Below are 72,089 nucleotides of genomic sequence, written 5' to 3' on the forward strand. Positions count from 1 at the left end.
AGATTAGGCAAGTCACCTTGGCCGCATTGACTTTTTTCTTCCCCTCTGGGATCGAAAAAAACTCCCATACAATGTGTGGTCTTGGCTGGTATGGGGTATTGTGTTCTTCAAGCCATCTTCTCCTCCCCTCCTCCTCCTCCTCCTCCTCATCCTCCTCTTGTTGACCACCAATGTAATCTTGTGGTGGTCCTCTTGGTGGCTGTGGTGGTGGTGGTGGTGCAGATGCTCCAGCTGCTGCTGCTAGCCATTTTATATTTCAAAAAGGTACAGAGAGGTACAAACAGGTCTTCCTCAGTCAAAGGACAAAGTCAGAATAAGGAAAAAAGGTGGGGTCTTTCATCATTTAGAAAAAAAAGGCCTGAACCAATGAGAAGTGTTATTTTCAGGTCACAAGACCAGGGATTTCATCATTATGAAACCAAAACTGTTCTGCACCAATAAAAAGTGTTATTTTCAGGTCACATGACCGACGCGCTTATGCGGCGCGCCCCCGGGCGCGCCCCGGGTCGCGTCGCGTAAGCGCGTCGGATGTTTATGTTGCGCGATCGTAGTCGCTCGAGTGCTTCCGTGTGCGCTCACGCCGTGCGTATCACGCGGACGCGGCTATGCGATACGTCACTATTATGTTTTCGTTCGCGCCAATAGCGCTAACGGGACGCTCTCCGGAGCACTTTGTGTATAAGCCACTTATACACTTTGTGTATAAGTGGCTGCATGGGTTGGTGAGTAGCTACATGAGTTTGTATATGGGCTATTAGTTGTTTTTATGAGTATCAGTATCAGTATCAGTGTCTGTATGGTTCAGTGGGGGATATTACTTAGAGCACAGATGCATGAATGAGTGACTCACTATTTGTATGTATTTTGAAGACAGCATGTTTGCAAGACTGTATGGGTGGATGATTGTGTGTATGGGTGGGTTAGTGAGTATGTGTTTTTATAATTGATTGTTTAAGAGAGTAAATATGTTTCCGTTTCTGTAGAAGTATGTGTAGTGGTGTGTATATAGCAGTATAATCAAGTAAATGTTTTTTTGATGGTTTATTTGCATGTGTGAATTTGTGTGTGAGTAACTATATGGATGAGTATTAGTGTGTAACAGGATGTATAGGTGTATGAGTACATATGATGAGTAAGTACATGCATGAGTGACTATATAGAACTGTTGGTGAATGAGTGGATGTGTATGTAGATGTTGGAATTACCTAATAAGTTGTTGTAATTGGTATTGGTTTCTCCTTTTTTAAGAAAATGTTAGTTTCTATTTTTGAATGTGTGTGTCAAAGGTTATTTTATGCTGATAGGAGGTCTGCCACTTTGTCACAAGAATGTTGTCCTCAGTGATGTCATTTGAGATGTCAACAGTGATGTCATGAGTGATGTCACTGACCATGTCATGAGTGATGTAATATGTGACGTCATCAGCAGTGCATTGCAAGCGCAAGTTATAGTGAGTCCAACTAACTATAACGTGGAATTTCAATGGTTTTATGTCAGTATAATTTCCAGCTAACTATAACTGGTGTGAAACCTATGTTTTTTTGTGTGAATTTAATAGGTTTTTTAAATGCTAATTCCTAACTATAACTAGTGTGAAACCTATGGTTTTTTCAGTGAATATATATATATATATATATATATATATATATTCAGTAGGTAGTTATAGTTAGGATTTTTTTCAATGCAAAATCTCAAAATTCTATTGTGAATAACTTTGGCGTCGGTCGACGAATCTGCCTGAAAATTTCCTCAAATTTGCCTCGTCGAGCTCCGGTCCTTCCCTGAAAGTTTGGGGGGGATTCGTGAAGCGGGGCAGAGATAAAAGGGGGGTCCCAAAACGTGTTTTCCCCATGTTAATTTCGATAGGGTGGACAAACTCACTTTTAGCCCGAACGGCTGAATGGATTTCCACCAAACTTGGCAAAATTGTAGGGACTGGTAGCCCGATGTGCCTTTGCTATGTCTCAAGATATGTGCTCCAGTGGTTTTTGAGTAATTTAGGTTCAAAAAAATATATATATCTATAAGCGAGCGCCGGTACGCGCAAGGGGGCGCGTACCGGGCGCGCCACGCGAGGTGCGCACAGAAGGCTGATTGGCTCTCGGGTGTCTGTAAACATTCAAAACAGTCCGGAGCGGCCACCATCTTGTGTCTCGGTAAAATGGAGACACAAGAGGTGGCAAAAACAAAGGGGGAAATGACCAAAAGGGGGCAGAGTAGACCCCCCTGACCCCCTAGGTTTGATGTGGGGGCCAAAAAAGGGCCCCGCGGGGCAAACATTTTTTTTTTTTTTCGCGGGGGGAGCGCCCGGTACGCGCACTGGGGAGCGCACCGGGGAGCGTACCGGGGAGCAAACCATGGGGAAAAAAGAATGACAGTTTCAAAAAAATTTAGCTGTTTTTAAAAAAAAATCTTTTTATTGGTTTTTTTTAAATTAAGTATCTACATGTAGAGACTTAGGGGCAGATTTACAAGCCACTTGCGCCACTTTTGCGCCACTTTTCTCATGTTAAACGTGACGCAAAGGTGGCACAAGGGGCTTGTAAATCTGCCCCTTAAATTGTTGTTTTCCTCTCACTCCACTCCCACACTCACCTTCTTTCAGTCCCCCTGCTTTACTTCCCTTCCCCTCTCTTCCCTTCATTCGCTCCCTCAGTAATTCCTCTTCTCTCACTCACCTTACTCCACTTCACTCACTCCTTCTCTCATTCCCTCTGTCCTCTCACTTTCTCACTCCTCTTCCCTCATTCCTTCTGTCTCACCCTCACTTCCTCTATCCTCTCACTCTGTCACTCCCCCTTCACTCACCCTCACTCACCTTGCATTCCTCACTGTAATCAACTCATTTTTACTCACTCCCCTTCTGTCATTTGTTCCATCAGTCTCTTTCTCCCTTTCATTCAGTCATTTCATCCAAACAGTTATGCAGTACACATTCATTGAAAAAAGAACAACAGAATATGTAAGGAATATAGCTCTTTTTGGAGAATTGGAGGTAGTTCTAAAAATAACTGTTTTTTTTCTTCTTTTTTAGTTTTTTAATATTTTTGTTTACTTTTTCCGAACGTTTTTAAATTTTTTTGGTATTTTTTTCAGAACAAAAACAAAACTAGGGAATGCAAAACTGCTCAACAGGAGCAAAAAAAAAAGGGGAAAAATTAGGGCTGAGGGGCGCAGCGGTGTTCCTCCCTCTTTCTAACAATCAGCTCAATGCTCTGCTCCCCATAACAGAGCAGTTGGTCACACTGCTTACAACGAATTGTAATATCTGCAAAAACAGGCTGAATATTTGGGATCATCACTGCTGGTTTTCCTCTCACCGATGATGTTGAAGCTCCGGTGGAAGTGGAGGGGCCATCGGGTGGTAAATTGCAAGCCAGGGCCCTGGTGCTCTCCCGTGCATAATTAATCGGGTGCCTCCTCTCAACATGCCTGATTAAAGTAGCATTCCCGAAACTATACTTCCGGGTGGGATCCGCACGTGATAGGGCAGTGTCACAAATTTTACAGGTGACTTTGGCTGCATTGCATTTTTTCTCCCCCTCTGGAAAAGAGAAAAACTTCCATATGAAGTGGTCCTTCACTTTTCTCTGTAGGAGGGCCTCAGGCAGGAATCCATCCGCAGAGTCTGAGGACTGGTCCTGGGAAGGGTTCTGGGAACCAGACATGGTTGAATTCGATTTTTTTGTAGGAACAGCAAGAGGTGTTGTCTCAGCAAAAGCAAACAGGTTGTGAGGGAAATGGGTGGGGTGTTTCCCTACTTGTGAAAAAAAACTGTTATTAACCAATGAAAAGTGTTATTTTCAGGTCACATGACCCGACGCGCTTATGCTACGCGCCCCGGGGCGCGCCCAGGGGCGCGTTGCGTAAGCGCGTCGGACGCCTAAGTTGCACGATCGTATTCACTCGAGTGCTACCGGGTGCGCTTACGCCGTGCGTATCATGCGGACGCGGCTACGCGATACGTCAAGATTATGTTTTCGTTCGCGATATTGGCGCATACGTGACGCTCCCCGGTGCGCGCCCCGGGACGCTTCATAAAACTACGCTTTCCGGGGCGCTCACCGGGGCGCGCACCGGGAGCGCTCCAAGGCAAAAAAAAAAAAAATATATATATATATATACAAAAAAAAATTTGGCAAAATTGTAGGGACTAGTAACTTGATGTGCCTTTGCTATGTCTCAAGATATATGCTCAAGGGGTTTTTACGAAAATTAACTTTGAAAAAAATATATATTGGCCTACATTGGGCTATATATATGTTAGAGTCCAAATGTAGCCCAATGTAGCCCAATGTAGCCCAAAGATGGCCACCAGAGACAAAAAAAACAAATGTAGCCCAAATATCAGCCAGATGTAGCCCACATATAGCCCAATGACAGAATGTCCCAGAGTGTTCTAAAGAACAACTAGAGCACTAACAGTCTTACATATAAACTGAGACTTATAATTAGGAATTAGCATTTAAAAAACCTTTGAAATTCACTGAAAAAACCATAGGTTTCACACCAGTTATAGTTAGGAATTAGCATTAAACAAACCTATTAAATTCACTGAAAAAACCATAGGTTTCACACCAGTTATAGTTAGCTGGAAATTTTACTGACATAAAACCATTGAAATTCCCACGTTATAGTTAGTTGGACTCACTATAACTTGCGCGTGCAATGCACTGCTGATGACGTCACATATCACTCATGACATGATCAGTGACATCACTCATGACATCACTGATGACACCATCCTTGTGACAGAGTGACAGACCTCCTTTCACTGTAATGTAACCCTTGAAACACATATTCAAAAATAGAAACTAACATTTTTTTTTAAATGGAGATAACCATATCAGTTACAACAACCAATTCAGTAATTCCACCATCTATATACACATCTACTCATTCACATACAGTTCAATATACTCACTCATACATATACTCACTCATCATATGTAGTGATACACCTATACATCCTGTTACACACTGACAATCATCCAAAAGTTACTCACACACATACTCACACATGCAAATAAACAATTGAAAATCCATTTATTTGTATATAGAGCTATACAACACTACCACCTTACTTCTATTGAGATTAAAACATATTTATTCTCTTAAACCATCCCTTATAGAAACACATACTTATTTAAACAAGAACTCTTACAATCTCTTACTCTCACATATACTCACTTATATACATCAATATTCACATATACTAGATTAAAACATATGTAGTTACTGATAAAGACAATAGTGAGACAGTCATTCACTCACTAACATACACATATACACACTCATTCACCCATACAGTCCTGCACATATGCTGTCTTCAAAACGGATACAGAGAGTCAGTCAATCATGCATCTATGTGCTAAGTAATACCCCCACCAAACCATATAGACACTCATACTGATACTAAAAAAACATGTAATAACCCATGTACATACATATGTAGCTACTCACCTACCCATGCAGCTACTTATACACAAAGTGAAACATTAATACATATATTTAAAAATGTAAACATTACTCACTAATATTTATTTTTCAGAAAGACACACATTCACTGGATGGTGTCATCAGTGATGTCATGAGTGATGTCACTGACCATGTCATGAGTGATGTAATATGTGACGTCATCAGCAGTGCATTGCACGCGCAAGTTATAGTGAGTCCAACTAACTATAACGTGGGAATTTCAATGATTTTATGTCAGTAAAATTTCCAGCTAACTATTACTGGTGTGAAACCTATGGTTTTTTCAGTGAATATATATATATATATATATATATATATATATATATATATTTTTTTTTTTTTTTTTCCTAACAATTCTGCACTGTTTTGGTTAAAAGTCTATAAGAGACACTGGTAACAGAAATCCCATATGAATTTAATGAATAACAGAATTGTTTGCATTGATGAATTTAACTGTGTTAAAGAATTGTTAAATAATTGATTTACGTTACATGTTTTTAATCAACACTATGCACTTTATTTTTCAGTCACCATTGATAGCCACGTATTACAATGCAATTTGCACATTACAAGATGGCTTCCATCTTTTGGTATGTCAGTAGCCTTTTTCTATTTCTATGACAATATCCAATCGGCTGATGGCTTAAAATGGCGACATGTATTTTGCACTAACGTAACACTGACGAAGCCTGCAAAGGCGAAACGCGTCTGTTGGGGTGAGGGGGGTTTGGTGTAAATAAAATCTTGAATTTGGATACCAGCGTGCCAGCCATTTTTTCCGAACTCGTGGATGAAAGTAGGAACGTGCAGCAATATATATATCTATATATATATATATATATATATATATATATATATATATATATATATATATATATATATATATATATATATATATATATATATATAGATATATAGATATATAGATTTATATATATATAGAACCCTCCAATGAAGAAAGGAAGAGGAGGCCACACCGGGAAATATCTTCGGAAGCCCTTTTATTTAACAGCATTTAGGCATGATGCATTTCAGCTCTGGTCTCCTTCCTCAGATGCCGCTGTTTGCCAGGCTGCTGCCCCACCCGCGTATTTGACTAGTCCTGCAACCCTCCCATTGGTAGGAGCACTCAAAACCCCTGGTCATATGATCGTCCATCAGGTGTAGTGTTGTGAACACTACATCTCCCAGAGTTCACCATACCTGGGTGGTTGTTGCGTGGGGATGGACTTGATAGCAAAATCCAAATGGATCAGTGCTGTGCAGGACCAAACGTGGGTGTCCGATTAGAAATGTCCTGGTGGATGTGATAACCAAAGGGTTTCCTTGAGTCCCCTTAATGTTCCAGCCTCGAAAAAAGGAGTCCACCGGGTCGCGGGCTGTGATTTCAGTGAATCTAGCCCCTCGTGAAGTCACAAGCCGCACTTGGCAGCAGCCCTTGCTTATCTTACTCATTGACCCGGGCCGGAGCAAATCTGATACCTCGGAAACAAAGAACTGCAGATGCAGGAACCAGCAACACTCCAGCCAGCTTGTAGAACGATATTTTGTGAAGTCTATATTTTGTCATTCTATATTATGTCAGTGATCCACAGCTAACTATAACATGTGTGAAACCTATGGTTTTTTCAGTAAACTTGCAAGGTTTTTTAAATGCTAATTCCTAACTATAACGTGGCTGAAACCTACGGTTTTTTCAGTGAATATATGTATATATATATATATATATATATATATATATATATATATATATATATATATATATATATATATATATATATATGGATCACTGACATAATATAGAATGACAAAATATAGACTTCACAAAATATCGTCGCCAAAACATAGAATGCAAAAATATCGAATTCCTATCTACAAACAGGTAAGTACAAAAATATTGAATCAAAAATATAGTCTGTAAAAAATATAGTCAGTTAAAATATAGATTTTTTTAAATGTCTTAGAAGTAATTTAAAATTAATTAAATAATAAATATAATTAACTAAAACATACTTAAAAATACTCAAATAACCTAAAAATTAAGATACAATTAATTTAAGTTAAAAAACATACAATTTTATTTTTTAATACATATATAGTAATGTATTATTAATAAAAAACATACAATATTTTTACTGTGGGACTGCAGGAGGGTAACATTTATTATTACCACTCCAGTGAGTGCAACAGTAGGGAAAGCGTTGGATAGCGTAGGGGTAAAAAATACTATTCCCATTCCAGTGAGTGCAACAGTAGGGAAAGCGTTGGATAGCGTAGGGGTAAAAAACTAATATACCCACTCCAGAGAGTGCAACAGTAGGGAAAGAGTTGGAGAGTTGGATAGTGTAGGGGTAAAAATTACTATTCCCACTCCAGAGAGTGCAACAGTAGGGAAAGCGTTGGATAGCATAGGGGTAAAAAAATACTATTCCCACTCCAGTGAGTGCAACAGTAGAGAAAGCGTTGGATAGCGTAGGGGTAAAAAACTACTATACCCACTTCAGAGAGTGTAACAGTAGGGAAAGCATTGGATAGGGTAGGGGTAAAAATTACTATTCCCACTCCAGAGAGTGTAACAGTAGGGAAAGCGTTGGATAGCGTAGGGGTAAAAAATACTATTCCCACTCCAGTGAGTGCAACAGTAGGGAAAGCGTTGGATAGTGGGAGGGTAAAAATTACTATTCCCACTACAGAAAGTGCAACAGTAGGGAAAGCGTTGGATAGTGGGAGGGTAAAAAATATTATTCCCACTCCAGAAAGTGTAGCAGTAGGGAAAGCGTTGGATAGCGTAAGGGTAAAAATGACTATTCCCACTCCAAAGAGTGCAACAGTAGGGAAAGAGTTGGATAGCGGGAGGGTAAAACTGACTATTCCCACTCCAGAGAGTGCAACACTAGGGAAAGCATTGGATAGCGGGAGGGTAAAAATTACTATTCCCACTCCAGAGAGTGCAACAGTAGGTAAAGCGTTGGATATTGGGAGGGTAAAAAATACTATTTCCACTCCAGAGAGTACAAAAGTAGGGAAAGCGTTGGATAGCGTAGGGGTAAAAATTACTATTACCACTCCAGAGAGTGCAACAGTAGGGAAAGCGTTGTATAGCGTAGGGGTAAAAAATACTATTCCCACTCCAGAGAGTGCAACAGTAGGGAAAGTGTTGGATAGCGGGAGGGTAAAAATTACTATTCCCACTCCAGTGAGTTTAACAGTAGGGAAAGTAATGATTTTATATATTATTAAAAATAAATTAAATATCAATACCAATAAAACATTAATTGAAATAATAACCAATTTAATATTATGTAATAATTAATTAGAAATACAAAAAAATATTAGTTATTAAAAATTAATTACCTATTCATAATTATTTAACAAGTTTTAATTTTCAATAACAAAAACTAACTAATAATGAATAGTAAATTACACAAAAATGTTTTTTAATATGTAATTAATTACAATTACATTACTTCCCACCCTATGCCCCTATAAACCCACAACCCACTACGGAAAATACATTAATAAAAGTATCATAATTATCAAATATTTAATTAATACAAAATAATTACCAATTAATAGAAATTAATTACCAATTAAGAATAATTAACAATAAATTTAAAATCAATACCAATAAATAAATAAAAAATATTTACCTAATTACAATTAAATTACTTCCCAACCTATTCCCCTATAAACCCACAACCCGCTATGGAAAATAAATTAAGAAAATTCACATAATTAACAATTAATAAAAATTAATTTCCAATTAATAAAAAATAATTACCAATTAAAAATTAAATATCAATAAATTCAAAATGAATACCAATAAAAAAATAAAAATATTTACTTAATTACAATTAAATTACTTCCCACCCTATTCCCCTATAAATCCACAACCCGCTACAGAACTAAAAAGCAAAATGTAATTAAAAATAAATAATAATCGCTAAGAATTAATATTTAATATAATTAAATTACTTCCCACCCTATTTCCCTATAGGCCCACAACCAGCTACAGAATTAAATTACGCAAAAATTAAAAAACATAACATTCATTAGTTAAAATAAATTAAACATACATTACAAAAATTAATATACACTTTTCACACATATACTAACATACAAAACACTTTAAAAAAGTTGTTATTATTCAAAGTTCGATATATTTAATGCCTATATTGTATACTTAGATATTTTGACTTAGATATTTTGACAAATCGATATTAGTTACCTTCAATTCGATATTTTTAACCACTATTGTGTCCATTCGATATTTTGTCCATTCTATATTTTTACTTCGATATTATGCCATTCTATATTTTGGAATCGATATTATGACGGTTTATCGTTAGCTGGAGATTTCACTCATACAAAACCATAGAAATTCCCCCGTTATAGTTAGTTCAGCTAACTATAACTCACGCACCCGCAATGCACTGCTGATGACGTCACATACTACATCACTCATGACATGGTCAGTGACATCACTCATGACATCACTGATGACATCTCAAATGACATCACTGATGACATCATCCAGTGAATGTGTGTTTTTCTGAAATTGAAATATGTTTTATATATGTATATGTCAAGGTCGTTGGAAGAATAAATGGGTAAATACATTTCTAAATGTTTTTTTGTAAAATTGATTGTATAACTGACTTATTAAGTATATCTTACTGAATACATGTATTAGAGAGTAATGTTTAAATAGTAAATATCTGTATCAGTGTCTCACTTTGTGTATAAGTACCTACATGAGTGTTTATATGGGTTATTAGTTGTTTTTTTGAGTATCAGAATGAGTGTCTATATGGTTTGGTTGGGGGTATTACTTAGTGCACAGATACATGAATGACTGACTCACTGTTTGTATGTGTTTTGAAGACAGCATGTGTGCAGGACTGTTTGGGTGGATGATTGTGTGTATGGGTGTGTTAGTGAGTGAATGACTGCCTCAATACTGTCTTTATGAGTAAGTACATATGTTTTAAACTAGTATTTGTGAGTATTGATGTATATAAGTAAGAATATATGACAGTGACAGATTGGAAGAGTTCCTGTATAAATAAGTATGTGTTTCTATAACTGATTGTTTAAGAGAGTAAGTATGTGTACGTTTCTGTAGAAATACGTGTAGTGGTGTTTGTAGAGCTGTTTATGCAAGTAAATGGATGTTTGATAGTTTATTTGCTTGTGTGAGTATATGTGTGAATAACTCTATGTATAAGTATAGATGTGTAACAGAATGTATAGGTGTATGAGTACATATGATGAGTGAGTACATGTATGAGTGACTATATAGAACTATTGGTGAATGAGTGGATGTGTATGTAGATTTTGGAATTACTGAATAGGTTGTTCTAACTGGTATTGGTATCTCCATTTTTTAGATAACGTTAGGTTCTATTTTTGAATGTGTGTATCAAAGGTTACATTAGGGTGAGAGGAGGTCTGCCACTCTTTCACAAGGATGATGTCATCAGTGATGTCATCAGTGATGTCATGATTGATGTCACTGACCATGTCATGAGTGATGTAGTATGTGACGTCATCAGCAGTGCATTGCGGGTGCGCAAGTTATAGTTAGCTGAACTAACTATAACGGGGGAATTTCTATGGTTTTGTATGAGTGAAATCTCCAGCTAACTATACCATGTGTGAAACCTATGGTTTTTTCAGTGAATTTGCAAGCTTTTTTAAATGCTAATTCCTAACTATAACGTGGCTGAAACCTATGGTTTTTTCTGTGAATTTCAAAGGTTTTGTAAATGATAATTTTGGACTTTCCCAGGAAAAACATCTATTCTGTGGAGCTGTAGTCTTTTTGAACCAAACTCTACAATGGCTGCTCTTTTTGAGTCTTCAACAGTACATTCCTCTGAGGAAGATTTTGTTACTGAGCCACCTCCGAAAAAGAGAATAGTAGCTTTCATTTGGAAGTTTGTTTAATTTCCGGAGGACAGAAAAACGTGAATGTACTGAAAGTAACATGCAAGATCTGTGAGGTTACACTTTCCAGGGGTGACCCCACTAAAAAGTACTCTTTCAGGACAGCCTCAATGGTTTGCCATGTCAAAAATTTGCATCCAAATAATTATGGAACGATGACAACACAAAGGTTTCAGGAGAACCCTCAACCTGCAGTTCCTTCTACCTCAACTGCACCACCACCTCCTCCGAGCAGTCCGCATCCTATTATTGTGCCTCAGTTTGCAGACTTTACAATTCATTGTAAAATTTGCAGATAACTCCTTTGTTACGGTGAACAGTCTATTGACCTCATTGTGAAGAGCAAAGAAGAGCACCATTGCCCAAAACAATAATATTTTTTTTCTTTTTTGTTCCTGTTGCACAGTTTTTTTGATTCCAGTTTAATTTTTGGGGTTTAAAAAAAAACAACTGAGGACTTCCTGAAAAAATACTAAAAAAATAGAAAACTAAAAAGAAAAAAAAGCACTTCTTTTTAGAATTACCTCCACTGGCTTAAGAAAGAACTATATTTCTATATTAGTGTGTAAAAAGTTTGTCAGAATGAATGTGTAGTGCATAAATGAACGAATGAATTAGTAGTGTATGGTGAATGTGAAAGTACAAAACTATAATGGAGTGCCACAGCATAAATGTATAAGGTGTTTACCTATAGTATACTGTAGTACCTCCGAAGCACTTCAATGTGATGCATATGGAAGGTGCATCACATTCTAAAGCCCTGCACCAGAAAGAGGCTTTCCGGTGCAGAGGGGGGGGGGGGAGGGAGTGGAGGTGTTCTAGCATAGGAACACCTCTTAAAAGTGACTGAGTGAAATCTATAAGATTTCATTCAGTCACTTTTACGCCTATGCTACGTCAAAACCCTGCACCTGCTTGAAACAGGTGTAAGGATTGATACAGCTTTCTGAGCATGGAACCCCAAGAGCATTGCTGGAGCTGCGTTGCACTTGGAACGCAAGTCAAGCAATACACCACCTTCACAACACAAATACATTACATATCTGTGCCATTTTTGCTCTTTAATACAGTACATCGTAAATACGGTGCATCCATTGTGGTGATATTACAGTGCACAATAACTGCCATATCTCTGGGGATGTACCACTTATTGTACATCTGCTGATTACTGTTTGAATGTAGTGAATGGATTACTACTCACTGATCAATGAGTCACTACAAAACTGTAACAGGAATGACAGAGTGCTTGGTGGAAGTGTAAAGATAAAAACTGAGGAATTCAAAATATAAAAGATAAATTTGCAGGTGCGTAGAACAGTACATGCATAGTAAATAGGAGTTTGAAGCAGTCCATATACTAAGGCCTACTTTGCTCCATAATTACTTGGGTACTGACTGCATGATTACAGTTCTGCAAAGAGTGTGCATGACTGAATTTATAAGAGCTTCAGTTTCACCACAGTACATATATAAGGAAATACTGCTGAATGACTCACTACAAAATTGAAACAGTAGAGTGGGAGTGATTGTGAAAGTCTAATGATACAGACTTGGAAATTGAATGTATAAAAAACAAATGTGCAGCTACATAGAAGAGTGCATGCATAGTCTATACGGGTTTAAAGCAGTACATGGCCTAAGGCCTACTTTGAACCATGATTACTTGAGTACTGACTGGATAATTACAGTTCTGCAAGGAGAGTGTCTGTCTGAATTTAAAAGAGCTTCAGTTTTAGCACAGTGCATACAGAAGGGCATTCTGCTGAATAGCTCACTACAATACTGAATCAGCAATCACAAAGAGTTTTCTGGAACTGTAAGAATATAGACTGGATAATAAAAGCTATAAAAGACAAGTTTTCCCATGCATATAAGAGTGCATGCATAGTGTATAGGAGTTTGAAGTAGTCCATGCCCTAAGGCCCACTTTGCACCATGATTACTTGGGTACTGGCTGAATTATTACAATTCTGCAAGGAGAGGGTCTGGCTAAATGTATAGCAGCTTAACTTTTAGAACAGTGTATACATAAACACATACTGCTGAATGGCTCACTACAATACTAAAATAGCAGTATCAAAAAGTTTGGAGGAAGTGTAAAGATACAGACTGGGCAATTGAAAGTTTAAAAGCCAAGTTTACAGGTGCATAGAAAAGGGCATTTATTACTTAATAACCTTCCCAAAGCCCCAAGCGCCAGAACTCCTTTCCGAAGATAGGATTACGATTTACAAATGCTAGCATTTTTTAAATTAAGAACCATAAAAATAACAAATATTAAACCTTTTTTTTCTTCTAATGATAACGATATTTTTTTAATACGTCTTCTATTTAGATGCTTTTAATCATAAAAATGCAAAGAACACATTTTACCGAGTAACACTTTTTAAACTCTCCAACGTATGTAGATAATAATACCTTATACGTGTTACTATCAAAATCGAAACCTTTACAGCTTCACAGTTTGTAACTTTTCCGAACACGTGCAGAAGAAAAACAGTTAAACCGTGAGCACGTGTAAACTGCAAAACGTGCCATCTAAATAGGCTGAGCCACATCTTCCATCCATAGACTACTAAACAACAAAAACTATATAAACCACACCTACTGTGCAATTAGTTTTGTTTTCGCTAGTTATTTCTGAATCGCCAATCTCTGTTTCAGGTTCCGTTCTCTAGCATCGGATTCTCTTTTTGCGCCAACAAACATATTCCGGAGTTGTAAGTTGTTTCAATATGGCATAGGCATAGTACTTAGTTACAAATTGTGGCTATTTGTCAATATTTAAACATTTATATGTAGAAAAAATGTTATTGCATGTTTTTTGCTTTTTCTCTGTAACCTCAGCAGCTTGTTCTTAGAAACAGATATATTATAACAAATATTACTCCTTTTCTGGCTCCTTTCATCTTATATATAGTGACTTTTTATATTATAATATTGATACTGTACTTCGCTCGAGAGATGTTGCTAACCCGTCAACGCAAACACTAAAAAATTACAATCAACGTCACAATGTTACACTTGTTATTGTGTTTTCCCCTAGAGATCACATACTGTTAATATGTATATTATAACATTAACAGTCTTAGTGATCTTAGCCGAATTCACAATCTGTCGTCACAAACAGTAACGATAAGTAAGCAACGTTACCAGCTTGCGGCTTTCAATCTATTTTCCCCTTGTGATCATATGCTGTGAGAATATATACATATTTTTATTCCCACCGTCATGATCTCAGAGGAGTTTATGACCCGTCGCCACGAATATACAATTTTTTCACCTCCCGGAGAAAATAAGTTCAGTAAATAATTACCCCTCGACAGTATTTCATTATGGATGTTCTGTTAAATACGAACCTTTATTTTCCTTTTCTTTTTACTGTAACAATGGTTTCAATCGTTATATTATAATAGATTGTCCTATTGCTACAGAAGAGGAATGGGAGATTTTTCAGCGCCATCTGTAATATAATTATCAAATATTTATAAGTACTTGATCAGATATTTTTATATATACAGTGAACCGTTCCCACCCAATAAGGAGCAAACTTGTGTTCGGAACACTTTAGCCAATAAAATGTCCATGTTGTTCCATAGACGAGCAAGGAATGACTGCCAATGTCATAAGTACTTGAACCCTGCCTTATTTGTTCTCCACCTGTAAAACTTATAGAGCTTTTCCTGAGACTTTCTAAAATGTCGAGTGTGCTTTATTGTTATTTAGTTTTGATTTGCATGTACCAAGGCTTGTTGGCTTTCGGCTCGAGGCAAACTGTAGCTCAAGCATGAATATTCATTAGTTTACACATGGAACATGTGCGCTAACGTGCGCTAACCAAAAAGCTACCGACACGTGCAGCTTTGGCACAAAAGTCTATAAAAGCCTCAGCGATCTCCAGAAAGGCGCTTCGCTTCGTCTTGACCCAGCGTCTCTACAGGATTCCATGAAGCGCCTCCAGACCTTCGCACCCTGCCTCCCTTAATTCAATCCTTTGCCCTCCCAGTCACCCTCCTCTAGCCTCTGACCCGTTTTCTTGCTCCCTCTTCCAACGCCCCTTACCTGATAGCTTGATTAAGGTTCTAGGTCTTGTTGTAAATGTTAAAATAAGCATTTCAACTGCATTAAGACTTAGTATATGCCCGTAGGTTGTTTTTTCTCTTCTTGTCTTATTAATCATCACAGAATCCCAGTTGCTACAAGAATCCTCAAAAAGCAAGGTAGGAGAGTGCAGTGATTGCATGAATTACTGATTGTTGAACTAACTCATTAATCTGTAGTTGTTTTTACCATTTCGAGGAACTTGTTTCATTTAAAACCTCACAACAATTGTGATTGTTTCCTTTCTTCTTGAAGGTGAAATAGTTTACAGAGAAATTCTGAATACCTTGCAACTACGAAGTATTTGAATGGGCTTTTCTTACTGTGGTATGTTAGGAGTCAGTTAGTCTACAAGAATACAAGTATTATTTAGGTATTATTTCTAGAATTGTTGATTACAAGTTTTCTCCCTAATTTAATGTAACGCAGCTACTGATATTTGGACCATACAGCAATGGTTTCAATCAAGAGACAGCATTGGAGGAAAGCCCAGAATACTTCCAGAGAAACAGAAACAGTCATCTCAGAGAAGAGATCCTGTGTTGTTTGTTTGTTTCTCTTCCACTTCCCCTTCCCTTTTGGGACTAATTGGTAGTGTCAAGAGTTAATTTCCTTATCACGCCAGTTAGTTTCCGAAGGTATTGGGACTAGTCAACTTCAAGACGGAGTACATGGAATCTTGTGGACCAACGCTTAACAGCCACATCTTCTACTTTTAATACTTTACAGCCAATGAACATTAAACTTCGTAAAGTCCCGCTTGGAGCACGTTACCCCTATACTCCCCGAACAGGAAGCAATCCCTAACAAAACTTTTCCACAGACTTCTTCTACAACTAACGGTTCCTATTAAAAAAATAAATATAAATCTCCAGCACAGTAACTATTTCAACTAGCAACATATTGTGATGAACTTCTAACCTCTGTACTCACGCAAGTGATCCATGAACTGTTACTATGGTAACAGGCAAAAAGGTAGTGGCTGTACAAAAAAACTTTATATTTACCCTGATCCTCTACAAGACAGAAACAAAACCAAAATGCCACATTTACAACCCCTTTGCACAGTTTTTTTAATAAAAAGAGGCCCCGGGGGGGAGCTCTAGAGGAGGAGGAAGCGGTCCCCAGAACTGTGGGGGGCCATGAGCCCCCCTGCATACATATAGTTAAAGATCCGGGGGTAGCGATCCCCGCGCAGGGGAGGCCCTCTGGGCCCCCATTATGAAAAACAAATTGCCCCAGGGATTTAGCCCCCCCGGAGGCTAATTAACAATAAAGCGGGCTTCACGTTTTTTTTCTTTTTCGCCCAAAACGCGTGCCCTGCGTTTTAAAAAAAATATCCAGCGTGACGTCATATACGGCGCTCTGCTCTGGGTGGAGAAGCACTCCAGTATTTAACTCTTTTTACTGGTTTAAATTAGTTTTTTAAAGCGTGCTACAGAGGTAGCACGTTTGTCCTCAACTGTGCCTTCCTGTTAATGCACCTATCTCGAGTGGGGTTCCCCCTCGACCTCTGTGCACTGTAGCTAGTGTAGTTCTAAACTAGAACATCACTGTTTTATTTAACTAAATATTTGTCTATGTTTTCAAATTTTTGTGGTTTATTATCACCAACACATTTAAACACAAAACTAAATCATACCACTACACCTTTGCTTTCCTGGTTTCAAAACCAATCTATTAAACAAATGCATTCATACAATACACATTTTCAAAATAATGATGCAGTCCTTTGCAAACAATTTCATCACTTCAAAAATGATTCCCGAATAATGCCCGATGCATTTTGAGCCCCGATGGGCTCTTCCTCAGGGGCCTGAAACTGAACAATATACATTGTTTTAGTGCGTGACTCAACATGTCACAATGTTCAATTTTAACAAAACTTCCTGAAATAACAAGGAACATATTTGTTGCCATAAGAATCTCATGCCCATAAAGAAATTCTATTGGTAGCTTGAAAAAAGAAAAAAGAAAGGAAGAATATACAAGAATCTTGTGCGAAATGAAAGCTGAAACAAAAAAGTTTCCCTTCACCTCACCGTACTGTGACCAAATACCTAATCATTCTGTTACTCACTCAGGGAACCGGAGTAATATTCTGAATTCAAAAAAACAACAAACAACACGTGTATAACTCCTCAGCCACTGGAGAACAACTCGCTATTGCCAATAACTGATACCACAGCTGCCGCTTACCTTACTCTGGAAAACAGTGTCACAACTCTGCAGTGTTCAAAAAGACCCTCGTGCTAGAAGCCTTGCCGCTTAAACCATCTTTAAAACAAATGACCGTGGCTTTAACGAAGACACCTTACACACGCTGCTTATTCTTGTACGATAACTTTACACAAACTCAATTCCTACCTTCCCTCCGTCGAAAACGGGCTACCTTGGCTACGCTCTTCGCCACCTCTCCAAACACTTCACTTTACGGTCTCAAAATCATAAACACTATCTCCGGAAACGTTGCGTTCGGAGCGTTCAAACCTTCATCTGTATTTATGTATTACAGATCTGTATTATCTTGAATAAATGCTCTCTGGATCTGATTTTATTATTAATAGAGGAGCTAGCCAGAGTAATTCATGATTAACCTACGAAATTGATGAAATTAAACAAAACCTGGAAAATCATATGGATAAAGACGATTGGGATAAAGCTCTTAATGATATCAACACACGCTTGGATAAATATTCAAAAGACCTACAAGAAGGCAAATTAAGAAAATTTAAATGGGATACGCTTGATTACAAGCTTAATGAAGATTATACTTGGGCGGAGGTGTACGCCCAAAGAAGAGTTTACCCAAAAAAGAAAGCACCAACAACATCTGAAGAAAGTCTAGTTTCAGATAGTGACTTAAGTGCAAGCAGACCAACAGCACAGGCTCAGAATTCCTGTGAACAAGCACAGGGAGAACCTGGCGAGAAAGTGTCCAGTTCTGGAGCAACTCAGCATTTTTTGTCCACGGCCGGGGATCTAACCCAGCCGCCAGGAAAATCAAAATCTCAAATCAAACCTCAAACAAAACCAGTAGAAGTAACTGAAGGCGCGCGTACAAGGAGTCACAGACAAACCTAGTAATCAATATTTGAAAAACAGAATTATCGTAGGATGAACAAAGAGTTCTCAACAAAGGCTTGGGCTTTGTCCCGACATATGACAACAATATTTTGGAATGTGAAGTAGCTCTGTTCAAATTCATGAGAGTTCTCAAATTGAAGCATTTTTTCGCCAACATAGTCCCAAAACAACAAGAGAAAGAAGAACCTGAGTTCTTAGAATTCAGACCAAAATCGAGATTTCAGTCACCAGTATCTCATAAAATTCTGGATGCATTCGAGAAGTCAGTTAGAAATGACTTAGACAAATTAAACATGCGGAAATCACCAAAGAAGAATCTTTCAATTCATGACAGGAATACACTTAAAGGCCTTCACGAGAACGACAAAGTGGTGATACAAAAAGCTGATAAAGGTGGATCCATCATCGTCATGGGCAAAGATTTTTATCATCAGAAAGTGAATGAACATGTTTCCGATGAATTAACATATTTACTTCTGGATAAAGACCCTACAGAAGAACTGGAGTTGACGTTAAACATTATTTTGGATCAGGCTCATGATTTAGGTTACATCACAACGGCTACCAAACAATTTCTATCCGTCCAACATCCAAGGAGACCATGCCTCTACATGCTCCCAAAGGTTCATAAGGATTTGCACAATCCCCCGATGATACCAATTGTGACAGGATGTGGCACAATTTTTGAGACACTCGGTCAATATATTGACAAGTTCTTGCAACCATTTGTCCAGCAATGGCCTTCTTACGTAAAGACACGAACGGTTTTCCACTAAAGCTTAAGGAAATCACACCAAAAGATAACATACTGCTATGTACAATACATGTTAAATCTTTGTATACATCTATACCGCATCAACCGGTCTGGAAGCTGTGGAATAGGCTTTGTTGGGCCAACCTGCCATCAGAGCTGAAAAGGTTTTTATCTTGGAACTTTTACACTTCTGCTTATATCACAGCTACTTCCAGTGGGACTCTAAGTTTTTTCTTCAACAAAATGGTACGTCTATGGGGCCCCAGCATATGCAAATACCTTTATGGCAAACTTCGAATCTGATTTAATCTTCAGTGACAAAGATTGACAAGAACATTCATTAATTTACCGAAGGTTAATTGATGATATTTTTGTTTTATGGTCAGGAAGCAGTGAGGATTTGGAAAGTAAAATTGAATCACTAAATGATTGCGTATATCAAATCAAATTCACACACACCATCAGTGATCATGAGATCTCCTTTCTGGATGTGGCAATTAGCATAGAAGAAGAAGTAATCCAAGCAGAAGTTTTCCAAAAACCGCCGGACGTAAACAATTCTTTGTTATTTCAAAGTTTCCATCCTCAGAACCTCAAGCAGAACTTACCGTTCTCACAATACATGAGGATAAAAAGAATTTGCTCCAAGCCGGTGTATTTGGAGAAGCATTTGAACTTGCAACATCAAAAATATGTAGAAAGGGGTTACCCAATTGAGGTTCTGGAGAAAGCTAAATGCCGCGTTATGGCATGTGACAGAGACAATCTGCTAAAACACACCAAAAAGAAAACCATTGAAAGACATGCATTTGTCTCAAAATTTTCTACAAGTTCACAAAAGATCAAAAACATCATTACACGCCATTCGGAATTATTACAACACAAACCTGACTTTGAAGGAATTTTTGCTCAAAAACCAATTTTTGCATTCACCAGATCAATAAACTTGTAGGAATTGTTAATGTCACCATCTACCCAACAACAAAAAGTCCATAAAAGGATGAAACGATGTGCAAATTGTGTTCACTGCCACAATGTAATTGTTGGAACTACCTTGCATCACCCACAGACAGGAAAACCCATTTTATTACATCATGATTGTGATTGTAACTCCAACAATTTAATCTACTATATAAAATGCCCATGCAGCAAATTATATGTAGGCAAGACGGAGAGAAAGCTTAATCTCCGCATATCGGAACAAAAAAGCACCATTAGAAATCAAAATTTAAAAAGCAATTTGGCCAAGCACTGGATAGACAGTAAGCACAACATTTCCCAGATCCAGTTTTCGGTACTGGAAAAAATTTAACTATATGAAGGGGCGGATCTCACCATATCCCTCCTTCAAAGAGAAATTTATTAGATCAAAAGATTAGGCACGCAGGAGCCAAGGGGGCTCAATGAGAAAATTGATTACTCGTGATTTTTAAAATCTTTCAAGTAGGTTCTACATTAGTCAACCTGAGGCTGTGGATTGCTGCGAATGCAGGAGTTTTCATACTATTATGTTCTTCTGAGAATATTATGCCATGAAAGATCATGTTGTGCTCATGCTATGTAAAGTTTGAATTTTTGGTTCATATGTGTCATTAGTTATATCTGCTTCCTTTTTCCAATACCTGTCCTTTTTTCTTTTCAACTATATTTCTATTCTTTTATTTTTATTCATGCACTCCATTCACTCTGTTCATGCGTTCGTGTAAGGAGATGTACATTCGGGAGAAAGCGTTTCATAATCATTTAGGCACTAGGCAAAGATGGCGTCTACCATCCAGGTGTTTGTGGAGTCTGTTGCTAGTTTCTAGTCTAGGCTGGTGAGGTAAATACAGATGGAGGTTTGAACGCTCTGAACGCAACAGTTGAAAATGTTTATTGTATGAATAAATTTGTTTAATAGATTGGTTATGAAACCAGGAAAGCAAAGGTGTAGTGGTATGATTTAGTTTTGTGTTTAAATGTGTTGGTCATATACGGCTCCCTGTACACGTACGGCACGAAAGATTCTAATTGTGAAAAAACATATATTTATGTATTTAATGTACATATTAAGGGTAGACATTATCTGGGATGATCATGAAAATAGTTTTTTAAACTTTAAAAAAGCGTATATTACTTTTAAAATCAATTACGGATATATCGTCCGTACGTCGTAAGAGTAAAGATAGTTTGAAGACTTATACATTTTATAAAACAATATAATACTGCATACTAAAGAAGAAAAGTCAGCACAATTATTGACCCCTCTCCCAACATTTAAAAGCCCCTGGGGGAGGTGGTAAATTAATCGAGACTGAATACGTTAGTACAGCCTACTGTGCTTACGCTACCAGGAAAACACAACAACTATAAAAAGCCCAGATTTTCATTATAGTGTTATCTTAGTTGCAGGTCTAGTTTTCAGATCAACACACACTCTCTCATGGCTGGTATACACCCACACCACACCTGTCCAGCACATCCGTCCCTACACACATGACCCTATGTATAAAAAAGACGGGGCGCACATGTTCTACGCCATATTAGAGTTCTTCCAAAAGTACCGAACAAGGGACCTACTACTACATGCGTGGCCTCTTTGGTCACTGAGTTAGTGGTGCCCGAAGCACTGAGCGGGTGAACAACCTACAATGATAATGATGGGAGCACGAGTATGTTGTTAGCCATATACATTTACCACCCATGATAAAGGCATAAGCATGACAATGGCTCTCTGGTGACGGACACGCATTGTAATGGCTGTGGCTTATGTGCTTCAAATTAGTTTTTAGGTATACGTGTGACCAAGTCTGATAACATCAGAGCCAAGGACAAACACAGGAAATCTCATCGATCACAGACAAGATAGGCGGATGGTAAAATGAAAGTAACAGGTATAAAAAAAATTACGGAGGAAAACTGCTAAAATGACGGAGGACGGAGTATGTAATAAACGTTTGGCGCCTCGGCAATATGATTATTACTATATTACAAAAGTATAGCAGCGGATGACACACACGGCCCGGGAAAAGAAAGTGGCAAATTTAATACCTGAAATGAAGACAGCTTTGCTTGGCGAACTTAAAGAAAAAGAAAGAAACATGGGCTTGGAAAGGAGGCTGCTCATGCATAGAGAGTACAACTGGTGCACAAAAAAAACCCTGAAAGTTTCACATACTATCATAGAAATATAGCTCTTTTTTTCACCAGCAAAGTTAGTTCTCAAAAAGAACAGTTTTTTTAGCACCAATGCCCACACGATCCTCCCCGCGTCCGTCGAGAGCCGGCATTGCTTTGTCAGAGAGAGCAGCTTACATGCTGCTCTCTCTATCGAAAACCAATCTGCTTTTCTACTTGAAAGAGAGAGCAGATTAACTTACTCTCTCTTTCAAATAGGAAAGCGGTTTGCTGTGGTAAAGTGGGAACAGCAACACTCCCGCCCTACCATAGCAAACAGCAGTGTCCGGGAGGTAGGCACCTCGAGACACTGCTGGAGCTGGCCGTGGGAGGCGGTGGTCCCCATGGCCATTAAGGGCTCCAGGAGGGGGGCCGCGTGACCCACTCCCAACATTAGGTGCAGGTCCCCGGGTCTGAAAGGTCATTTTACATATTTCTGCCCCAGGAAGGTGGCGGTCCCCGGGACGTGTATGGGGGGAGGGGGAGCTGAAAACATACTTTTTTTTTTAAACCCCGAGGGGGTGGCAGTCTCCGGGGATGCGGGGGGCCTTACAAGCCCCCCTTTATGGATAAAAATTGCTCCCGAGATTTGGCCCCCGGGAGGCTAATTAAGAATAAAACGGACTTCTAGCTTTTTTACCTATACGCGTACCCCGCGATTTCCTATTATTATTTTTTTTAATTGGGGGGCCTAATGATCCATGTGGGACCCCCTGAGCAGGCCTAGAAGGTCAGGATGTTTCTACACTGCCCCTTTCCTTTTTTTTTTACTTTGTTGTACTGTTTTCTTGTGACTCGGTTCGAAGGAGGCACAAGATGGCTGCCAACACTTCCTGGTTTGGAGTGTTGACAGACAGTTGACATCCAATCAGCATGCAGCTCGTGCTTATACGATTTCGGTACGCGTGCAGTACTTCGTCTCTAGATATTGCTATGATTTTACTTTTGATTTTCTCAGGAACTACTGAACAGATTTACACCATTTAACAAAAAGCACAATCTGCGAATCGAACTTAACCTCTCTGACACATTTGGTGTAATTCCGTTCAGCCGTTCGGGCTGTAGCCCTGGCTAAAGGTCCCTATGGAAAATTGCATGGGGAAAACACGTTTTGGGACCCCCCCGTTTTTATCGGCCCCCACTTGACGAATCACCTCCAAACTTTTGGGGAAGAAGCAGAGCCGAGCAGGCCATTTTCTTGGAGATTCGTCCACCAGCGCCAAAGTTATTCCAAATAGAATGTTGTAGATTTCCTATGGAAAGTAGGTCCTAACTATAACTACCTACTGGCGACCGCCAGTAGGTAATATATATATATATATATATCAGTTACCAACACGATAAGAATATATTTATGTATGCTCAGGTTGCTTACTTTCATTGCTTGTAAATGAAAAACTTGAAATGTAAATTGTAAATAGCGCGATTTCATCGTTACAAGATGGCGCTTTCATTTGACCTTTCGAACCTTTCTTTGTTTCAATGAATCTTGCCTTATCTATTGCTGCACTGCCGACGCCAGCTGACACTGACGAAGGCAAGTGCTGAAACGCGTCTGATTTCATTCTTTTTGCGCCAATAAACCTACTTGGTTTATACCTGCTGTGAGTGCCGTCTTGTTGCTTTCTGCTGCCGGTCCCCGGTAGCAGAGTTGCGGAGCTTGAAATATTGAAACGGTACGCCGCCGTTTTTTTCGGCACCCACTCGGCTGAGTGCGGTCTCCATTGGCGTTCACTGGGAGCAGTTGACGGAGGAAAGGGAGAACGCACCGCCCAGGAAGTCGGCAACCTCGACACCAGTCCCGCTGTGTTCGGATTTGAGAATACAACCGGAGCCACGGGGACGGAAAGACTGAGATCGAGATCGAGGTAGGAGACGCCGACTTATTCCACTCTAAAGGGGCACGAGTGAAGCAGGAAGCGCACGACATCAGGGAGTTTAAATCTACAATTCTAATGTTCAGCGACACAGCGCGCCGGGAGGCAGCAACAGGCATTTTCAAAGCGCGACCGGAGCCTAGGGCACGGAACGCTGCACAGACAGAGGATGTGGTTCAGCCAACCCTCAAGAGTAAATACCAACAACTAGAGAGATTATATGAAAGGGAAACAAGGAAGTGGTGGGAGGCCACTTCGCTGCAGCACTACGTGGATGCCAAGAGGGTCCCACGGGGTCTACGTATCTATACGATTCCGGCTTATGAGAATCCCGACCCGGAACTACTAAGTGAATGGGCTAATTTGACAGCACATTCCTCGGAAGGGATGTTATGCCTTCTAATCAAATTTGCCTGGAAAGATAGGGAGAAGGCTTTACAAGACATTGAAGCTCTGGAAAAAGAGATTGTAGACCTGGCAGACCAGGGACAACTGGATACAGAGAAAGAGTCCATGAAAAAAAGGCTAACAAGCTACGAAAAGAAGATCCAATTAAGAAAACAACAGAAATTTGAACGTGATGCTCGTGACTATGAGCAAGGAAGAATTTTGACCTTTGCACGCAAGTACGATGCGCCTCGCCGAGCTCTAAAGGCTAGAAGGCAGAAACCAACAGTGCAGCGAGAAACCTCTGAATCTGAGGTGACCAGTGCAGAGCAATCTGACGACGAGGCACAGAACCGAGCGCAACAAAGCGCACAAGCTGAAGAATCGGCTTCTTTTCACGAGGAATGCGATCTAATCCGCTCCAACTGGCTAAGGGGAGGGAAGAAGCGCCCCCCGGAAATCATCAAAGAAAAAAGCGGAGACGCATCACAAGACGCGGCGGGAGGAAGCGGAGAAGGGGAAATCAGGAAACAGAGGTCTCGGCAAAACAGGTCCAAGAGGAATTGATGGAAGATCTTAACATCATCAACCTCTCAGATAGAGTCCTTAATAAGGACGAAGAAAATGTCCTCAAGTTAGGACTTTCTTTCTGTCCGACAGGCCGCTATGAATATGTACAAACAAGAATAGACCTATTCCTGTTCATCCGCAAACTCAAACTTTGGAAGTATTTCAAACAGAAAGCACTCAAGGAGAAGGCACAAGGTCCACCAAGGGAGTCCGCTACAACTCAAGTTGATCCAACGGAAATGAGTATCAATGACTTGGAGGGCCTTGCGGTACTTGAAGACCTTCTGGAAGAAGGACTAAGTCAAACTACTCCTCCAACAGACACCGTTGGGAGAGGCATGTCCATGGGTATAACCCAGATTGGAGAACCAAGTCACTTCAAGCCTACCTCCCGCTTTCTCCCACAGACACCAATGGATGCTTTGGATATCTTTTCAGACGCCGTTAACCAGGACCTACAAAAGCTTTCGCAAACTGAAGAAGCACGGAAGAAGGATATACATTGGAATTTGTCATTCCAACAACGTAAAGCAATTACAAGTCTACAACAGGATGACTCTATAGTAATAAAGCCCTCAGACAAGGGCGGGAACGTTGTTATCCTTAATCGTGATCAGTATTGCAAGGAAGCTCTCTCTCAATTACAAGACTGCAACAACTACATGCCGGCAACGGAACGTGAGTATCAGGAGAGTATCCGGAATTACCACTCCTTGATTGATCAATGGTATGGAAAGGGCATACTAAACAGGGAGGAATACTCATTCCTACAGAACAAACAACCGAGACTACCGAGTTTTTATCACCTCCCCAAGATTCATAAACACCCCACGCAACCACCAGGGAGGCCCATCGTGTCATCCATAGGTGGGCTAACTGAGAACATGTCGAAGTTTATCGACTCATTCCTGGCTCCTTGGGTCACCGAACTGAGTTCCTATACTAAGGACTCCAAGGATTTTTTGAGGCAGATACAAGACGTGGAGTGGGAGGAGGATTTCCTGATGATTACTATGGATATCTCGAGCCTCTACACGAGCATCAGTCATCATGATGGCATTGCAGCTGTTAAGACATTCCTGAATCTACGACCCGCCCGATACTTGCAACACAGTCAGATGATTCTGGACTTCATATCGTTTTGCTTGAACAATAATATCTTTGTTTTTCAGAACCAACGATACAGGCAAGTAAGGGGGACTGCGATGGGAACCTGCTTCGCCCCCAGTTACGCGAACCTTTTCGTGGGCTGGTGGGAGAAGCAGGTGGCCTGGGCAGACGATAAAACCCCTTGGGTGGAGAACGTGATATGCTGGAGGAGGTATATTGACGACCTCTTCCTTATTTGGAGGGGGTCTGAACACTCAGCATTGGATTACATTAGGATTCTGAATCAGAATGACCTTAACCTGCATTTCACCTGTACAATAAGCAAGAGTGAGGTTAACTATTTAGATCTCAAAGTTTTCGTTGATGCAGGCAAGATCCAGACCGCCCTCTTTAGAAAAGAGACGGCGGGTAACTCTGTCCTCCACGGACGCAGCAGCCACCCGACCTCCCTGGTTAAGAGTATCCCCTACGGGGAACTGTTGAGGATCAAGCGCAACAGTTCTCTGGAGAGAGATTACACAGAGGCCGCTCAACAAAGTGTTAAACGCTTTAAATCCCGCGGCTATTCCGTATCTACCCTCCTTCAAGCTGAGAAAAAGGCAGAGAAAGTCAACAGAGATACCCTCCTACAGGACAAGAAGATAGGAAGCCCTAAAGAAGGAAGTGGCATCATTAGACTGATCACGAATTATTCAGTTGCAGCTAACAAGGTTAGAGCCATTATGGCTAAGAACTGGGGGATCTTGAAATCCGACAATGTAATCGGGAAAGATCTGCAACAACACCCCATGATTACCTTTAGAAGATTAAGATCTTTAAGAGACACACTAGTCACTAGCCATCTACCGAAGGGCAGATCCAAGGGAGAACTGCAGTCGATGCATGGCTCGTACCCATGCGGGAAATGCAAAGCCTGCAGTAATAGTCAGAGGGTATTGAGCTATCAAGTGCCACACAGGAACTCAAAAGTTAAAATCAACAAGTTTATCACTTGTTCAACCACATTTGTGGTATACTGTCTTAAGTGCCCCTGCGAACGTATGTACGTAGGTAGCACCACGAAAGCAGTTAAGTTGAGAATCCTGGAGCACCAACGAGCCATTGCAAATAAGGATGAAAATTATCCAATGGCCCGGCATTTTGCTAGCCACCACGACAGCGACAGGACAAAGCTCAGCTTTTTCAGCTTAGACTACATCCCTCAAGATGCTAGGGGTGGAGACTTGAAAAGGCGACTCAGACGCTTGGAGTCTCGGTATATTATCGACCTCCAAACGAAGTCACCAGGAGGACTTAATGCAGGGGAGGAGTTATTATCACACCTATGAAGACTTCCACTTGTTTCTGAACCACGACACTGTCTGTAGTAATATTTTCGTTCATTTTATAGAAGACGTAGTTATCATTTGGTTTCAGAAGAATAGCAACCCCCCCCACTCCACACCCCTTTCCTTTAGTTAGGGTTTATGTTGTGTGGTTCTGTTAATACTGGTATTTGTGTGCATGGCCATCCAGGCCTCAATCAATTATTACCACAGACTTAGAATGTATGGGGATTATGTTATTCCTACTGTACACCGACATACGATATGATGAGGAAAGCAATGGAGTTTTTTACTGTAATAGTAATTTGTGTTTAATGGCCCATCCAGGGCGTAATCAGTTACCAACACGATAAGAATATATTTATGTATGCTCAGGTTGCTTACTTTCATTGCTTGTAAATGAAAAACTTGAAATGTAAATTGTAAATAGCGCGATTTCATCGTTACAAGATGGCGCTTTCATTTGACCTTTCGAACCTTTCTTTGTTTCAATGAATCTTGCCTTATCTATTGCTGCACTGCCGACGCCAGCTGACACTGACGAAGGCAAGTGCTGAAACGCGTCTGATTTCATTCTTTTTGCGCCAATAAACCTACTTGGTTTATACCTGCTGTGAGTGCCGTCTTGTTGCTTTCTGCTGCCGGTCCCCGGTAGCAGAGTTGCGGAGCTTGAAATATATATATATATATATATATCCACACAGTTCAGGAGCACCAATAACGAGGGAGGCCACAGGAAAATAAATGTGGAGTTCAGAATTTAATAGTCGACTTCTTGACACCAAACACAGCAGCAGTATACAGGCATCCAAGTTTCAACATGCCAGACGCGTTTCTGGAATACATTTCCTTTTTTCAGTGGCAAATCCGTGAGTAATGACATTGCGCTGTAGCTGTGCTTTTCATAAGTTCAATCATCCCGCCCCCCAGGGCGTGGCTGCACCTCAGCCTCTTGGAAGTTGTAGTCTTTTGTTAAGTATTACCTCAGTGGGTGCGCTACTCATTACAGTCTTTTCACAATTATAAAACACCAAGTGGGTAGATGCACTGGGCTGGTGCTGTGCTTACCCCGCTTTGCAGTTGCTGACTTCAACTCCGTGTCGATTTGCAGCCCTGATGCTGTCTCCGTGCACATTTCCCTCTGATCTTTCCAGCGCCGACTGGGCTGGAAACAGACCCGCTTTGGCAGTGGGCCCCTCTCCACGGCCGTGCAAAGCCGTGTAACATCCACACAGTTCAGGAGCACCAATAACGAGGGAGGCCACTGGAAAATAAATGTGGAGTTCAGAATTTAATAGTCGACTTCTTGCCAGCAAACACAGCAGCAGTATACAGGCATCCAAGTTTCAACATGCCAGACGCGTTTCTGGAATACATTTCCTTTCTTCAGTGGCAAATCCGTGAGTAATGACATTGCGCTGTAGCTGTGCTTTTCATAAGTTCAATCATCCCGCCCCCCAGGGCGTGGCTGCACCTCAGCCTCTTGGAAGTTGTAGTCCTTTGTTTGAAAAGCACATTTATTTTCCTGTGGCCTCCCTCGTTATTGGTGCTCCTGAACTGTTTGGATATATATATATAGGTTTCACACCAGTTATAGTTAGGATGAGTGATGTAATATGTGACGTCATCAGCAGTGCATTGCAGGCGCGCTTGTTATAGTGAGTCCAACTAACTATAACGTTGGAATTTCTATGGTTTTATGTCAGTAAAATTTCCAGCTAACTATAACTGGTGTGAAACCTATGGTTTTTTCAGTGAATTTAATAGGCTTTTTAAATGCTAATTCCTAACTAAAACTGGTGTGAAACCTATGGTTTTTTCAGTGAATTTCATAGGTTTTTTAAAATGCTAATTCCTAACTATATATAGGGCCTCAAATCTATGAAATGTAATATTTTTTATAATGAATCCCATATTGTAATTTTTATATAAAAAAAACATATATATATTTTTTTTGCCCTGGTTCGCTTCCGGTGCGCGCCCCGGTGTTCGCACCGGAAAGCGCAGTTTTCCGGCGCGCCCCGGGGCGCGCACCGGTGAGTGTCCCGTTAGCGCTATTGCCGCGAACGAAAACATCATCGTGACGTTTCGCGTAGCCGCATCCGCGTGATACGTACGGCGTAAGCGCACCCAGAAGCACTCGAGCGAATACGATCGCACAACGTAAGCATCCGACGCGCTAACGCGACGCGCCCCAGGGCGCGTCGCGTAAGCGCGTCGGGTCATGTGACCTGAAAATAACACTTTTAATTGGTGCAGAACAGTTTTGGTTTCCAAATGATGAAAGCCCGGGTCATGTGACCTGAAAATAACACTTTTCATTGGTTCAGGACAGGTTTTTTTTCCAAATGATGAAAGACCCCACCTTTTTTCCTTATTCTGACTTTGTCCTTTGACTGAGGAAGACCTGTTTGGAGATCTTTGTGTTATATTTTGTACTTTAAAATGGCTACAGTAGCAGCAGCAGCTGGAGCATCTGCACCACCACCACCACCAAGAGGACCAACACAACATCACATTGGTGGTCAAGAAGAAGAGGAGGAGGAGGAGGAAGAGGAGGAGGGGAGGAGGTGGCTGCCAGAAGACAATACCCCATACAGGCCAAAGCAGCACATTGTATGGGAGTTTTTTCCATCCCTGAGGGAAATAAGAAAGTGAATGCGCCAAAGGTGACTTGCGAAATCTGTGGCATTGAACTTTCAAGGGGGAACACTAATTAAAAAGATCATTTGGTAATAACACCATGATCCGGCACATGCAGCGCAAGCATCCCAACAACTATGCTGCGGCAGAGGTGAGAGAACTGGCCAGCAGCCCTCCCCAATCTTCACCCAGCACCTCCAAACGAAAGCAACCCACTCCATCAGGACCAGAAACAAGGGAGATGGTCCCAAACATTCAACAAAAGTTTGGGCAGTACAAGATCTCTTGTATTTTTGTGAGCAAAGCATAACGCTCATCAACCGTGCTGGTGACAACCACAAATGCCCCAAAAATCCTTAATTTTTTCATGATTTTTTTTGCTCCAGATGAGCCGTTTTCAATTCCCTGTTTTTTGTTTCTCCCCATAAAAACAACAAAAAGATATAAAATAGTTCATAAAAGCCAAAAAAGTACAAAATGTTCAAAAAAACATTAAAAAAATATAAAACAACAAAAAGAAGAAAAAAAACAGTTCTTTTTAGAACTACCTCCAATTTATAAAAAAAGGCTAAATTTTTTTAAAACTCTATCATTCTTTTTTCCCCATGGTACGCTCCCCGGTACGCTCCGCGGTGCACGTACCGGGCGCTCCCCCCGCGCAAATCAAAAAAAAATTATTTTTTTTGACCCGCGGGGCCCTTTTATAGCCCCCACATAAAACCTAGGGGGTCAAGGGGGGTCTACTCTGCCCCCTTATGGTCATTTCCCTCTTTGTTTTTGCCACCTCTTGTGTCTCGATCCTACCGAGACACAAGATATATATATATATATATATATATATATATATATATATATATATATATATATATATATATATATACAGTTCCACAATGCTCCAAGCTTTAGGATGCACTCCCCATCTGCAAACCTCCGGTATATTGGGCTGCAACAAAGACCAACATTGCATGAGTTCAAATATTATGCCTTACGCGTTTCAGACAATCATTCTGTCCTTAGTCACAGGCTGAGTGGCAGCAAATAAATGGCAGAGACTAAGCATCACATCACCAGTTTCTTTTATTGCCCACAGCTGGGGGGCTCACATGATCAAAAAGTTGCCTTCTGGGATACGTAGTCTCTATAGCACCAGAGTTCGTAATACAAACTCTGGTGCTATAGAGACTACGTATCCCAGAAGGCAACTTTTTGATCATGTGAGCCCCCCAGCTGTGGGCAATAAAAGAAACTGGTGATGTGATGCTTAGTCTCTGCCATTTATTTGCTGCCACTCAGCCTGTGACCAAGGACAGAATGATTGTCTGAAACGCGTAAGGCATAATATTTGAACTCATGCAATGTTGTTCTTTGTTGCAGCCCAATATACCGGAGGTTTGCAGATGGGGAGTGCATCCTAAAGCTTGGAGCATTGTGGAACTGTATTAAAAACCCGGCTGCTCTGCCGGGGGATTGCACCACCGCATGGAGTTACAGCGGCCCGGCGGGCCCTAAATGAGGAGCCTTGACATCGGCCTTTCTGCTGGGCGTTTACTTTGTGCAACGGAGGCTTCAATGCATGAGAAGCCCACTAATGGCGATATTGTTTTTTGTAATTTGGAGATGACAGCGTGAGTCCTTATTACGAACTCTGGTGCTATAGAGACTACGTATCCGAGAAGGCAACTTTTTGATCATGTGAGCCCCCCAGCTGTGGGCAATAAAAGAAACTGGTGATGTGATGCTTAGTCTCTGCCATTTATTTGCTGCCACTCAGCCTGTGACCAAGGACAGAATGATTGTCTGAAACGCGTAAGGCATAATATTTGAACTCATGCAATGTTGGTCTTTGTTGCAGATCAATATACCGGAGGTTTGCAGATGGGGAGTGCATCCTAAAGCTTGGAGCATTGTGGAACTGTATTAAAAACACGGCTGCTCTGCCGGGGGGATTGCACCACCGCATGGAGTTACAGCGGCCCGGCGGGCCCTAAATGAGGAGCCTTGACATCGGCCTTTCTGCTGGGCGTTTACTTTGTGCAACGGAGGCTTCAATGCATAAGAAGCCCACTAATGGCGATATTGTTTTTTGTAATTTGGAGATGACAGCGTGAGTCCTTATTACGAACTCTGGTGCTATAGAGACTACGTATCCCGGAAGGCAACTTTTTGATCATGTGAGCCCCCCAGCTGTGGGCAATAAAAGAAACTGGTGATGTGATGCTTAGTCTCTACCATTTATTTGCTGCCACTCAGCCTGTGACCAAGGACAGAATGATTGTCTGAAATGCGTAAGGCATAATATTTGAACTCATGCAATGTTGGTCTTTGTTGCAGCCCAATATACCGGAGGTTTGCAGATGGGGAGTGCATCCTAAAGCTTGGAGCATTGTCGAACTGTATTAAAAACCCGGCTGCTCTGCCGGGGGGATTGCACCACCGCATGGAGTTACAGCGGCCCGGCGGGCCCTAAATGAGGAGCCTTGACATCGGCCTTTCTGCTGGGCGTTTACTTTGTGCAACGGAGGCTTCAATGCATGAGAAGCCCACTAATGGCGATATTGTTTTTTGTAATTTGGAGATGACAGCGTGAGTCCTTATTACGAACTCTGGTGCTATAGAGACTACGTATCCCAGAAGGCAACTTTTTGATCATGTGAGCCCCCCAGCTGTGGGCAATAAAAGAAACTGGTGATGTGATGCTTAGTCTCTGCCATTTATTTGCTGCCACTCAGCCAGTGACCAAGGACAGAATGATTGTCTGAAACGCGTAAGGCATAATATTTGAACTCATGCAATGTTGGTCTTTGTTGCAGCCCAATATACCGGAGGTTTGCAGATGGGGAGTGCATCCAAAAGCTTGGAGCATTGTGGAACTGTATTAAAAACCCGGCTGCTCTGCCGGGGGGATTGCACCACCGCATGGAGTTACAGCGGCCCGGCGGGCCCTAAATGAGGAGCCTTGACATCGGCCTTTCTGCTGGGCGTTTACTTTGTGCAACGGAGGCTTCAATGCATGAGAAGCCCACTAATGGCGATATTGTTTTTTGTAATTTGGAGATGACAGCGGGAGTCCTTATTACGAACTCTGGTGCTATAGAGACTACGTATCCCAGAAGGCAGCTTTTTGATCATGTGAGCCCCCCAGCTGTGGGCAATAAAAGAAACTGGTGACGTGATGCTTAGTCTCTGCCATTTATTTGCTGCCACTCAGCCTGTGACCAAGGACAGAATGATTGTCTGAAACGCGTAAGGCATAATATTTGAACTCATGCAATGTTGGTCTTTGTTGCAGCCCAATATACCGGAGGTTTGCAGATGGGGAGTGCATCCAAAAGCTTGGAGCATTGTGGAACTGTATTTAAAACCCGGCTGCTCTGCCGGGGGGATTGCACCACCGCATGGAGTTACAGCGGCCCGGCGGGCCCTAAATGAGGAGCCTTGACATCGGCCTTTCTGCTGGGCGTTTACTTTGTGCAACGGAGGCTTCAATGCATGAGAAGCCCACTAATGGCGATATTGTTTTTTGTAATTTGGAGATGACAGCGGGAGTCCTTATTACGAACTCTGGTGCTATAGAGACTACGTATCCCAGAAGGCAGCTTTTTGATCATGTGAGCCCCCTAGCTGTGGGCAATAAAAGAAACTGGTGATGTGATGCTTAGTCTCTGCCATTTATTTGCTGCCACTCAGCCTGTGACCAAGGACAGAATGATTGTCTGAAACGCGTAAGGCATAATATTTGAACTCATGCAATGTTGGTCTTTGTTGCAGCCCAATATACCGGAGGTTTGCAGATGGGGAGTGCATCCTAAAGCTTGGAGCATTGTGGAACTGTTTTAAAAACCCGGCTGTTCGGCCGGGGGGATTGCACCACCGCATGGAGTTACAGCGGCCCGGCGGGCCCTAAATGAGGAGCCTTGACATCGGCCTTTCTGCTGGGCGTTTACTTTGTGCAACGGAGGCTTCAATGCATGAGAAGCCCACTATGGCGATATTGTTTTTTGTAATTTGGAGATGACAGCGTGAGTCCTTATTACGAACTCTGGTGCTATAGAGCCTACGTATCCGTGAAGGCAACTTTTTGATCATGTGAGCCCCCCAGCTGTGGGCAATAAAAGAAACTGGTGATGTGATGCTTAGTCTCTGCCATTTATTTGCTGCCACTCAGCCTGTGACCAAGGACAGAATGATTGTCTGAAACGCGTAAGGCATAATATTTGAACTCATGCAATGTTGGTCTTTGTTGCAGCCCAATATACCGGAGGTTTGCAGATGGGGAGTGCATCCTAAAGCTTAGAGCATTGTGGAACTGTATTAAAAACCCGGCTGCTCTGCCGGGGGGATTGCACCACCGCATGGAGTTACAGCGGCCCGGCGGGCCCTAAATGAGGAGCCTTGACATCGGCCTTTCTACTGGGCGTTTACTTTGTGCAACGGAGGGTTCAATGCATGAGAAGCCCACTATGGCGATATTGTTTTTTGTAATTTGGAGATGACAGCGTGAGTCCTTATTACGAACTCTGGTGCTATAGAGACTACGTATCCCAGAAGGCAACTTTTTCATCATGTTAGCCCCCCAGCTGTGGGCAATAAAAGAAACTGGTGATGTGATGCTTAGTCTCTGCCATTTATTTGCTGCCACTCAGCCTGTGACCAAGGACAGAATGATTGTCTGAAACGCGTAAGGCATAATATTTGAACTCATGCAATGTTGGTCTTTGTTGCAGCCCAATATACCGGAGGTTTGCAGAGGGGGAGTGCATCCTAAAGCTTGGAGCATTGTGGAACTGTATTAAAAACCCGGCTGCTCTGCCGGGGGGATTGCACCGCCGCATGGAGTTACAGCGGCCCGGTGTGCCCTAAATGAGGAGCCTTGACATCGGCCTTTCTGCTGGGCGTTTACTTTGTGCAACGGAGGCTTCAATGCTTGAGAAGCCCACTAATGGCGACATTGTTTTTTGTAATTTGGAGATGACAGCGTGAGTCCTTATTACGAACTCTGGTGCAATAGAGACTACGTATCCCAGAAGGCAACTTTTTGATCATGTGAGCCCCCCAGCTGTGGGCAATAAAAGAAACTGGTGATGTGATGCTTAGTCTCTGCCATTTATTTGCTGCCACTCAGCCTGTGACCAAGGACAGAATGATTGTCTGAAACGCGTAAGGCATAATATTTGAACTCATGCAATGTTCAATGTTGGTCTTTGTTGCAGCCCAATATACCGGAGGTTTGCAGATGGGGAGTGCATCCTAAATCTTGGAGCATTGTGGAACTGTATATATATATATATATATATATATATATATATATATATATATATATATATATATATATATATATATATATATATATATATATATATATATATATATATATATATATATATATATATATATATATATATATATATATATATATATATATATATTCACAGAAAAAACCATAGGTTATAAGGTTATAGTGGATATATAGTTAGGAATTTGCATTTACAAAACCTTGAAAATTCAATGAAAAAACCATTAGTTTTAGGCCATATATAGTTAGGGATTTGCATTTACAAAACCTTATTTTACTCGCATAAAACCATTGAAATTCCATATATAGTTATAAGCGCTAACTATATATCGCGCACCCGCAATCCACTGCTGATGATGTCACATATTACATCATTCATGACATGGTTAGTGACATCACTGATGACATCTCAAATGACATCACTGATGACAACACCCAGTGACTGTATGTTTATGTAAAGTTAAAATATCTCTTACATATTGAAGAATGAGTGGATGTATAAGTGTCTGGATGAAGGATTTAGTAGGTGCATGACTGACTGTATGAGAGAATGATTAAATGTGTCTCACTGAGTGCATGGGTTAGTGACTAAACTGTTTTAATTTGAGCATCATTATATCTGTTGTTCTACAAACTGCTGCATATGTTGATCAGTAGCTATATGAGTAACTGTATGGGTTATTGATTGGTTGTCCAAGTATTTGTATGGGAAACTGAGTGTGTGTGTATGGGTGGCTGGGAGGTGTGTGACTCTGTACATAGATGTGTGAGTAGTTGATTCACTATATGTATAGATTCAAAAGTGCATGTGGAAACAGCTGTATGGGCGGTTGACTGTGTGCATGAGTGTATTGGTGAGTGAATGGATATCTCAGTGCTACATGTCAAAGTAAGTACATATGTAAAACACAGTACATGTGAGAGTTGACATATATAAATAACTGTGCATAAGAGCCAGTGAATGTGTGAGTGGCTGTATGGATCATTGTGAACTTGTATCAGGGATTGTATAAGAGAGTAAATGTGTGTTAGTATATGTTTGAATAAGTAAAGTTTGTATAACTGTATATTTGAGGAAATGGAGGTGTGATTGATTCTTTGCATGACTGACTAGGTGTGTGAGTAACTCCATGGATGAGTGACAGTCTGTGAGTGTCTGTTTACACTGATTGTATCTAAGGTTATATTAGAGTCTGAAGAGGTTCATCGTATTATCACATGAATGATATCATCAGTGATGTTATCAGTCATGTCAAATGAGATGTTTTCAGTGATGTCATCAGTGATGTCATTTGAGATGTCATCAGTGATGTCATCAGTGATGTCACTAACCATGTCATGAATGATGTAATATGTGACATCATCAGCAGTGGATTGCGGGTGCGCGATATATAGTTAGCGCTTATAACTATATATGGAATTTCAATGGTTTTATGCGAGTAAAATAAGGTTTTGTAAATGCAAATCCCTAACTATATATGGCCTAAAACTAATGGTTTTTTCATTGAATTTTCAAGGTTTTGTAAATGCAAATTCCTAACTATATATCCACTATAACCTATGGTTTTTTCTGTGAATTTCATTGGTTTTTTAATAGCAAATATGAAAAGCCTTAAAATGTCAAGTACATGATAAATAAAAACATTTTCGTATTTATGCACGCTGATGTGCTTTGAACGCTGCACCCCCCCCTCCCCTCTTTTGTCTTAGTAGTACTCTCTCTTTGCAGATACTGAAGGGTAGTTAACGCAGGCCTTTACCCCCGTTGTAATCCGTCGTGGCTGCTTGTCTCTCCATTTGATTGATTGTTGTCCAAGCATTTACTGTTTTAGAATTGGTTCTCTTTGGATCATTCTCTATTTACAAACAAGCACAAAGTCGCAATACTCTGTTTAGTCTTTGCAGATAGTGAAAAATCGTGTAAAAAAAATAAAAGTAATCGAGCAAAATCAGTAGGCCACTAATTGGATCTCTTTTTGACCTCGCTAAAATAGAAATATTAGGAACAACCCTTCATGAGAAATACGAAAATAGTGAGATGAACTGAGCTCCACACCATGAGGGCTGCAAGACAGCTCGGCTCCATCACCCATCCCGCACAAAATAACGACAAACCCTATGCAAATATTAAAAATATAGACAACACACCAGCAAAGAAACAGGGTAAAACATTTTATTAAAAAACTATTTACATAACGTTGTTTTATAAGATGATGTCAGTAGTGGACCGATGTGTGAATAGATCGAAAGCAGCACAAGGCTCCAAGATCCGGATGGCAAGCTCCTGGATGTTGGGTGCCATAGTTTAGAGTTCTGAATTTGAGCCTTTTTCAATGTCTGTGCTTTGTTGAATCAAATTTGCGGCTTGACACAAAGCTGACTCAAGCGTTGCTACTGATGCTATGCAGACCAAAACTGGTTTTCAGTTTGTACATTTTTCTAGATTTTTAATCCAAATTTGGTTGACTTTGTAGAACGATGGCTTCAAATTTTCAACATACGGTGTGGTGGCGCTGACTGGGAGGGGGCGCTTCGCTCCTGCCCCCTCCCCAAGTAAGATTTTCATACGTGAAAGTACGTTAATGGTTTTGGTCCCTGAGATGCTTCGATGTCACTGCCATTCTCAAATAGCATAAGTTCTGGATGTTGGGTGCCATAGTTAAGAGTTCTGAGCAGCGCTTGTAACACTGTCTGAAGCTTATTTCCACCTACTGCAGCTTCACTATTCTCAAAGTAAGTGAGTGTCGTTTGTGGACCTGACTGCATTAGAAAACAATGTGATATGTTACCTTCCTAAACAGCTTGACGGAGGCCCCTGAGGGGCGGTGTGATGGCCATGGACTCGGAGAAGACGCTTGGCTCCGACCCCCTCCCCAAGTCTTATAGCACTGGTGTAGCCTGAGATTGCCCCCGACATAGGCGGCCGGCTCCCGGGATCCGGCGGAACTTTTTGCCTTTTGATGACTCTTCAATTCTGAACCTTGTCCCATCCAGCTGAGTTGCGCCCACTCTTGCGGCTACAGCGTCTTGCCCACCATCCAGCTGAATTGCGCCCACTCTTGCGGTGCAGCGATAGGCGGCTGCCACAGGACTCTCAAAATGGCGGCCGGCTCTTCGGTTTTGGGCCTGGTCCACTAAAATGGCCCTGGGACACCTTTGAACTCGGACGCTTCCCTGATAGGGCTTGGGTCCCATTCTCGAAAAGCGTCCCCTCAGCCGTGAAGATTCTACAAAAGTCTTGGGGGCCTCCGACTCCCGCAGGCTTCTGGTGGGGAGCGGCTGCCATGATTGCTCGTGGAATGGCCACGACGGAGCTACGAGATGGTAGTGGTCTCATGCTGACGCCAGCTTTAGTCTGAAACATCCAGAAACACTGTAGACTACCAATTCGATCAGTTCCGGTAGCGCCCCAACATGACCCGGAAGAGAAGAACTTGCCCTCCCCTCTTTGACTGATGGTTCTTGTTGCCTGTCCCCTCTGTTGTCATTTAACAGAACTTTTTGGACTGCTGAAAGGAGTTGTGTTCCGAACGCTGGTTGGTGGAGACATTTTGACTATATTCTTGACCTACGTTGTCGCGTAATGCGTTATATGACACGCCGCGTTACCGCACCCGGAAGTGATCCGAGGCGCGGCGCGCAGCGCGTAACGTAAGCATAACAGGACATGTGACTTGTTAATAAAACTTTTCATTGGTTCATTTTACTTTTGTTGATTTAATGATGAAAAGCTTCGTCATATGACCTAAAAATTACGCTTTTTATTGTTTTCGAACAATATTTTTTTTTCAAACATATGTTATAATATTCCAGGCTAATGTACTTTCCCGGAAAATTTACAACTGTCTTGTAAGTAAAATATATTCCTTTTTCGAGAAAAAGGGCGTTTCTTCCTTCCATAACGGAGCCGTTGAGTAAAAGAGATTCGGCCTGCTATCTTAGTCGCCGATACGCCTGATTATCAGATTCTTATCGATCACTTTATATTGCAGACATGAAAAACACAACTGCCCTTAAGCATTTATCTTTACTGCGTTCCTACATATTATACCTTTTATCCGTCATGTAATTGGACTGCTTTATTTCACTTGCCTTTACTGATTCGAAAACAGTGACTAAAAGTAAAAACTTTACCAATGTAAATACTACTACCGTGTTTTGTTTTAAAAACCTTTATTGTGAAAATGTCAGTATACAAATACGGGCCTATAACCACGTGGGCCGGCCACGGAGCAAACTGAAATCGTATATGATGAGGAGACATTTACACTATAGAAGAACGTAACGAGCGGGCCATTAGGTTGCAAGAACAAAGGTGTCTAACAGTTGCGGAATCGGTGGACGTACATTTTGTAATTAAAATACGACACGGCCACTTACAATAACATTTTCTAGATATACATTTGCGGGCAAGGAGTTACGAGTCCCATTTATACCGGCGCCATTTTGGGCGAGGCCGGGCAGGTCCAAGATATAGTCAAAATGTCTCCACCAACCATCGGCCAGACCAGAACCCCTTTCGGCCCTTTATGCTACAAGATGGTGTCTTCCATTCAGAAAATAGTGTTGGCAGCATTTTGAAAGGAAACAGAAACAGCCATTCTCCTAGTGAGTTTCACATTGTTACATTTAGGAAGAATGTTGAAGAGTAGTATGTGGAAAATCTGAAGCCATTTTTCTACAAACTCTCAATCAGACTTGGATGGAAAAAAAAAACCTGAAGAATGTACAAACTGAAAACCAATTTTTGTCTGTATAGCATCAACAGTAACGCTTGAGTCAGCTTTGTGTCAAGCCGCCATTTTCATTCAATCAATAGCGTCCCCCTGCACACATTCAGGGACCTGGTCGTGTCTTCAGATGAAACGGATTGTAGGAAAAGAAGCAGAAAGGAAAAGGCAAAAAGTTCCGCCGGACCTCGGGAGCCGGCCGCCTATGTCATGTGCCACCTTTGGCCACACCAGGGCAATAGTGAAGCTGCAGCAGGTGCAAATAAGCTTCAGACAGTCTTACAAGCACTGCTCAGAACTCTCAACTGAGGCACTCAACATCCAGGACTTGCCATTCGGATCTTGGCGCCTTGTGCTGGTTCCGACCTATTCACACATCGGTCCACTACTGACATCACCTCATAAGCCAACGGGGCACCCCACGCCGACTTTCGGCGCAGCATTGTAGGATGGCCACACCAGTGCGGCAACTTGCTGGACACAACATCGGGGCCATCCAGATCTCGGCGCGTTCGACTCACTGTACCGCAAGAGTGACCGCAACTCAGCTGGACACGCCATCTTTCGGCGCAGCATTGTAGGATGGCCACACCAGTGCGGCAATTTGCTGGACACCACCTCGGTGCCATCCGGATCTCGGCGCGTTCGAGTCACTGTACCGCAACAGTGACCGCAACTCAGCTGGACACGCCGTCTTTCGGCGCAGCATTGTAGGATGGCCACACCAGTGCTGCAATTTGCTGGACACCACCTCGGTGCCATCCGGATCTCGGCGCGTTCGAGTCACTGTACCGCAACAGTGACCGCAACTCAGCTGGACACGCCGTCTTTCGGCGCAGCATTGTAGGATGGCCACACCAGTGCGGCAATTTGCTGGACACCACCTCGGTGCCATCCGAATCTCGGCGCGTTGTGCTGCCTTCGGCCTATTCGCACATCGGTCCGCTACTGACGCCGCCTCACGTGCCAACGGATTTTCTACGCTTTTTGTAGCCCTATGCCGCATAACAGGTCATGTGACTTGTTTATAAAACTTTTCATTGGTTCATTTTACTTTTGGTTTCCTAAAGATGGAAGGCTTGGTCATATGACCTAAAAATAACACTTTTCATTGGTTTAGAACATTTTTTTTTCCCAAACGATGAAAGCCCCACCTTGTTTCTGGATCATTCAGACTGAAGCTGGCGTCAGCATGAGAGCACCACCATCTCGTGGCTCCGTCGTGGTCATTCCGCGAGCAATCATGGCAGCCGCTCCCCACCGGAAGCCTGCGGGAGTCGGGGGCCCCCAAGACTTTTGTAGAATCTTCACGGCTGAGGGGACGCTTTTCGAGAATGGAGCCCAAGCCCTAGCAGGCAAGCGTCCGAGTTCCAAGGTGTCCCAGGGCCATTTCAGTGGACCAGGCCCAAAACCGAGGAGCCGTCCGCCATTTTAAGAGCCATGTGGCAGCCGCCTATCGCTGCACTGCAAGAGTGGGAGCAACTCAACAACATGGTGAGCGAGACGCTGTAGCCGCAAGAGCGGGCGCAACTCAGCTAGATGGCCGCCACCTGGGGAGGCCCGTTCACGCCGCCTCCCCCACCCCCGGGCCGCCGCACGCCAATTTTCGGAGCAGCATTGTAGGATACCAAAACCAGTGCGGCAGTTTACTGGACATCACCTGGGTGCCTGTCGTACATGTTGTGTCAGCCATGTGACACTGGACACAGTCCCATCAACATCTCAACGCGTTCTGCTGCCTTGGGACTATTCGCACAACAGACCGCTACTGACGAGGCCTCCCCCCGCACCACCCGGGACGCCCCACGCTGTTTTTCTGTGCTGCATTGTAGGATCCCAAAACCAGTGCGGCACCCAGGCGACATCACCTGGGTGCCGTCCAGAACTCTGCACGTTGTGCTGCCTTGGGACTATTCGCACAAAAGACAGCTTCTAACCATTGTTGCTTTTTGTGTTGAAAAATGTTTAAATGTTTTTAGTTTTTGTTCCGTTCGTTATAGTTAATAGTTAATAAAGTTTTATAATCTTACTTTGTTGGAGTGTTATCTATTTTTTTAAAAACGGGTGAATGGGGCCTTGAATCGGGTTATTGTCATGTGTGGGCTTTGGAAGTGTGCTGCTGCAGGATCGGACATTTCAAACTCAAATGCACGTTCTTTTTCTTACCTTTCCGAAGCATGGAGCGCAATAGCAGGCAGAGAAAGGGTGATGCACGTGTTGAACACTACCTGACCTGGCAAGTTGCTGGCAGTGCCCCCCCGCCCGCTCCTAAAAGAGGGCACACACACACCGCCGCCCCGAGTACTTCACAAATCTTTAAAAGACCATGCGCTTGTTCATGAGGCTTAAATGGTTTATCACCTCTTCTAGAACCCCTGCATCGACCCTCTGACGTTTCCTGGAAAAATTACCATGTAACACAATACCAAGCCCTGTCAGCTGAAACCCCCAAGGAATCGTGGGGCATATTATCAAGGGGGTTTATCTCCGCTTTTTTGGCTTTAAAAGCCATGAAAGCGGAGATAAAATTATCTCCCTATTACCAAGCTGTCGCTAACACCAGTTAGTGACAGCTAAAAGGAGATAGCGACCATCTTGGGCCCCGCTTTGCATGTCAGTGATACTTATCACTAATGACATGCAAAGTGGCGTACCAAGATGTTAGCGACTGGAAACAGTCCCTAACATCGCTATCTTCTATTACCAACTTTTGGAGATATTCGCGCTAAGCGCGAATATCTCCAAAATCTAACACCTGCCCTGAGCAGTTCTTAGCCATGTTATCCAATGGGAGGTGGATAACATGGCTAAGAGCATTTGCTCGATAATACATGAATATCGCTGACTTTTCTGCGATAATAGCAAGGTTTATCTGCGATAAAAATCGCCGATGTGCGGCGATAATTTTTGTCTCTAAACAAGTTAGAGACAAAAATTATCGCTAGTTGTTCGTAATATGCCCCCGGGTTTTTGCTTGCAGAAATCGGGAGGCGGGAGACTAGCACTGAAATCAGTAGTCACACGCCTGAATCAGGAGGGTTGGCATGTCTGAATTCTCTACAGCTGGGGCCATAAACTACATCCGCAGGGGTAGGTGATAGCCTGGGACCAGCCTGGCATCTAAAATGGCTGCCGTGCACGACAAAATTGTGGCATTGGAAAAAAGGCAAGATGGCGCAGCCGCTGGAAGAGATGTATCAACATATATGAGCCTCCTCAGCCACCCTCAGGAAACATAGGGGATTAGGATACGTCTCCCGCACCCCCTTATACCTAGTAATTTAATTAACGAAGCACAAAATGGCGAATTCCTGTTTCGCTACCAGTTTGCGGCCCAGTTCGCGGCCCGTGAAGCGCTTCTACCGTGAAAAATCATTTTTTTTTTCTTTTCCCCACGGGACCCTTTAATAACCCCAACAACATTCCTAGGGGGTCAAGAGGGGGATACCTTGCCCCCTTTCATTAAATTCCCCCTTAGTTTTTCACCTCTTCTTCTCTCTCGATCCTACCGAGAGACAAGATGGCGGCCGCTCCGGACTGTCACGCAGCAAAATAAAAAAAAGCTCAAGCACAGCCGCTGGAAGAGATGTATCAACATATATCAGCCTCCTCAGCCACCCTCAGGAAACATAGGGGATTAGGATACGTCTCCCGCACCCCCTTATACCTAGTAATTTAATTAACGAAGCACAAAATGGCGAATTCCCGTTTCGCTACCAGTTTGCGGCCCAGTTCGCGGCCCGTGAAGCGCTTCTACCGTGAAAAATCATTTTTTTTTTCTTTTCCCCACGGGACCCTTTAATAACTCCAACAACATTCCTAGGGGGTCAAGAGGGGGATACCTTGCCCCCTTTCATTAAATTCCCCCTTAGTTTTTCACCTCTTCTTCTCTCTCGATCCTACCGAGAGACAAGATGGCGGCCGCTCCGGACTGTCACGCAGCAAAATAAAAAAAAGCTCAGGCACAGCCGCTGGAAGAGATGTATCAACATATATCAGCCTCCTCAGCCACCCTCAGGAAACATAGGGGATTAGGATACGTCTCCCGCACCCCCTTATACCTAGTAACTTAATTAACGAAGCACAAAATGGCGAATTCCCGTTTCGCTACCAGTTTGCGGCCCAGTTCGCGGCCCGTGAAGCGCTTCTACCGTGAAAAATCATTTTTTTTTCCTTTTCCCCACGGGACCCTTTAATAACCCCAACAACATTCCTAGGGGGTCAAGAGGGGGATACCTTGCCCCCTTTCATTAAATTCCCCTTTCGTTTTTCACCTCTTCTTCTCTCTCGATCCTACCGAGAGACAAGATGGCGGCCGCTCCGGACTGTTTAGAATGTTGACAGACACCGGAGAGCCAATCAGCTTTCTGCGCGCAAAGTTCCGAAACGCGAAAAGTAAGCGGACCGGATCGCTGCCCGGAGCGCTGTTACAGATATATATCTTGATTTAAACGTTAATTTCTCAAAATCCACTGAAGCACATATATTGAGACCTAGCAAAGGCACATCGGGCTACCAGTCCCTACAATTTTGCCAAGTTTCGTGCAAATCCATTCAGCCGTTCGAGCTAAAAGTGAGGCCAACCGCCCTATGGAAAACTCGATGTAAAAAACGCGTTTTGGGACCCCCCTTTTTTCTCAGCCCCCCCTTGACGAAACCCCACCAAATTTTCAGGGGCTGCTCAGAAACAAAATGTGCCATTTTCCTGAAAATTTCAGCCGATTCCGTCCACAAACGCCAAAGTTATTAGACATAGAATTTTCAGAAATCCCATAGGGAAAAAATCCTAACTATATATACCTACTGGCGATAGCCAGTAGGTAATATATTTATATATATATATAAAATCACATCCCTCCACAACAGAAGAATGAGAGGCCAGAGGGGAGTCCACGGAAAACATCATGCTTTATTGGGCAGTACAAACAGTGGTGGCGAATGCATTTTGGCATCAAGCCTTCCTCAGCGCCCTGCACTGCGTGGTATTCTTCATCTTAATGCCAAAGTCCTGCTTTACTTTCTGTAGTGACCTATAAGCTCCACCCCTGTGCTGAATCAGCTCATCTGTTGGCTGTAGTGGTAAATGCACGAACTCCAACTCCCAAGATGCAATGTGTAGATGCATCTGGGTTGGCGATATGGGGGATGCGTGTCGAGTTGAAGCAGGTTTGTCAGGACTGTGCAGATAGGTGGTGAAGTAATACCAAGGGTAATGCCAAAGTCCACATGGCCTTCCTTGGGCCCCCTCGGACTGCTGCTGCCCATTAGTCCAGGATAGCGATTCAGCGGGGACAGCCATACAGCAGCACAGCGTCCTGTTGGAGGTAAAATACCTCACTCCGCCTGAGCCGTCCTGAAAAAAATGGCGGACACCGGGCATCTCGGTACCCCAAGCCTCAAAGTCGCTGCGAGACAGTGCTGGTTTGCCAGTAGTTGTCCGGGTTGCTTGATGCAGCAGGGCCATCTGTGCTGCACCCCAGGCTAGTGCAGAGAATATACCATCACATCCCTCCACAACAGAAGAATCACTGCGTGGTTTTCTTCATCATATATACATATACATATATATGCATAAATATACAAGATGGCCGACAGCAATGTGTATTATTTGTCCACTTTTTATGTTTACACTGCACGTTGCACATAATGTCAAATGTTTCTTTAAATGGCGATCTATACGATAAGAAAATTACCCTTGAGCAAGGCATTATATGCCCAAACGCGTAGGGTTTTTGTTTGGCTTATGCTTAAATACATCGTTTTGTAGCAAAACTGCAGCTACTGTGTTTTTTTCACAAGGAGTGCATGCGTGCTGTTCCTAAGCATGGTGAGACTGGGTGTTTGACTGGGGGACCTTGGACCCTGTGGTGCACCATCGCATTTGTGTCCCGGCATATTCTGAGGAAGTGAAACATGATATATATATATATATTCACTGAAAAAACCAAAGGTTATAGACCATATATAGTTAGGGATTAGCATTTACAAAACCTTATTTTACTCACACAAAACCATTGAAATTCGCATATATAGTTAGTTGCACTAACTATATATCGCGCACCCGCAATCCACTGCTGATGATGTCACATATTACATCATTCATGACATGGTCAGTGACATCACTGATGACATCACTGATGACAACTCAAATGACATCACTGACAACATCACTGATGACATCATTCATGTGATAATACGATGAACCTCTTCAGACTCTAATATAACCTTAGATACACTCCGTGTAAACAGACACTCACAGATTGTCACTCATTCATGGAGTTGCTCATACACCTAGTCAGTCATGCAAAGAATCAATCACACCTCCATTTCCTGAACTATACAGTTATACACACCTTACTTATTCAAACATATTTTAACACATATTTACTCTCTTATACAATCACTGATACAAGTTTTCAATGATCCATGCATCCACTCACACATTCACTAGCTCTTATATACAGTAATTTATATATGTCAAATCTCGCATGTACTGTGTTTTACATATGTACTTACTTTGACATGTAGCACTGAGAAACCAATCACTCACCAATACACTCATGCACACAGTCAACTACCCATAGAGCTGTTTCCACATGCAGTTTTGAACCCATACATCTAGTGAATCAACTGTTCACACATCTATGCACAGAGTCACACACCTCCCAGACACCCACACACACATACTCAGTCTCCCATACAAATACTTGGGCAACCAATCAATACCCCATATAGTTACTCATATAGCTACTGATCAACACATGCAGCAGTTTACAGAACAACAGATATAATGATGCACAAATTAAGACAGTTTAGTCACTAACCCATGCACTCAGTGAGACACATTTAATCACTCTCTCATACAGTCAGTCATGCACCTACTAAATCCTTCATCCAGACACTTATACATCCACTCATTCTTCAATATGTAAGACATATTTTAACTTTACAGAAACATAGAGTCACTGGAGGATGTCATCAGTGATGTCATCAGTGATGTCTCTGACCATGTCATGAATGATGTAATATGTGACATCATCAGCAGTGGATTGCGGGTGCGCGATATATAGTTAGTGCAACTAACTATATATGCGAATTTCAATGGTTTTGTGTGAGTAAAATAAGGTTTTGTAAATGCTAATCCCTAACTATATATGGTCTATAACCTTTGGTTTTTTCAGTGAATTTTCAAGGTTTTGTAAATGCTAATTCCTAACTATATATGGTCTATAACCTATGGTTTTTTCAGTGAATTTCAATGTTTTTTTTTTGCAAATATCAAAAACTGTTAAATGTATTATTCTTTTAAATGAAAAATATATTTTATATGTTTGTAATATAATTTTTTTATGCATCTGCCAAACCCTAATCTCTTAATAGTGCACTGTGGTGGAATTGATTTTGGGACTATGACTGGGGTTGGTCTGGAAATGCTTTTAAAGGACACCTTTCATCAATTGATGACACTTTTTCCCCAAACTGCTTTGGTATATTCCAATATATGGCAATGAGAGAAATGGAAGTGGTCCAACCAATTTTTTCCACAATTTGAGAAAGCACAGAAACATGTGAATAAATCTGTTTCTGCTTACATGAGAGAATTTACAATGGGTTTAATATACAACAATAACTTGCGTTACAACATGCAAGACATATACAGAGGAGATGGTGTGCACTTCTCCGATGAGGGGAATAGAATATTCCTCCTGAATTTAAAACTGTGCATTGGAACCTACTTGTAAGTACCTTAATTAGCCACAGAACCCAATAGCTCTTTTCATTGCTTCCCTACCTCTGATCATTCAAAACGTTTATCTTTTTCTAACCTTTTTTTTTTTTTCACCAAAGTACGCTCCCCGGTTCGCTTACCGGTGCGCGTACCGGACGCTCAGCGAAATTTTTCAAATTTTTATTTTTTTATTTTTGCATATATCACCATCCTAAGCCCCCCTCAGAAAACCTAGAGGGTCACAAAGTGTCTACCGTGCCCCCTTCTACCCATTCTGAACATTGTTTGTCGTCCTTCTTGTGTCTCAATTCTACCGATACTCAAAATGGAGGACTCCCGTAACGCTGCCGGTTCGCGTACCGGGGCGCGCACCGGTGAGCGCTCGAAAAAAAAGGTGGGAAAGTAATTTACAGAAAAACCACTAGAGACACTTTCATCAAATATAGAATAGGCCCTACTACATAGCAGTCCCTACCATTTACCCAAATTTGATGGAATTCCATTGATGAAATTATGCTGTAAGCCTGACTAAATATCCTGAGGTAAATTACCTAACAAAAACACTTATGAAGTGTTAGAATTGAAAACCAATTAAAATGCTACTTTCATTATCTTCTATTATTTCATGACATTTGATTGGTTATGTACCTGAGTATATATAAAGAAAGAGAGAGAAACACAGCCATTTTGACTACTACTTCCTGAAGTACATTTCAAGTGCATTTCAACTGAGAACTTAAACTTCTTTTTGAAAGGTAAGATGTTATTTTAAAAACTGAAGTATGTTGTGCACTTTAAGTTAATTAGGAAAACATTTTCTGATAGTTATATACTATCCCTCTGTAATAGTTATAGAATAAGATAGACTTCTCTGTTATAGTTATGGATGGAGTTAGGCTTGTCTTGTATAATTATGAATTTACTTAGGCTTTATCACATACACTTTTTTATATTTCTACTTCCAGTCTGATACCATACACTACCCAAAGATAAAATCACTGTTAAAAAAACCAAAGTACCTGTCTGAACTTAAACCCAACAGTGCCCTATTTTTTTTAAATGCAAATTACAGCACAAAAATGGAAGGAGAGCAAAAAAATACCATTGAAATTGTTCTGGAAAGCAACAAACATACAGATATTGAACCCAATGACTCTGAATTCTTTGATGAATCACGGGACTATGAACTTCTTCAATGTGTAGAATCAGTAGATTTCCTGATTGAAAATGAGGACATTTCTGACAATCAAATATTAAAAGTTCTTTTAAATTTTGAAAACGAATCTGAGAAATAAATGTATATTTAATAATTCAAAAATTGTTTGAGACATTATTCATTTTTATATGTATTTTTTAAACTAGTACCAAATTGATTATAATGTAAAGTCAGACTTTAAATATACTGTGCAACTTTTTTGTGTAACATAGTAAGTTTTCTCATAGTTACTTCCTTTCTCCCACTATTTTATCTCCAATGTGTATTTAACATCTCTTTTTCATCTCCTGCCTCCATATTCTTTCTGCTTTCCTCACATACTATGCTATGAATTCCATATACCACAATAACTTCTGAAACAACATGCAAGATATCTTCAAAGGAAATGGTGTATTTTTATTTTTAGACTCTGCATTGGTACCTACATGTTAGTACTTAAATAAAAAAAATTAAAAAAAATACAACAAAAAGAACAATCAATATACATACATTATTTGAATATTCTTTCATTCTATTTTCCCTATATTACGCTCCCCGGACCGTTTCCCGGTGCGCGTACCGAGCGCTCCCCCCGCAAAAAAAAACGATAAAGAAAATTTTTTTTTTTGCCCCGCGGGGCCCTTTTAAAGCCCCCTCATCAAACCTAGGGGGTCAGGGAGGATGTACTCTGCCCCCTTATGCTCATTTCCCCCTTTGTTTTTGCCACATCTTGTGTCTTGATCCTACCGAGACACAAGATGGCGGCCGCTCCGGACTGTTTAGAATGTTGACAGTCACCGGGGAGCCAATACGCTTCTCCTCGCGAAGTTCCGTTACGCGTCAGGTATGCGAACCAGGGCGCTAACCGGGACGCTGTCACAGATATATCTGTTTTTTAAAACGTTAATTTCTCAAAATCCACTGGAGCACATATATTGAGACATAGCAAAGGCACGTCGGGCAAACCATATCTACAATTTTGCCAAGTTTCGTGTAAATCCATTCAGCCGTTCGAGCTAAAAGTGATTCCAACCGCCCTATGGAAAAATGAATGGGGAAAACGTGTTTTGGGACCCCCCTTTTTTCTCGCCCCCCCTTGACGAAACCCCCCCAAATGTTTAGGGGCTGCTCAGAAACAAAATGTGCCATTTTCCTGAAAATTTCAGCCAATTCCGTCCACAAACGCCAATGTTATTCGACATAGAATTTTCAGAAATCCCATAGGAAAAAAGTCCTAACTATATATACCTACTGGTGACCGCCAGTAGGTAATATATATATATATATATATATGTGTGTGTATATATATATATATATATATATATATATATATATATGTATATATATATATATATATATATATATATATATATATATATATATATATATATATATGTACACAGCGAGATGCTAAGGGCAAAAAGAAACTGCTCAGAAAAGAGAGCTTGAGATTGAAGGAATGAGCCGTCGTTTCCTGGAGAGAGGGTACCCGTTAGAAGTGATCATGAATGCCAAACCCAGGGTTATCTTGAGAAACCAAACAGAACTCCTAGAACCTGCACAAGAGAGAATAGATAGAAAAGAGAATGCGTAAGAAAGTACAACACGTTTAATCATGGATTTTCACAATCAAAATGGAGACTTTAAAAAGGTGATAAGCAGGAATTGGGGAATTCTACTACTTGATGACACACTAAGAGAGAGCCTAACACCACATCCTAGTATAACTTATTGGAAAACAGCATCATTAAGAGACAATCTAACTCAGAGTCATCTTGAAATATGAGAGCCAAGAAAGACCTCATGGCTAAATACACCAGGATTCTGGAAATGTGCGAAATGTCGAGCATGTGAACATGGCTCCAACATAACCAGCTATGAATTACAAAATGGTGAAACAGAAAAAATCCTGGATCACATCACTTGTGAGTCAAATTATGTGGTCTACAGATTGATGTGTCCTTCTAAAAAATACTACGTGGGTAGCACAATTAACAAGCTGAAGTTAGGGATCTTGCAACACCTACATGCAATTATAAACAAAGATCCGAACTATCCAATGGCGAAACACTTCCACGAACACCACCAAAGTGATTGTAGTCAATTAAAATATTCTGGAATAAAAATTGTGAAACCTGCAGAGAGAGGTGGTGACCAAACCCTAAAATTATGCAAAATGGAATCGAGATTTATACTAGCGATGGGAATGGAATATCCACATGGACACAATTTGGATGCGGAATTATTTGTACATTTGTAAATATCAGCAAGTCAAAAATAACTGCATCTGATCTGTTTTGAATTTGGTTATGAAATAACTTTCATTTTGCTGGACTGATTTTATTGTAAATGTACATCAACAATTTTCTGACTTTATTTGGACATTGTACATATTGAACACGATGAGGATGAAATAAGTAAAATCATGTAGAATTGATATCGAGAGTAAGGTGCAGCATGAATTTGATAAACCATACCCTTATGCAAAGAACCATCAATCACATACTCCCAGTACTCACAATTAAAATTATGGAAGATCACGTATACCAACATCCAACAATACATGTTTGGGTCCTGAAGACATTTATCTGGGTATGTACTTTACAGAGGACTGAATGAATTATTCCTTATGGCAACCGGATAAAATGTAGGAACTTAATAAGATCTATTTGAATGTGGAATATTTCAGCATTGGGAGAAACTTGGAGATGAAGTAAGAACTTTAAATTTTGGGCCATGGTTGGATGAATGATGTTAGAGTCATCATTAATATTTTTATTTTTCATGTGACTGCAAATAGAGGTACTAGTAGAATGCTTTCTAATTTAAAAATGCTCCTTGATCGAGAGTGGAATTGTCTAAATGCATTGGTTGACAAAGTTGCATGATTGGCATACCACTAAAGAACATTGTAAAAAAAACAGTAAAAAAACTGTTAAAAAAACAATTGAAGAAAACAGCCAAAACAGTTAAAAGGGAGCCAAGGAGAGATACAAGGATGCCAAATAATGGCACGATTATAATGTATATAGGAAAATACAACTTTTGTAAATTCTGTAAATATAATGTTTATACCCATTTCAATTGGATGTATATTATGAGAATGCATAAATGGTGACTTGCATACTTCATGTGGATGTTTAGCACTAGCTCTTAATGTATATAAGTATAAATGCCTTTTGAAGTACTTCACAATGAACAGGAAAAAAGGCGACAGACTTGCGCCATGGAACTGTGCTAGTGTTTTTAAATGTCAGTAAACACAAACAAGGGAAATGCACTTAGCACAAATACTGTCTAGACGTGGGGGACTCTATGGTCCAGTAGAAGGCTAATGGTAGCCGAAAGGCGTAGGCCGTCCTAATTCTTGCACAAATGCACATGGTGATTTAATAAATGTAATTTGAGACTTACCCTGCTGTGGTGCCGTGACTTTCACTGAGTAAGGAGGCATCTGACCACTGACCATGTCATGAATGATGTAATATGTGACATCATCAGCAGTGGATTGCGGGTGCGCGAAATATATAGTTAGTGCAACTAACTATATATGGAATTTCATTGGTTTTATGTCAATAAAATGTCCAGCTAACTATATATGGTCTATAACCTATGGTTTTTTCAGTGAATTTTCAAGGTTTTGTAGATGCAAATTCCTAACTATATATGGTCTATAACCTATGGTTTTTTCAGTGAATATATATATATATGCGGTGTGGCCAGGGAGCCGATGATGGCAGATGCGTGAGCGGGGAGCTCTGCACTGGCCCGCTAATTGTCAGCTTGAATTATTTAAGGAGAGGACCTGGGGACATCCCGATGCGGGCTGGTGACAGCACAGTGGAGAGGGGCTAAATATGCGGATTCTGTATCAAGTCGGGTGGCAGTGGCGAGTCTAGCCCTTTGAGGTGACCTTGGCCGTGTGCGCGCAAGATGAGGGCCTGAAACGGAGTGCCAGCCAAGAGGTGAGATGTGCAGCCCTGGGACTGCCGAGACCCGAGACTGAGGGCTGATCAGTGAGTGGCAGTTTCGGCCCAGGAGTGGGCGGCCGCGGTGACAGCGGAGCTGCCTCAAGGAGGTCAGGTGCACTGCGGGCATGTCCCTGACAGTAAGGAGCAAGGTGCATGACCGGGGCACGGGCGGGGGCTCGAGAGGCAGAGTTTTGGATCCACTGCCGGCGAAGGTGAACGCGGGTGTCCCGCGCTGCCCTCGAGTTGGAGCAACCGGAAACAGTGTTTGCCCAATGTGTCTCTGTCACTGGGTAAAGCAGTGGTGGGCCTAGGAAGGATTGCCTTACCACTGTGCCTGACTCTAATATGGTGGGAAGCTTCGTCCCCTACAATGCCTCATAGAGAAACGAGTCCTGAGTGCAGTCGGACGGAGCAGCGAGGGGGACCCACCTGGCCCTGCTTGAGGTAGCGGGTGCTTAGTGGAGAGCGCTGTGCCAGGGAGATGAGACTGGCTACCAATTGGTGGAATCCTCAAGGATGAGTGCTGCTTTGCGACCTCACCAGGGCAAGAGGCAGAAAGGCCCAGAGAAGATAGATATAATCAGGTAGAGCCGCAGCCTTGTCATTGGGGATTACGCGTAAGCATGGGCGAATTTTGCGAATTCACGATCCGCGAATTTGCGGATTTGCAAATTCGCGATCCGCAAAATTCGCAAATTTGTGCGAATTTGCAGATTTTTGTTTTTTTGCGTGTTCGCGGGGTTTTTTGCGTGTTCGCAGGGTTTTTTGCGTGTTCGCGGGGATTTTTGCGTCTTCGCGAGCCGCTTGCATAGCGAAGTTACCCATGCAGTCGTTTATGGGAGAGGGAGAGAGAGATAGATATATAGATAGATAGATAGATAGATAGATAGATAGATAGAAAGAGAGAGAAAGAGAGGGAAAGAGAGAGGGAGAGAGAGAATGAGAGAAAGAAAGAGAGGCCGGATCTCTGAAGGGCCAGATTCCTGAGTTGCCCCTACAGAACATACAGCTTTTTATTTTTAGCAAAATGCATATGAAAATTGTGCTGTAGAGGTCTCTTTTAGTTTAACCCCTCCTGACACCTCAAAATGGGTGTATTTGCCATCCTCTCCCTTCTTCCTGTTTTTTATATCTGTAAGTGCTTCCTGATGAGGTTTAATTCCTTGGACAGGTGCCTCGTTGCCTACTTGTAACTATTCTCTGACCCTGCTTCAAGGGTCAGAGCAGGGTCAGAGAATAGTTGCACGTAGGCAACGAGACGCCAGGAAGCAATTAGCAGCAGGTGTCCAAGTTGAAGTTAATTTGTTTGTAACCCCTTTGTAAAAGGTTACAAAGAAATTAGTTTCAACTTTTGCACCTGCTGCTGTAACCCTTGCTTGGCTGAAAATTCGTCCCCGCTGATTCGCGGATTTCACCGCGATTTCGCGAGATTCGCGGAAAATCCGCAAATTCGCCCGCGAAACGGATTTTACGCCCACCCTTACTTACGAGAGCCGGGGCTACTGTATCCATCCCCCTAGGACACAACAGCAGAAGCCTGAAATTGGATTGGACTGAAGGGGTGAGACGGTGGGCGCTGCGGCCGCCCTGTTGACCCGTGGTGCAGTGGTGGGATTGGGCATCTACTTGAGTGGTGGCGGTGCTGGGCCTGGGAAGTGGATGGAGTGTCTGTGAGACTGGTCAGTACATCGGATTCCTGCTGCTTAAGGGTGGAACCTGTGGAGAGTGGTTTGGCAGAGTGGGTCCCCCCCGGAGCCTTGCTGGTGCTGCGTGGCTCATCAGTAGAATGGGAACACCAAGAAGGCGACTGATTGGGATCACCCAGGAGCAAGATGATAATGCACAGGAAATAACTCAGGCCCCCCGGAGGACTTGGTACAGCAGCAGTTAAGTAAGATCTTGGAGGCCATTTGTTAGAACTGGGGATCTCTAGTTGGCAATGGCTTGCACCTTTGCCTAAATAGGAACCCTTGCTTCTAGTCATAGTAAGGGGGCTGCACTCCTAAATAACCCCTGCTCAACCCTGTGGTAGCTTGGCACGAGCAGGAAAGCTTATCTCAGAGGCAGTGTGTAAAGCATTTGTGAACAGATTCAGTAATATATTGAAAACACTACAGATGGACACAACACAGGTTTTATAAAATAAGTATTCTTTATATAGACTTAACACAACACCCAAACGACAAAAATCCACAATACATTATTAAGAAAATTACTTTAAGATGGTGAAATAGCTTAGTTCACTTTAGATGGTAAATGCAACACATTTCTCACAAAGTACCTATGGATGCGTCACGCAAGATAAACAAAAGGTTCGCAGGGAGAATGATGTGTGGGTTCCTTGTTTTGGGGAGGCGATGCGTCTTTTCCTCAGTGCTTGCGCAAAGTAGGCAATGCGTCTGTTCCTAACCGGAGAGGAGGTGATGAAAGTTGCAAATAAAATTCTTTCTCCTTTCCTTGGCAATAAAGAAATCACTACAGGCCAACCCCAGAAAGCAACACACTGGCACAGGGGAAGTCAAAAACTCCTGCAGATTCCCTGGTTCTTCTCCTTGACAAAAGGTCCATCTTTATGTCCAGAAGTGATCTAAAGCTCTGGGGTCGAGGTTCCGATTTTAATACACACAACTCCTTTGTCTCTGAAGGCAGAGTGTACCTAGTCCAAACCAGTTCTGGGTGCATTCTGCCAGTGCACAACTTCTTCCTTTGTCAGTGTGGGCCAGGGTCATCAGATGTACCACAGTCAGCATTGTGTAAGGCAGGCACAGCCCTATTCAGGCCCAGGTGCTACTCCTCCCACCACTCCCAATGCAGATAGGTCGATTCAGCCTGGTGCTGATTCATCCTGCCTCCTGGAGCCACCCCAGCCCCTGTCACTCACAAACCAGACATGCAATACAAAACCTAGCAGAGGCAGGCTGGATGGTTTAGGCAAGAAAATACCTACTTTCTAAAAGTGGTATTTTCAAACACAGAATGTTAAAACCAACTTCACTAAAATATGTATGTTATCATTCTGAGTTTAAGCATACTAAATTCAGTTGTCTACCATGTTCCCTGGGTCAGATAGGATTGTAAGATGTTATAATCAAACTGCCCATTCTGGCCTATGGGGACAGATAGCCTTGCAATAGTGAAAAACGAAATTGGCTGTAATTCACTATCACAACATGCCACACACATCAGAGCATGTCCTACCTTTCACATACAGTGCACCCTGCTCTAGGGCCTACCTTAGGGGTGGCTAACAAGAAGAAAAGGGAAGGTTTTGGGACTGGTAAGCGGGTGCCCTTACCAAGTCAACATGGGAGTACTAGGCTGCACACGGGCTCTGCAATGGCAGGCCTGAGACACACTTTACAAGCTGCTTCTGTGGGTGGCACAATCAGTGCTGCAAGCCCACTAGCAGCATTTGAACTACAGGCCCTGGGCACACACGGTGCACTGTACTAGGATCTAACAAGTAAATCAAATAAGCCAATCATGGAGGCACTAATCCATTACAGTAATTTACCATAGGGAGCACTTGCACTGTGGTACTGAATAGCAGTGGCACAGTGCCCAAAGCATCTAAACCAACAAACATATTAAAAACAGAGGCGATAACAGCAAAAAAATGGAAGGGAGAATCGCACCAATGGTATCAGGTCTAACACCATTGCTGACACAAAAGCTACCCTTCACCAAGATATCAACACAGTGGGCCTAGGCTTATTGCTGGAGGAACACAAGAAATTATCTGAGAGGGTGACGGTGACGGAGTCTACTGTTGCAGGCCTGATACCGGCACAGATGTCCTTGGAGGTGCAGATGAGGGCCATGGCAGATAGAGTGAGCATGCTGGAGCGGAGGGCCGAGGACGTGAAAGGGCGCAACAGACGGAACAATAATAGTCCTGGGCCTCCCGGAAGGGGCAGAGGGCAGTGACATGGTGTCCTTTTTGGAACAATTGCTTAAAACCACTTTGGCTCCCGAGGGCCTTTCACCTTTTTACATGCTTGGTAGTGCTCACCAGGTACCGGCCAGACCATTAGCTCCGGGAAGACCACCACTGCCGGTTGTGGCCAGACTCCTACACTTCAGAGATAGAGATCTGCTCCTGCACAGGGCATGGGCTGACGGCCCATATACCTTGTACAACAGTAAAGTCCCCATCTTCTCGGACTACACGTTAGAGGTGAAGCAAAAGCTTGCCTCATTCTTGGAGGTCAAGAGGTCACTGAGAGAGGAGGGCCTACAGTACTCATTGATGTTTCCAGCCCGGTTGCGTATTATCCTAGATGGGAACACGCACTATTGTGACAACCCGAAGGAGGCGTGGGACTGGATTGAAACCTATAGAGTAGGGGCCCCCCAGTCACGGAACTCCAACTCCTCATCGAAGAAAACTGCAGATCTTGGGAACTGTTCCAAAAGGCAAACCCGGAAGGGATTTGCCAAGAGGCCGACCATGTCACGGATGGAAAAAGAGAGGGCAGAGGTGCTGTAGGCTGTGGCAGCACTCATGATGGGCAGAAGCCGTTCCCTGGAGACTGAAGTACGCTCGTCGAAGGACACTGAGGAAAAGAACTCAGACTCCTCTAGTAGTGACAGCTGCAAACTGCCGGTGGTGACCCCCCCATATAGCTGATGAGATCATTTGAAATGGAAGGAATACGGGAGTGCCAATGTGACACAGACATACTGGAGAACTCTTAACTGTCGACCCAGGTTCTAGACTGAAGTATATAGTGTAGGGGCGGCACGCCCTAGATGGTTTACGCACCCTGAACTATGTCTCTATTTTTTCTCTCTCTTTTCGTCACCCAACTGAGAGCCCCACTAGGTTGGAGCCTCACTTAAGTGCATAATGTTTTACATGCTGTTTGGGCAGCCGACCGTGGTCGCACTGCCCTGGGATGGGGGGGTTGACCATCTTGGGGGTCCTTTGGTTAAAGTAGTAAGTTGTATAGTGTGCAGAAGGAACTGGTGGTGCATGATAGTGCGAGCAGGGAAGGGGTGGGGTCTCCTTGGGAGGCCACTTGCAGTTACTTTAACCTAATGGCATACCAACACAACACACTACACTTTTTAACATGGAACATATGAGGGATGGGGTCCATGGCCAAATGCCACAACATTTATTTGTACCTGTGACGCAGGGATGTACACATATCCTACCTCCACGAAGCACATCTGAATACAGAGGAGACAGGGAGGCTAAAACGGCGCTGGTGAGGGCACATTTTAGCAACCACCTCCTCGGCCTTCGTGAAGGGGGTGCCGGTTTGAATTAAACCTGCGATCCCCTTTGCACTGGACCATGTGTCCCTTGATAAGGAGGGCAGGTATGTACTGATCACCGGGAGGTTGTCTGGACTGGCAGCGACCTTGAGGAATATATATGCTCCCAATCAAGACCAAGTTGGTTTCCTTGAGTCATTCTTTGCTATACTGGCTAGTAAATTAAATGGTTATATTATCCTGGGAGGGGATTTTAATTGTGTTGCGGATACCCTGGCTGGCATTCACATTCTCCGTCACAAGGGGCACAACCTCATCGCACAGTGGCAGGATTCCGTAATTGGATATCTCAGTGGGGCTTGGAAGACGTCTGGCGGGCACAACACGCAGAGAGCAAGGAATATTCTTTATTGTCACCTGTTCACCAGGTGCACCCTAGACTTGATACATTCCTTTGCTCTCTAGATTTTAATAGTACTGTACTACACTTTAAATATCTGGGTCGTACATTGTCCGATCATAGTCCGCTGATAATGACACATCAAATGTCCGGGGGTCGACCTCCAATTCCAACGTGTAAACTACTTAACCCTTCAGCGCTGGAGGATGCTCCTTTGCGCGCCTCACTGCAACCGCTCATCGAGTCATACTTTCCCATCAACGCTCACACAGCCTCCTCCATCCTGATGGAGTAGGAGGTGTTTAAGGTGGCTGTCCGGGGCCCCTGCAAGGGGCAAAAAATTGGGGCACACAGAGAGTTACGTATGAACATTTTTGACTTAGAGGAGAAAATACATAAGTTGGACAATGCACAGGGGACAGCAGAAGCTGTCCGCTTAACCCTACTGGAAATGCGTGGAAGATACGACAAAGTGCTTTTCCGTCTAAGGTGTTATAGCTATAAAGAGTATTTGGATAAGATGCAGAAGGATGAAGACAAAACTGGCCGACTGTTAGCCAGATTAATTAAACCAGAAATGGGTGGGGCACCAATTACGCAGCTTAGGGCTAGTACAGGAGATATTGTATACGACCCGGTCGTAATTAACAACTCTTTTTGCTCTTATTATGAAAGCCTGCATGCTTCTCTGGCAGTGGTACACCTGCCTGACATCAGGGGATTTATGGGCCCCAGTGCCGCTCCGTGCTGTGGACTCAGTGAGGGAGGAGCTGGGGGACCCGATAAATCCATAAGAAATTAAGGCAGCCATAATAGCGCTGGCACCTGGTAAAAAGCCGGGGCCTAACGGCCTGCTGGCAGAATCCGACCAAAGATTTGCTGACACCCATGTGCCACACCTTGTTAAGCTGTACACAGAGGTGTATGAGTGCGGGGAACTGTTCAGTTCTACTCAGACAGCGTTGATGATCCCACTCCCCTAGACCAAGACGCCTATAGCTGAAGTGACACACTGTAGACCTCTGTTCATGCTTAATTTGGATTTTAGAATTTTAAGCAAGGTACTGGCGGGTATGCTTTGACTACACATGAAATTCCTAGTCCATCCTGACCAAAATGGATACATCCCATTGTGCAAATCTTCCTACAACCTCCGCAGACTTTACTCTATTCTTTATCCTTCAGTAGCTTCTACCAAGCAACAGGCTTCAGTTCTATCAGCTTACCTGGAAAAGGCTTTTGATACGGTTAGCTGGGAGTACCTGTTCGAGGTGATGCTACGTATGGGACTGGGTGAGGAATAGGTGGGTTGGGTGCAGCTCTTGTATGCCTTCCCCACGGCTTGGGTTAAAATGGGACGATCAATTTCTAGGCAATATCAGATCTCACGAGGTACACGCCAAGGGTGTCCTCTTTCACCTTTGTTGTTTGCCCTGGCTATAGAACCTCTTGTGGAGTGGGTCCCACAGGTCAGGATGGGATACGACTAATAATCAGAGGATGTCAGCATAACTCTTTGTATGCTGATGACTTACTAATTTATTTGGAGGAGGTGGTTGCTGGCACCCCCACTGCTCTGCAGATCTTAGATAGATTTGCGCTGTATTCTGACCTCCGGGTCAACAAGGCCAAGACATACCTATTCCCTGTGGCGGGCCCTCTGCGTAGACCTGAGTCCTTGATGATGGATATACTTTGGGCTCAAGATACGGTCAAATACCTGGTCATCCACATTTCCACTCCCTAGAGGACCTGAAGGAAGGGAACTTGAACAGGGTGTTGCGCTCACTCCACTCCTGTGTAAATTTTTTGCGTACCCTGCAGTTACGCATAATGGCCAGGATTTCCCTGTCCAAGATGATCATGCTGACCCGCCTATTGTATTTCTTTGTTAATCTCCAGGTCCTGATTCCCAGTGCCTGGTTTCGCCCTCGGAATACTCTTCTGTGGGGTCTGGTGTGGGGTGACGGACACCCGAGAGCGTCCCTGAAGACACTGCAGCATCCTCTGATGGAAGGTGGACTGGGAGTCCCAAAATTTGAGTACTGCATGCTGGCGGCCCAACTACAGTGATTGTCACAGTGGGTGGAGGGAGTCAATGAGGAGGGCACATGTTATCCGACCCAGACTCCCGCCACAATTTATTGACGGCTAAACTGCTCATACCGACAACGAATACACCATACTGCTCATTATTACAACAGAACGCCTTACAGGCCTGGAAATGGTGTCAGAATAAGATTCCTTGCTCCAGTAAATACACACCTGTGCTACCCTTAGTGGGACTGCCGCATGGTGATCCCCAATCTGTATTCACAAGCCAACAATTGGCACATTGGGTGGCCTCAGGGCTGGAAAATGTGGGGGACTGTTAATCGGATAAGGCATTTGTCCCGTTTCAGGAGCTGGTGGACGATTGTGGGCTCCCCCCAGGTCAGTTCCTGCAATATGAGGCCTTGTCTCGTACTCTTGCGCAGCTTTGGGACAACGGAAGTGAGGAACCAAAGACACACCCGTGTTACATGCCTTATTTACCCTAGGCAAGGCAAGGCATCTAGTAAAGTGGTTTTATGCTATGCTACTAGCAGTGTCCCTTGACCCCCTGATTGAGCTTTGGGAGAAATGGGACAGACTTATCAGAAAATAACTCATGGTTGTGGAGTGGTGTAAGACTTTGCTGTCCCCCAAAAAGATCTCCAGGAACACACCCTTCAAATGTATCCAGTTTAACTACATACACATGTCTTATTTAACACCACACCGTCTCAATGTGACGTATGCAGAGGAGGTTTGACACTGTCCCAGATGTAATCACCAAGATGCAGACTTCGAGCACGTGGTTCGGGGTTGTCACTCTATACAACTATTCTGGGGGGCTGTTTTGGACAAAATCCAAAGTGTACTGGGCAGGGAGTTGCCATTCACGGTACAGGTGTGCTTGATGGGCCTCTTCCCTAGGCCACATAAATGTAAGGTTGGGAACAGACTGATAGACCTCGCTCTGGGCCTCGCTAAGCGTAGAATAGCGATGGAATGGAATCTGTAAGAGGGTTGTCAGTTTGAAACTTGGAATAAAGATGTCATTTTGTGGGCTGGGGCAAAAGGTAGAGTGTTACACTGGAAAGAGGCCAAAGGAGCAAGGCAACAACCAATTTCCGGACAATGGAGGGAGGTGATAGCGTAATGGGAAAAGCCCAGAGATACGAGCTCGAATACTGAAGGGAACAGGTCGGGATAGGTTGGCGAGAGCTGAGTGGGAGAACGGATGTGATCTATGTGGAGGTGATTCCACTCTAACCATAACCAAAATAGTAGACCAGCTAGGTTGAAGTCGCTTAATGTTATATTGCGATAGTCTAACCACTCCACTGTTCTGCACTAGTTCTTAATATTTTTTTTTGTTTCTTGTTACTGTTTATACTTTTCTTGGGTTGTGTTGAGAAATTAACACTACTGGACAACAGCTTGTGAGAGTTATATTTGAGTGCTGGACCCAGGTTGGCAGACCACCCATCTGGAACTTATGGCAAAAACTGTATGATAATAGGGGTAAGCAAAGTAATAAGATAACTGAAGGTTTTTAAGTCTGCATTTGTAGTGCTCCTTTATTTGTGATGATTGTTTACAAAATACCAATAAAGATATGTTTAAAAAAATAAATATATATATGTGTGTGTATGCTGTTTTTATTTTTGTTACATGTCATTAGAGGGTGTGATCTTTGATTGTCTGTATATTTACAATTTCATATTGTAATTTTCTATGCTGTATTGTATTTTTTGCATATATGTTTGGTGTTGCATTGTTATTTTAATGTGCCATTTGAGAGATGTCTTATTTGTTTTTTGTATGTTGTTTACAGTCCTGATGAAGTTCAAAAGAGATGTTCTGAATGAAACATGTTGGCTGGATGTTCTTTGTATATTTATGGATTTCAAGTGAAGAAGGAATAAAAAAGATTTTTTACAAATTTTGCATTGAAGTTTATAGATGAGAACAATTTCCCTAGTGCACCTTTCCATTTATGTTATCAATACATTTCTTAAGGGTAGTATTTTCAACACCAGTATATTCTGTTCGTACTATGTTAAGCTACTGTTTGTTAAGTGCAATGTGGGGGTACGGTCAACAGAATTTTAACTGAGAAGGGCACAAGAACAGTAGGGGATGTACCTTCACAATATTTTTACATCGTTCTGTGCTGACACCAACTGCGGCCACTGCTTTAAGGCGCCCGGGTAGCCTTGTGGCTACAGGACCAAGAGTAACAGAAAAGTAAACCAATGGTCATCTCCCATTTCCGTGCATTTGTGTAAGCACTGAAAGTGTACTGTCTTCCCTCAACTGCAGAAAAAAAGCTTTATTGTAATCAGGTATTCCCAGTGCCGGGGCATGACATTGACTTTCTCTAATCTCTCTGGAAGGCCATCAAGCAATCGTTATCCCATGTTATCGGATCAGATCATTCTTGTGCGTCAGCCTCTGAAAAGGCTTGGCCACTAGTGAAACTTTGGGTATCCACTGGCTACAGTAGTCCACCATTGCCAAAAACATACTTCACTTTGATAACTTTATTTCGGTCAACGACCATAAAAGCACAGATAAAATATGTACATACAATAAAATACATAAATAATTAAGAACAAGCAGTTAAAACATTATTAAACAATCAGTTATCAAACGAGGAATGGCCATCATTATAATTAGTCGCAATTAATCAAAGTGGACCTTCTGCGCCACATGCCGTATAAAAAACGGGAAACTGAAAACGCAATGAGGGGGGATGTATCATATTTTAAAATTCTAACGGCTTGAGCACAATGTTTTAGTCCCAGATTTCTACAGAGTGGTATCAGCCAAGCTCTCCGAATTGAGCTATAAGCAGGGCAAAAGAACAGAACATGGGCAATGTCTTCTTTACTATTGTTGCAGACAGGGCAGATTCCCTCCTCTTGGCCTGTCCATTTGCAGGTCAATGTCCCAATTGGCAGGCAACCGTGCCTTAATTGTGTATATAGTTTTCTTGTATGGGGGGGTCCTATAAAGTCCAGAAATTCCTCCCTCCGGGGCACAAATTTTACTTGTAGAAATTCCGAAGATAACCTGCCCATACTTGGCGAGCGGTGCAGCAAACTTGTGTTATAATGCCTCAAAGAGGCCAGCAGCTCAGTTCTCCGCACCACTCGACAACTCTCCGCCGGAGTCTCCCATATTTGGGGCATTCCGATTTGATAGGCAATAGTTTTTATGTGGAGCAACCAAGGTATTTTCTTGCTCTTCAACGACCCCCAGACAGCAGTGAACTCAGCTCTGTAATCCGCGAGCTCAGGTACTGTCCAGAGCCTTCTCCAGTAGAGGAGTGGTAAGGCCGCTAGTAGTTCAGAGATGGGTTCAACACCTAGGTCAAATCTCAAGGGTATGAAGGGGGTGCTTTGGGGTAGACCAATCAAATTTATCATAAAGGCCCGTTCAACCCTGAGAAGACTTGCTATACTCGAATGACCCCAAAGTTCCGCACCATAAGTTACAGCAGGTCTAACTTGAACACTGTAAATTTCAAGCGCAGGGGAGACTGGCTTAAATTGCGTTGTCCTCTGGAACTTACCTATGCCCCCTAATATCTGCGAGAGCTTTAGGGTAGATTTGGCTACCTGAGGGTCCCAACCAAAGTCCTCAGTCAAAGTGACCCCCAGGTATACAAAAGTTCTCACCCTTTCGAGCGGGGTACCGTTTAATGTAGGGCTAGGGCGGGTGCGTTTCGGGGGACCGAAGATCATAAATTTTGTTTTCTCTAAATTGATCTCAAGTCCCCGCGAGGCGCAGAATAAAACAAAGCCATCCAAAACCCGCTGGATGCCTGTTGATGTTCGCGACAACAGTAAGGTGTCGTCTGCGAACATCAGAGCAGGCACCCGACCTGACATCAACCTAGGGGCATCGCTGTCCCTGACTCTATCTAGTTCCCCCACCAGACCATTTATATAGAGACTAAAGAGCGTAGGAGCCAGGGCGCAGCGCTGGCGTACGCCTCTAGTTACAGGGAAACGTGCAGATAATTCCCCGTTCTTCCCGCACCTCACCCGGGCATAGTTCAGTGCATGATACCGCTTCAAGGCCTCCAATAGATAGGGAGGAAGGCCAAGATCTTTTAAGACCCTCCATAGACTCTCCCTCGGCACAAGATCGAAAGCGGCCCGCAGGTCCACGAAGACCAGGTAGAGGCTGCCACCCTCGACACTTACGGTCTTCCAGAAAAGAACCTGCAGCCTGAAGAGTTGGTCCGTGGTCGAGATCCCTGTTCTAAAGCCGGCCTGAAGGGTAGTCATTACTTTATTCTCCTCCGCCCATCCCAGTATTCTATCCAGGAGTATCCGGCCCATCAGTTTCTGGAAAGTATCCAAGAGACTGATCGGTCTATAATTTGACGGCTCCAAAGGACACCCCTTCTTAAAAATGGGGACAATCTCGGCCCCCGCCCAGGTGTCAGGTATCTTTGCCCCCAACAGGACTGCATTAAATAATACGGTTAGGTACGGAGCCCAGATCTTTGGCTGAGAACGGAAAAGGTCACCTGGTACCCTATCGAGACCTGCTGCTTTGTTAGGGAGTTGTTTAATAATTGCAGTCTCCACCTCCTTGGCTGAAATACTCTCGCCACTTCTGGGTGCCATCCTTGTCTCAATGCCCCCAAGAGCTTTCTGGTGTCCCACGCCCGAGGCCCCCCGCAGTCGACACTCGTGCGGAGGGTCCCGGGCAGGAGAGATCCAGAAGGGGCCTTCTGACTCTAGCATCCCAGACCTATCTAAATGGTCACTATAGCTGGTCACAGGGCTAGTGTAAAGTGCAGAGAAATGAGCCTCCCACACTGGGGGGGGGGGGATATTTGGTAGAGAAATCCCCTCGCCATCTTTTGCACCAGAATTTACTAGTGCCCAGAATAGTTTGGCATCTTTTGTCACAAGGGCACCTCTAAGTTCTTCCCACCTGTCTTCTTCCCACTCTCTTTTACCCCTAGTCAGTTCCTTTTTGTAAGTCAGTCTAGCTGCCCTGATGTTCTCTCTATCTTTTACCTTGATTGCCGCAAGGAGCTCCTTTTCTGAGTTCCTGCATGCATCATTGAACCAGGGGTATGTTTTAGGAACATGCTTCTTAATTCTGCTTATGGGGTAGAACACATCCCCTAGTACCTCAACTAGCTGTTTGTGCATATCTAGTGCCTGCTGCCTACCACGCGAGTCACCCATCTGCTCTATAAAAGGGATAGCGAGTTGATAGCTTTTGGCAAGCTTCGTAGTTGACTCTAGAAGGTGGGGCCACTTAACCCTCCTTCTGTTATTAGTCAGCGTGAGAGGAAGTGTCATCGTGGCAGGTATATGGCCAGGGGTGTTTAATCCGAATGACCCTGGTTTAAAAGTTACTACCAGGGCATTGTGGTCACTATCCTGTCTTTGGATGACCCTAAATTATTTCAGCTTGTCCCAATTTTTAGCATCCACCATTAGATAGTCGATGATGGGTGTTTTATTTGCCCGATTAAAAGTTGCCATTGCTGGACGGTCGGGGTCCAGTCTCCCGTTGCACGCCCGCAGGGATGTCGCAAGGGAGAAACATTTTATTTGGAGCACAAGAGGTGTCCATGCCCTGACAGGGGCAATATTCGGGTCCGGGATATGCCAAAGTGCATCTACCTCGTCTTGGTCACCCAGTTCTAGACTACCCAGAGGTTCAAATTGGCAGTTAAAATCCCCTCCGAGGATTATTGAAATTGATGGGTCTAGCCCTTGTATGAAAGAATTCAGGGCTCTAATTGTAGCTGATTCCTGGCCATTCCTAAATGGCCTCGAATAGGTGTTTATTATTGCTACTCTGGTTTGGCTTGGGGGTTCTATTAAGACACACTGGATGTCCAGGGAATTTGTTTGAATTTTGGTTGCTTTAATTCCTACTGACTTCTCTCTGGGTGGTTGGTGGATTCATTTTAAGAATTGTTAAGATTCTTTCTTGTGACACATTCCTCGCTCCTTTCTCAATGTGATTTCCGCGATAAAAAAATCCTTGTGACAATACTGCAACTTACTTGGGGAAACTTTATGTCTATTCTCAGCTAAATGTTTAAGCCATGCAATGGTATCTTGTTTACAAGTTGCCTGTGTATCTGATGCAACCAAGAGGCCATCTTGGCACTGCACTCGACTGAATTACAGGGCATGACGAGCCTCAAGATTCTTCATGTGGATGTGATTAAAAATTGAATGGCTCTCTGTCTACCCCTCTGGAACTTGGCATCATGCAAAAACATGGTTCTGAAACCAAAAATCGAAGAGGTTCTGGCTGTCCTGAAGCAAGGTAACAGAAAAGAAGGCCTGAGGCAAATCAGTGACAGTGAACCACGCAGCCTCACTTGGAATTTAAAACAAAATCAAAGTTGGATTCAGTATTACAGGGCAACTGGGAATAACAATGTTGTTATTACTTCTCACTTCTGTACTATGCAGTACTTACGGCTAGGCTTCTGCAAGCCCATAAGGGGTGGATTACATGGACTCTCCATTATCTCCTTTAAGATTCCCTGTTGTATCAGTGACACAATTATTTGAGTAATCCCAGCAATTGTTTCAAAGGTCAGATTATACTGTGGGATTCTTGGTTACTCAACATTGGGTCTTACTTTTATGCGAACAGGCTCAGTTCCCTATATGAGGCCAATATCTTTCCCTGAAAATTCCCATACATCAGGCTTCATTGTATCATAGCCTCAGTGCTCCTCTATTCCTCCCTGTCTCTCTGAGCCCTCTCCAACAGTCTGGGCCTGTTAGCTCTCTTCATCTTAAGGTCAGAGCGAAACTCTGTGGAATTCAACCGAGTTTTATGCACTCCGCGGAATTCCACGTAGTGCAACTCCGCAAGCTCCAACCACTTCTGATTAAGCCCCTTTTTAATCTTTCTACAGACTCAGCCTCATTCCCTATTGTCTGAAAACCTGCATTAGTCCCCCATTTAAAAGAAACACTGCTGACCCTAAAAATCCCTCAACTTATTGCCCTATTTTGCTCCTCCTTCTCCTTAGCAAACATTTAGAAAGGATTATAAACAAGCAGCTCTCTACCTTCATGGAAGATCGTAAGCTCCTCGATCCCTCCCAGTCAGGCTCAGAACTTGTCACAGTACTGAGACTGCGCTAGTCTCTGTTACTGATGCTATCAACTATCTCTAGATGCAGGGACCCCAACGATACTCAAGCTTTTGGACCAAACTGTGGCATTCGACACGGTCACCCATGACAACCTAATTCATAGACTGCATGACATTGAAGTCTTTGGCAAAGCAGTCCAGTGGTTTGTTAATTTTTTGAAAGACAGTTACACGAACTATCTCTATGGAGAACCTTTAAATTTCCGACCATGCTGGTCAGGAAAGGAATTCTGCAGTGGTCCACACTAAGCCCCAGATTATTCAACATCTACGTTTCCCCTTTGGCACAAATCGTTAAGACGTGGCTTCAAGACAATATCCCATGCTAATGACGCATAGGTGACCATTTCCTTTTGTCCCAATCTGGAAAGGGTAAAAATGCGTTTGTTTCTCTGACTGTATGAGGAAGATAGCTTCTTGGATGTCTAACAACTGCCTGCAACTAAACCAATAAAAGACTGAAATACTTTTATTTGGGAAAGTACCTTACCATTGGAAGTTGGATTAGTGACTATCTGAACTGTGACTTGCCCTAGACCCCAAAATAATAGTTAAAAACCTTGGTGTTACACCAGAAACCTCTCTGTCCATGAAAGAACATGTCTCAGCCCTGTGTGAAATTTGTTTTGCCACCATGCGATTATTGGAAACAGCATTGCTTTGACTCTCCCACTTTTAGGAGAACCCTAGTTCAAGCCTGAGTTGCAAGTCTTCTTGACTATGGAAAGGCTGTACTCCTGAGTGCAAATGAGATCTTGCTGTTTAAAGTGCAGGTGGTGCAGAATCCTGCAAATAAACTTAAGTGCAACCTCCCATCTGGATCTGTGTCTGCTCCTGCTCCTATATTACACTCTCGGCATTGGCTACCATTTAGGAAAAGGCTAATTTTTAAGTTGGGCTTCCTTACTCACAAATTCTTGAATGGTAATGCTCCTGCCTATTCACAATAGAGACCTAGATAATATCCACAAACACACACACCCAGAGTTTATCCACGGTGGGGAACTGGGGGTTATGGGGCCTCAAGGATGAGCTGGCCTCCAAACATAAGGTTGTAACACAAAATAGCTACCCGAGATTTCATTTTTCAATTATTCATCCCTCACAATTCCACTCAACATGGCATGTTTTGCTGGACACACAAAAATGTGAAAGAATGTCCTCACACACCCCCAGGTGTCATGCTTCATCGTAGGACAGCCCATATTTTCTATAAGCCTGATTTTATGAAGTTAACCTTCACCTGGAGCCAGGGAGGCACTTCTATCTGATAATGGACCCGTGATATAAATGAGCTAAAAACCAATGTGTCATCCTTAACAGACCTTTATATTTACTAGAGAAGACACTCTGTACTAAAACCAATCATGGAGATAAGGGAAATTCTTTGTATTCGTATCTCCAGATTCAGAGGGAGATAATTCTCCTATATGACCCCCCTCTACTGGAATAAACTTCCACTACAAATGTGTTTGTGTACAGAGCTGGGAATGATTTAAAAAACTCCTAAACATGTGGCTGTTTCAGTAAGTTCCAGTAGACTCCGACTTCAGGAAGGCGCTAAGATATACCTTCAGGGATGACTTACTCTGATGTACCAAGTAATGCTAACATAACAACATAACCTCTAGGACTGCACCAAGTACACAATCTTCCTCCCCCCTCAGTCACAGTCATTATGACTGATCAGAGTCTCAGCCCGCAAACAGATCAAACATAGCAAATTATTGATAAGCATTCTGATTTTGAAAAGGATTCTAATTTAAATTTGGCTTTTGCTTTGAATTAAATCGAGAACCATTTGCATTTTGCTGTGGCATCGTGGTTTGTGGAATCTGCATCACTGAAGCTTGAGGCACATTCAAATTTTGCATTCTCAGTCTCTGTACATTCTGTGACTGTCTAGGGTTGTTACTTTGGGACTGTATAAACCCTGAATTCTGAACCTGGATCGCATTCATTACTCTATTCAGATTAAGACTACATTCCCACTTCTACAAAGTTGCAACAATAATCCCAGTACTGGGACCAATTGGGACACCACAACCTGTACCTTGTTGTGGGAATTTATTTCCACCTTGCATCATAGGAGCTCCCTGCTGATACATTTCTGACATAGAAACAATATTTCCTACAAAAGGGTGACTCTGACTTCTTCTGTGTGCTGCGTTCATCTGAGCCAACATCAATTTCCCCTTCAGTCACTTCTGCTTCATTTTCAATTTCTCAAGATCTCTTCAACCAATTTATTCTGCCAACAAATCAAATGCTGCTGAATCATCAAGAGTCTCCATTCCACTGTGCTGCTTAAACGCCTGCAACAATCTTTCATAATGGCGTGCACTGACTCTTTGGGTTCTTGAGTCGTCCTGTCAGTCTTAATCCAATCAATGTCTTTAGCTGGCATCTTCCTGTTGACATGTTTTCATCACTAACGGTGATGAGGTATATGATACCGGATTTCTCTGAGGTTCCTTCTCCCGCCATTCTATAGCCACTTTACATTCTTCCCACAAATCACTTGGTACCACAATGTTGAAAAAGGTATTCAAATCCACCTATAAGACCTGTGAAATCTTCCTAAATTGATCAACCTGCATATACCATGTCACTGGCTTTTCTCACGATTTTGGGAAATCATTAGTGAGTGACATGAGATCACTCCTACTCCAAGGCACATGGACATAACCTCCACCAGGCACCTCCCTCAATGGAAAATTGGAAACGGTCTCTCCATCTAGTGAAGAGGGATGTTGCTCTTCCTTTGTTTTTTTTTTTCTTTCTCTTCTTTGCCCATCTGCCTTCCCACTTATCTAGCTCACTCCATTTTTGGACGCAACGGATTAACTCTAATCTGCAATTTCATTCCTGCTGTTCTCATGCTGGTTATGTCATTTTCATCAAAGCACACACGGTAACTCTTCTGCAGAGATATGGTCCTATTCAAATTGATATCATATTTCCAAGCTAATTCAGACAGCTTTTCATGAGCCTGCCTTGCATGTTTCGTGGCACCTATGTACATAAGTACAAGTGAATTCTCTTAGTAGACATCTAATCAGGAAAGATCAATGTTTCCTTGTCTCATCTCATCCAATTCTAACTTTAGTTTAACTATGCCCACTGCCTTTTCCGTCACCGATGACTGAATTATTTCTTTTTCTAATCCTGAACCTTCACTTTCTCCTGGGGATCCAGTGTAAAATCTAATCCAATCATCTAGTTATTTGGCACTAAGACTATCAGTACTGAAGGAGTAATGTACACTATTTGATCTCTGGGACTAATGTGGTTACATTTGGAGGTACATTCCAAATAGACATGTCTGAATTTGGCGATCTTTGAGTGGACGCTCCCATAGGAGCAGATCCTGTCTGATTCATGACTGATGTTGCAACATTGGGGGTAATTAACTGAGTCGGACTAAAAGAGTTCCTGCCACTCCTGGAAGCACAGGAGCCTTGGCTGATATATCTACTCCAGTAGGGACGGCCAAAATATGGGTCATGTTTCCTGCTGACTCTGGTTTATGCAAAGGAACTACTGGAGCAATAGTGACCGGAACTGTGAGTGCATGTGGGACATTGAGAACAGTGGAGTTAACAGGGGCACTAATCTCTGTACTCTCTCTGATCAGATTTTGACTTGTATTTACTCCCATATTTACTGGTGCAGTGGCTATTTCAGAGTTCCCACCAGTAACTGCACCATTGGTTCCTCCAGGTTGGGCCATACTATATAGAGGCGGATATTTTGATAACATATCTAGGAAATCATTGCTAAAATCACTATCTTTGCCTGTACTCCATGTGCTTCCTGACTTATCATCCTTCGTATTCCCCTTCTTTTCTATCTTGTTCTCGTCGGATTCTTTACTCAAGAATACAAGGTATAATCTAGCTCCCTCTATTATATCAGT

This window comes from Lissotriton vulgaris, chromosome 3_1, assembly GCF_964263255.1.
Source record: "Lissotriton vulgaris chromosome 3_1, aLisVul1.2, whole genome shotgun sequence".
Taxonomy (NCBI): domain Eukaryota; kingdom Metazoa; phylum Chordata; class Amphibia; order Caudata; family Salamandridae; genus Lissotriton; species Lissotriton vulgaris.